Source organism: Arachis stenosperma, chromosome 2, assembly GCF_014773155.1.
Source record: "Arachis stenosperma cultivar V10309 chromosome 2, arast.V10309.gnm1.PFL2, whole genome shotgun sequence".
Classification (NCBI taxonomy): Eukaryota; Viridiplantae; Streptophyta; class Magnoliopsida; order Fabales; family Fabaceae; genus Arachis; species Arachis stenosperma.
This window is the reverse complement of record NC_080378.1, coordinates 116,205,707-116,266,654: the sequence shown is the minus strand read 5'-3', so window position 1 is coordinate 116,266,654 and position 60,948 is coordinate 116,205,707. Positions and strand designations below refer to the sequence as shown.

The 60,948-nt window shown below is 31.2% G+C and overlaps 6 protein-coding genes and 1 long non-coding RNA gene across 18 annotated transcripts; 5 read left to right on the top strand and 2 right to left on the bottom strand.

The window, feature by feature from the left end:
• The first annotated feature begins 11,495 nt into the window (after positions 1-11,495).
• Positions 11,496-19,260, top strand: LOC130961171 (uncharacterized). Of its 10 annotated transcripts, none has more exons than XR_009079387.1 (6): positions 11,496-11,763; positions 11,860-12,073; positions 12,844-12,958; positions 16,409-16,508; positions 17,231-17,370; positions 18,747-19,260. It is a non-coding gene; the product is annotated as an uncharacterized LOC130961171 (long non-coding RNA). The 10 variants fall into 10 exon arrangements; XR_009079388.1 differs by having other exon boundaries at positions 17,273-17,370; positions 18,747-19,258; XR_009079385.1 differs by having other exon boundaries at positions 17,246-17,370; positions 18,755-19,257.
• Positions 19,261-23,180: 3,920 nt separating this feature from the next.
• LOC130963539 (uncharacterized) lies at positions 23,181-24,107 on the top strand. The gene has a single exon (XM_057889640.1). It carries the CDS (start codon positions 23,181-23,183, stop codon positions 24,105-24,107), a length of 927 nt encoding a protein of 308 aa, XP_057745623.1.
• Positions 24,108-24,884: 777 nt separating this feature from the next.
• Positions 24,885-25,298, top strand: LOC130963538 (uncharacterized). Its single transcript, XM_057889639.1, has one exon. The coding sequence runs from the start codon at positions 24,885-24,887 to the stop codon at positions 25,296-25,298; it is 414 nt and encodes a 137-aa protein (XP_057745622.1).
• A 7,661-nt stretch (positions 25,299-32,959) lies between these two features.
• On the top strand, positions 32,960-37,135 carry LOC130961959 (uncharacterized). 2 transcript variants are annotated; one of them, XM_057888014.1, is made up of 4 exons: positions 32,960-33,067; positions 33,216-33,261; positions 34,537-35,151; positions 35,381-37,135. In XM_057888014.1, exons 3-4 carry the CDS (start codon positions 34,540-34,542, stop codon positions 36,989-36,991), a joined length of 2,223 nt encoding a protein of 740 aa, XP_057743997.1. In that variant the 5' UTR covers positions 32,960-33,067; positions 33,216-33,261; positions 34,537-34,539; the 3' UTR covers positions 36,992-37,135. The 2 variants fall into 2 exon arrangements, with proteins under 2 accessions (XP_057743997.1, XP_057743996.1); XM_057888013.1 differs by having other exon boundaries at positions 32,973-33,067; positions 34,540-35,151.
• A 7,552-nt stretch (positions 37,136-44,687) lies between these two features.
• On the top strand, positions 44,688-49,567 carry LOC130961745 (zinc finger protein GAI-ASSOCIATED FACTOR 1-like). Its single transcript, XM_057887742.1, has 3 exons — positions 44,688-45,069; positions 46,416-46,818; positions 48,496-49,567. Exons 1-3 carry the CDS (start codon positions 44,838-44,840, stop codon positions 49,565-49,567), a joined length of 1,707 nt encoding a protein of 568 aa, XP_057743725.1. The 5' UTR covers positions 44,688-44,837.
• A 167-nt stretch (positions 49,568-49,734) lies between these two features.
• On the bottom strand, positions 49,735-53,661 carry LOC130961746 (uncharacterized CRM domain-containing protein At3g25440, chloroplastic). 2 transcript variants are annotated; one of them, XM_057887743.1, is made up of 5 exons: positions 53,302-53,661; positions 52,128-52,493; positions 51,272-51,587; positions 50,594-51,001; positions 49,735-50,356 (listed from the first exon to the last, which is right to left on the bottom strand). In XM_057887743.1, exons 2-5 carry the CDS (start codon positions 52,256-52,258, stop codon positions 49,808-49,810), a joined length of 1,404 nt encoding a protein of 467 aa, XP_057743726.1. In that variant the 5' UTR covers positions 52,259-52,493; positions 53,302-53,661; the 3' UTR covers positions 49,735-49,807. The 2 variants fall into 2 exon arrangements, with proteins under 2 accessions (XP_057743726.1, XP_057743727.1); XM_057887744.1 differs by having other exon boundaries at positions 51,272-51,564; positions 53,302-53,660.
• An 861-nt stretch (positions 53,662-54,522) lies between these two features.
• On the bottom strand, positions 54,523-59,684 carry LOC130960588 (metal tolerance protein 2). The gene is made up of 13 exons (XM_057886017.1): positions 59,347-59,684; positions 58,883-59,011; positions 58,369-58,438; positions 57,926-58,023; positions 57,595-57,749; positions 57,245-57,360; positions 56,699-56,795; positions 56,450-56,534; positions 56,117-56,179; positions 55,899-56,004; positions 55,628-55,776; positions 55,465-55,553; positions 54,523-55,378 (listed from the first exon to the last, which is right to left on the bottom strand). Exons 1-13 carry the CDS (start codon positions 59,578-59,580, stop codon positions 55,258-55,260), a joined length of 1,512 nt encoding a protein of 503 aa, XP_057742000.1. The 5' UTR covers positions 59,581-59,684; the 3' UTR covers positions 54,523-55,257.
• Positions 59,685-60,948: the final 1,264 nt, after the last annotated feature.

The window sequence follows — 60,948 nt, the reverse complement described above, 5'->3', positions numbered from 1 at the left end:
CCTTGCACCAACTTTGGCGAGCCAATCAACAACGTTGTTAGCATCACACTTGATAAGATCAAACTAACATTCGAATATTGAATCAGTAGATCCTGAATTTTGTTTATAAGATCTATGTCACAAGTATTATGAGAATTCTAAATACTATCTAGAAGAAGGAAGACATCTAAACTATCTATTTGACATATAACTTGTTGGAAGCCACAGTCCCACGCGAGGACAGGGCCATGCCAGACCGCGAAGAGCTCACACCTCTTTATAGACAAGGCAGGAAGTGTCGCAGATCAACCTAGAATCCAAGCACCAGCATAATTCCTTAATAGACACCCAAAATATGCATACCCTTCATCGTAATATATATTAGCATCACAATTAATTTTTATACAATCTGTGGAAGAGGTCACGAAATCAAGCTTTGCTCTGAAGAGTTAATCGAGTAGAAGAAGAACCTTTGCCCTTGGATCTCATTCGTCATAGATCTTGCTAGGTTTGTCACCCTCCTATCAAACCACTCAGCAATTGCACCAAAAATATGTTGACATTTATGTTTCTAAATCCACCAAATTGTTGATGCAAAGAAAACTCTCTACCCTTTATATTATTCCTGAACCACTCATAAAAAATTTCCTCTCTCCAAAGAACCAAACACTTTAAATCAAATAGCTACTAAATTGCTTTGGCTACCTCACACTCCCTAAGGATACGAAGCACCGATTATTGAGTCATGTTACATCGAGGACAAACATCAGAATCAGCAAGACCTCTTCTAAAGTGAAAAACAACAGTTGGGAAGGGCCTCAGTAACTGCCAGCCAAATAAGCATTTTAAATTTCTCCGGATTCTTTAATTTTCACAATCAAGACCAATCAGTCCCATCATTCCACTGAAAATTTTCTTTGAGCAAACCAGAGGTATCCAATTTTGGTGCAATACTCCCTATGATTATTTGGATTCTAATATTAATTAGGAGCATCATTACAATATTTGGGTGGGAGTAAACTCAAGAACATATGTTTAACATCCTTTGGTATAGGTGATATCAAGTGATCTAGTTACCACGAATTACCATCACAAGCATCCACATTAGAAAAGAGCAACTCTGAAATGTAAATATAAGGAAGAGTGTACCTCCAATCTTGCCAATTGATCTCCGGTAGTCATGCCACAAAGATTGTTGAAGATCTTTCTAATACTACATAAATCCTTCCATAGTCTGAGAGTAAGCCTTCACAATACTATGCCACACATTAAAAACATTCTTATTGTTATAGTATGAATTTATGCTACATCATAGAAATTAGAAATTCAATCAGGAATGCAAATTAAAGTAAATAGATCAATGAAAATGTAAAATTGAATCAGTAGAGAGAGATAGAGAAAGTTTGAGTGGGTGAAGAACAACATAGCGTTGTTGGTGGTGTAAGATTCCTTATTTTTCATTTCCAAATTCAAAACCCTAGCTTTCACCATTATTGTTTAGTTTCTTACCCTATCGCACTACTTTGCTATTGCACTCAGATTCCCAAATTTTTCACTCTGCAACCACCAACTGAAAATTTCTGCAGAATTTTATTCTGATTCCAATAATGTCTTAGTCCTAAGCAACATCAACAAACACCATAGACATGGAAGGATTATTGCTAAACTGCTTCCCCTTAGGCACCGTCGAGGAGAATGACCAAGGCAACCCACATAGGCTACATAAAGGACGAATATATGCCTTAGTATTAGTTTCACCCATTTTCATTCTCTAAATTCAATTCGGTGAAGCTTGTTCAATCTCTTCTTGGACGGCCTGGATATGTCTTCGAACTCGGACTATAAAAGAGCCAGTCGTGGGTGTCACTAGAGGAGTTTCACGCAGCAGGGTGATCGGATTTCCGACAAAAAACGTTGGGAGATACAGCGCGAGGGAGACTAGAGGCGGCGGGTTAGCATCGTTATTTCTGGAACGTTCGTTGGAGGCACGGGAGGCATTGAGTGATGGTGGTAGTTGGGGTTTAGGGTGGTGGTGAGAAAGAGTTTGGGTAGTAGTAGGGTTTGGGATCGGAAAAGTAGCGGTGTGGAGTAAGAGGATAAGTTAGAGATGGATTATATTAGAGGGTAATTTGAAAATTTAAAATATTTTTTTTTGGATTTGGATAGTTAATTAACAAATAAAAGTTCATGTTTCATGGGTACAAATGATAATTTTCTTTTTATATAGGTAGATATGTCATCGTTTTCAACTTTCGTAAGTAAAAATAGTAGTTTACTCTGTATTAAAATTAAATTTTAGATCAAAATGTGATAATTTTCGGTTATTTTATGGTGTCATTCTTAATTATGCTAGAACTATGTCGTTTACTAATACATCATCAATTTTATGCTAAGTCTAAAACAAATATATACTACCTGTTACAAAATATTCATGACTTTGTACTTATATTCTGATTAGAAAAAGAAATTTAATAAGAATGGAATATATGCCATCCCTCGTTCCAATTCATATATTGTTAATTAGTCAATTGGCACAGCTAAGACTTCTTTGAGCCAAATTAAAGTAGAGAAAGATTCTCCATTAATTCTAATTAGTTCTAATTAAGTGTACCTCTCTTAGCGTGAAATCACCGTGTAGAGAACATGGTTTTGTGGTCCAGTTACTTAGCTTGTCCTTTATATATTATTTGAATTAAAAATGCAAAAGTTGCCCTTATTTGCAGGGATACGAAATTGAATAATATTGCTGAGGAAACAAACAACATTATTAAAATTTAGAAACATACTTATAGGCCTCACTTGTTATGTGGAGTATGACTATCGTCATAATATATATTTATTATTGATTTGTTATTATAGCTAATTAATTAATTAATTAAGAACTAGCTAGATTAATTTAATAGTTTCAATTTGTCAAGTAGTGAAGTCTTAAGACTGATCTACTTTTCTTTCACTAAGATCTTGACTTTTGTTCAAGAATAAAAACTTAGCATCGTATAGTGTTGAAGGCATTATTAGTTGCTTCTTCAACATGTGTACTTTTTTTTTTGGTGACTTTCTTCACCTTGTGTATGGTTTTTTTTTTTTTTCCTGTTGAAATGAATGATGATTAGTGACAAGAAAAAAATACAAAATATATCAAATTCTGGTCAACTAATTAATTAAAGAATACAAAATGCTCCTAATGTTTATCCAAAATTTCAGTTTTACATTTGAAGTTTAAAATATCCAGTTTTACTCCAAATATCTATAACTAATTTTAATTTTAATTTGTCAAAATTTTACCGAAAGATAAAATCTGTCGTTAATACCTGTTGATAAAATCTTTCAATAAATTAAAGGTTTTTTTTTACACTTAGCCATTTTGATTTTTTACTCGTTCTCAAAATTTAACTCTCTTCTTTCAATTTATGATCGACTCATCGTCTTAATTATTATCTTCTTTTTTGTTAGAAACAAGAGACTAAATTGGAGAAAAGATGGTATATTATTGAGTGTGTTCAAGTTGTCTACTCAAGTTGTCTAGAATGATACAATATGAAAGGATATTTATAGGTACTGAGAGAATCGTAATAATAAGGACGTAATCTCCTATAATAAATATTTAGATGTACTAAATAATACTAATTGATCCTAATTGATCCTAATAATATTCTAACAACTTGAGTTTGAAACTTATTTAAAACAACGAAATAAAGAGAAAAAAAACTGCATAAATTGATAAAATGGGTGCAGACGAAATTGCCGGAAGGAAACGCAGACGGAACTGCCGCTAGTTTGAAGGAAGCGCAGACGGAACTGCCGCTTGTCTGAAGGAAGCGCAGACGGAACTGCCAGAAAGAAACGCAGACGGAACTGCCACAAGAAAATACAGACGAAACTGCCACGAGAGAAGGCAGACGTAACTGTCACAAGAAAACGCTGACGGGACTGCCACGAGAGAATGCAGATGTAACTGCCACGAGAAAATGCAGACGGAACTGCCACAAGAGAAGACAGACGGAACTGCCACGAGAGAAGGCAGACGGAACTGCCACGAGAGAATGCAGACGGAATTGTCACGAGAGAAGGCATACGGAACTGTCGAAAAAGAGCGAAAACTATATGATTTTTTCATGAGAATAGGTAAGCAGCGGATGACAATTGTGTTTGATCATACGACTCGGAAAAAAACACAAGACAGAAAAAATAGGCTAGTCGGTAAGGTGAAAAAGTATCAAAGGAGTGATAAAAGGGAAAGAAGAATGGCATAGAAAAAAAATACAAAAGGTACGGTGATTTCACCGCAAGAGAAACAACCTATCCTCTTCAAAGAGGATACCATGGCTCTGATACCATGTTAGAAACAAGTGACTAAACTGGAGAAAGAATGGTATATTATTGAGTGTGTTCAAGTTGTCTATTCAAGTTGTCTATAATGATACAATATGAAAGGATATTTATAGGTACTGAGAGAATCGTAATAATAAGGACGTAATCTCCTATAATAAATATTTAGATATACTAAATAATACTAATTGATCCTAATAATATTCTAACATTTTCTATTCTCTTTCCACCGTTAAATTTTGAAGAATAAAACTAAAACTTTGGATAAACACTATTAATCTATTATATATTAGGAGTATTTAGTATATTTTGTCTTAATTAAATGCATGACAAACCTATAACGAGTGAATTAGAGTTTGAAGTGGTGAGAGATTCTTTGTCATAATATGAGGACAATAAACAAATATAAAACATGAAAGTGGGTGTAGTAGGCACATAACTTAGAAAAAGAGACTTTATTTCTGGGAAGACAACAAAGGGAGAAAAGGACTTTGACAAACCAAAAAGGGTATTAAAGCTCTTTATGATGACCCAAAAGAAAATCCATACATTCTAAATCTTTTCCTCTTTTTAAGCTCATCACCTTCCATCCACTTTGGTTAGGATTCTGTCACCCATTTCATTTCATGTTAAACTGTTTCTCACTCTTTTTATAGTGGGCATCTTTAATTTTGATAATATTTTCTCCTTCTAAATATACATATGTATGTTATTAATTAAATTCTTTATTGTTATTTATTAAGATGCATGATAACTATGCTAATTACGTATGTTTTGACTTAAAACCTTGTTTTGGAACTATTTTGTAGTCATATTTGCTTTTTTTTGGTTTACCATATTTTAACTCAACAAAACAAAGACTCATTTGTCATAGATCTGATCTCCATTTAAAAATTTATTACTTGTTAATAAATTATTGCATGTATAAGACGAGATTCAAATTTTTAACACTTACTTAAACAAACAAATAAATTGATCACTAAATCAACTCAAGTTATCTTTACTCTCTTTATCCGCTTATGATATATATTGTTCGTGAGTATATACCCATTTTGGTCCTAACAAAATTTTAGACTGAACACTTTAATCCTCAACTAAAATTAATTACTCAATTGGTCCCTAACAATTAATTCCGTCAGTCACTTAGGTTCTTTACAATGTTAACTCTAACGGAGAATAAAATAGTTTCTGACAACTCTAACAGGGGACAAAATGGTCCTTGATCTCCTCTGTTATAAAACGACACTGTTCTCTCCCAATTTTCATCATATCTCGTATAACACTAGTAGTCTAACACTGTAACTTCAAACTACATAATGCACACTCTATAAATTTAATGTTCACAAGAAAAAAAATCCTCAACTTGTTATCAACCAATTCATATTCAGGAAACTAAGGCCTATGTCTTTCAAATAGTTATCGTTTTCGATGGATCCCATAAATCTAGACAGCAAGTCTGATTTGTTAAGACCTGTCGTCGTCGTTACCATATCCCTCCTCCTCTGCCCTATCATCTCCATGACCACATTGTCCACCACTCCGATCGCTTCTTTCAACTTCTTCTCCTAACCAATGTTTAGTAATCACTTCAATTTTCATATGAGCAGTAATAGCGATATTACTCATTGTACTGATAGCTTGGATGCGAGGTCGAAGCTGTATGCCAATTTGGACTCTGAAAAAGAAGGAATGAAGCACTCGATGTCTATTTCAAATGAGAATTTACATCTGATGTCGAAGGAGAATCTTCTCATGATGACCTAATGTCCAACAATCTATATTGCTTGTCGGAGAGTGGAGAAAGGCGTGCCCTTGGAGTAGTTGTAGAACTTGGTCTTGAGGATGTCGTGGGCGTGTCGGGGTTAGAGGTGATGTTATCGAAACGTGGAAGTGGATGCTTTTGGTGGGTGAAGTGCAAAGGAGGTGGACGTACCAATCACAAAGATTTAGGAAGTGTGTGGTCTATGACATATTGAGATAGGTGTGACACGTGTGACATTTACATCATGGCTTAATCTTGGAGTTAAAAAGGAGGAAGAAAAAGATGGAAAAGAAAGCTGTGAAGGTGAAGGAGAGTATGAATGTTAGGGTTATGTGAGATATGATAAAAATTAGGGAAGAACAGTGTCGTTTTCGAATAAAGGGGTCAGGAATCATTTTATCCATTGTTAGAGTTGTTAGGGACCATTTTGTCCTCTGTTAGAGTTGTCATTGACTATTTTATGCTCCGTTAGAGTTAACGGTGTAAAGGACCTAAGTGACTGATAGAATTAATTGTAAAGAACTAATCGAATAATTAATTTTAGTTGAAGACTAAAGTGTCTAATCTAAAATTTTTTGAAGACGAAAATGAGTATATACTTTATTGTTAGTGCATGAGCCCAATAATTAAGAAATTCCAAATACATAAAATGTCTCAAAAAGACTCCAATATAAAACGGCTCAACAACAATCCAAGTTGGCCTGGTTCAAAGGGCGAAGCGGGTCGCCTACACACATTTGATCCATATTGAATCCTTTAAAGTCGATCTTCAACTCAAGACCAAAAAAAAAACAACTCGATCTTCAACTTGACTTGAAGAGCATGCCCAAAAACCGACATTCCGAATCTTGCGCATGCAGGAAAAGTTGGAAGAGTATTTGTATGGGTACTAGAAAAAATCACTTTTAATCAAGTTGAATTTGTCTAGTGATTAGATCATTAGTCCGTAGTGATTAGCTCATTAGTGACAATAAAATTAACTATTAATATATTTATTGACAATTAAATATTAACTCTTATATTTTATTGTTAAAAAGTTTTAATAAAAATTATACCATTATAAATAAAAACTTCTTTAATTATTATAAAAATATAAATTAAATAAAAAATATAATGATCATTATATTATTATCACAAAAAAATTATCACTAAAAATAATTTTGTTATAGTGTACGATGTTAAATCGCCCAGATAGTAAAAGAGAGTAACCGCTATACGACTTGCAGCAAAGCCCTCTACTATAAATATCATACTAACTCATGTAATTTGGATCCTTTTTGCTAAAATACATGTTGACTTTAACATTGGAGTCATTTATAAATATCTCTCAACCGCCATTTCAAGAGTTCAAGAAAAAGAACCTTTTAAAAATTTGAGCTCTGCAATAATAATAACTAGCTTTTAAAGTGAAGGTCTCCTAAGACCTTTTAGTTCATTACAAAAAGCAGATAGCCCCTCTCCATTTGCCTTACTGTTGGGAAAGGATATATAAATATTTTTTATTTTTTTGTATTAGAAGGTGCATAAAGCCCAGAAGAAATACAAAGATATCCTAACCAAACACATCCTTAGGGTATTTTCTTTTTATGATCAACCTAAGTGTAATTTTTTTTTTTGGTATTAGAGTGTAATTTATATTGGTATTTTGGGTCTAAGATGCCCATTAGTTTTTGGACATTAGTTTTTGGAACTTTCAAATGTGTATAGAAATGCCTACGGCTCAAAGTTGTGAGGCCCAATATTGTAACGCTATTTGGGTCCCTTTGAAAAAATGATAAGTGGATAAATAAGTTGGGCTTATTCTTTAATGAAGTTATCATTTCTAACCCACCACACCGAAAAAAAAAACCCACAACTCTCTATTATTTAGTTTATTTATTTTTATATAATTAAATATGGTGTGGAATCTTTTAGTATTTTTAATTGACTGTATATATGAGTTTGTTAAACTAATCATTATAATAGTATAATTGTTTTTCATCAAAACCTTATTAAATGTGCTAGATTGTTTTTATATTTATTTTTTAATAAAAAGTGGATATGAAAACAATTACTTAGGTTTTTTTTTTAATTTGTCAAATTCTTTTAAAGATTATAATTCCAATTTTTATATGAATAAAACTTAATTATATAATGAGAGTTTATGCTTAACATTTTTATATGATTAAAACTTAAGTTGGAAGGAAAATATAGACCTTAATAGCATTAGTAAGTTAATTGTTTGTCTTGGAGTCAACCTTTTACACAGGGGGATGGTCAACCTTTTTTGGGTTGTTAACAACTTATTAGTCAATCTTTAATATACCCATGATATTAAGTAACTATTTTTACTAGAAGGAATTAAAGAATGAAACTATGACTCTGTGAATTCAAATCTATTTTTTGTGGTGCAGCGGATTTTATTTTAATTTTTTCCTGTATCCTAGTTGGATGGACCAGATCATGAAAATTGACTTTTATTTGGTGGACGTCGTTGTGTGACTTCAAAGTATTTGAAGGAATTGTTTTTATTTTATTTTCTTTCGATCAATAGTTCGATACAACTTTAAACATTCTGAAATTAAATAACATTGCAGCAAAGCTTATACTTATTCTTGTTTATATACTATTAGATTAATAAGCACCAAATGATTATCAAAGAAAATATGTTCAATACACCAAAACTCAAGTCTTATATATTTGTATATTAAAAAATTATTTCATTAGCCAAAATCAGTTATATTAGTGGTAGAAGAACATCGTTACTTAAAAAAAATATTCTTTTAATTTTTTTTTAACACTACACAATATACATTCACTCACACACTATTATTACTACAGATTCTATTTTTCTCACGAAAAATTCGAATATATATGCAATTCCTAATGAGGATTTCAAGGTATCGATTGCTTATCTTAACATAAAAAACATAATAAAATAGATATTGAATCATTGTTTATCAATTTAATAAGTCGCTCCAATAAATATCTTATTTTATTATTTTTACCAAAAATAAGTAAAAATAATAAAATAAACTAAAATTATTTTTTTAAATATATTACATAAATAGATTTTATTTACATAATGAGAAAGTCAATTATAGTAACTAATTTGTCTATGTATGATTTTTTTTTTAGATAAATTCGACCCAAAATTAAGGAGAGATAATTCACATTTAACAATATTATCAAGAATAAACACAAATTAAATAAAATACATATTACATTAAAATTATTTAAAAAACAAACAACCAAAACATAAATAGATCTTCAAACAAACAAACGATAAATAAAATTACATGACAAAATACGAGTAAATCTCTTTAGCAATTTAAATATTGTGTTTATCTTATTTTAATTTTCTCTCAAATAATTTTTGAAAGAGCCTAGCAGCGGAAACAATACAAATATTTAACATAAGAATAATATAAAACACTCACAACACAATATGGCAACAACTATAACAAGTAAATATAGCAAGTAAAGAAATAACAAAAACACACCGAGATTTTAACGTGAAAAACCTCCTCAATGTGAGAGGTAAAAATCACGGGTCATCCAGACCAATGAAATAGCTCCACTGTAATCAAATGAGGTACAAGAGAGTTTCAAACAAAGTACAAAAACGTGCATATAACCAGCCAAAACATCAAAATACCAAATCTCACAAATAAGAAACAAGAAGATAAAATATACCCAAAAGATAGAGCTGCTGTCGAAGCCAATTTCTCTCTCTGCAGACCTCCAATTAAAATTTCCACCGTTCAAAATGAAGAACAAAATGTGAAAAATCTACAATCCAAATTTCACGTCAATCCAACAGTGAAATAATGAAAAATTGCCGTTCAAAAATTGCTGTTCTGTGTAAAAATGGAAAACCTAATTTCTCTCTTACGAAATCAATTTCTCTCACTGCAAATCTCCAATCAACATCTCCACCGATTAGAATGAAGAACAAGATGATAGGAATACACAGTTTAAATTTCAAACCGATTCAACGGTGAACAATTGAAAAACTACCATTTGAAATTTACTGTTTTGGGCAAAAACAAAAATTCTGTTTTCTCCTCTTCTCTCTCACTTGGTGGCTACTCTCTTTCTCTCAAAAAATCTCAAAAAACTGAATTATGGTTGTGACACTAGGATGCAAGAATACATCTCTAAAATATTGAGCTTGGATCTTATAAAAAAGAGAAAAAATCCAATAATTTTATCATGCTAACCACTTATATCATTCTAATTTCACATACTCACCTCATTCATCCCATCTTTATTATCATGCACTTATATCTATGTGATCTATTTTATTTAATAATTATTATTTGTTTATAACCACACTCTTCTATTTTTTTTTGTCTTAGAATTACTAATGTTCTTATACTTAGACGACCCTAATATTTTGCACCAAATATTTTATTTTATAAATTTTATTTCTTAAATTCTATTACGCTCAAGATGTATTTTTTTTTTGATTCAGCTACTTTACTAAATTAGACCACTTTTTTTTGTCATTTACAAAAAAATTATATTTATAAGTTCATTTTTATTATATTTTTAAATCATATTTAGTGATTGTTTTGTTAATAATATATTTCAATCTTTGGAGTATGGACACCAAACTAAATATATATGTGGCAATTAAGAGGACCAACTATGCTACATCTTTATCTAATCATTCTCTTCTTTCGATGTTAATTTGATCACGCAGTGGGCAATATAGTTTGATTAAACAAACACAACTTGGATTCCATCCTATACATGGCCCTCGAAAGAAACGAAATTTCTTACTTCTTGTTAATAAAAATTACAATGTTCTTTTTTTTGTCTGTAATTTTTTTCGTAAAAATTAAAGTATTAATTTTATACTTATAATAATAGTTTTACCATCAGCATTTTTAATAAAATTATTTTTTATAAAACACTTTATTATACTATGAAAACTTTTAAGGTAACCACAAATAATTTATAACTAAAAACATATATTTTACATATTCAGTAAAACACATCCTATTAACTTTCTTCATCCTTGTTAACCTGAATTTTATTGTATTTCTTCGTTTTTATTATACTCCATTAGTTTACAAATTTATTAACATACTGCTAATTATTATTAATATCAGGCACTCTATTTTAATTCTTTTATATTTTTATTATGCCAAATAATTCAAATAATAATAAAGAATAATCTATGCTATTTATTTTTATATAATCTCTTAATATTTTGTTACATCCAATTTTTAAACTGAATTTTAATATTATTACCACCTATCTATTGTATACCTCCTTCGTTTAAAGCCATCCACCATATTCAATGTTTTTTTTTTTTTATCAAAGGAAAGATTTTATTGATTTGTGAAAATAGACAGTCTAAAATAGGACAACACTAGAAGAAGATAGTTCCACCAATTACATTGATTAACATGAGATAAAGATAACTTTGAGAAAGAAATAAACAATTAGACAATGACAATAGGGAAGAGGGACTCAACAACGAAGGTTCCTGCTGGAGAAGAAATCCTCTATGAGCTTCCTCGCCCCTTTGACAACTTCAACACATGGGATCGTTCTCTGTTCGAAGACTTGCAAGTTACGCGCCAACCAGATCTTCCATAAGGTGATTGCAGCAAGGCTCCGTCTTTGTTTTCCTTGGGTTCCACCACCGCTTTGCATTACTATCTCCCTCCACCATTTCCATAACACTGTAGTATTTTCAGGTAAGCCAAAATTATCAGTTTTTCTCCATACTTGCTCAGCCTGAGGGCAATGAATTAAACAATGAATAATCGATTCTGGTTCATTTATGCATCTAGGACACTGGGGATTCACATTCGAAAACCTGGACTGCAGCTTGAGTTTAACTGGGAGTCCTCCATGAATAGCTTTCCACAGAAATACCTTCACCTTTGCTGGAGAATGTAAGGACCAGATCGATTGCCACACATCTTTTTGCTTGAAGACTTCCGGGAGGAACTCTATTGGCGAATGAAAAAATTGGAATGCAATTCGGTATCCTGAGTTCACTTTGTAAGTATCACTTCTGTTTTTTGTCCAAATCAGTTTATCTTGTTGCTCTGTTCTTTGGGTCTGGATTATCTGCTGAGCTATAGTGGGGGGAAAACTATCGTTGATGAGCTGTGTATTCCAATTTCCGTCTGAAAGCAGCAATTGGTTCACCCAGTGTAGGTTGTGGTTGGGATTAATTAATTGGGATCTCTGAATTTTTTCTTTGTTATCACCTCAAGGCTCTTCAAAGATAGGAATTATACTGCCACTCCCCACTTGCCATTTAACACCCTTTTCAATAACTTTCCTGCCTTCTAGCATACTTCTCCAGACCCAAGAAGGGTTGTTATCTGGTAGGGCTTTTAAGAAATTGGAGAAAGGAAAATATCTACTTTTAAATACCTTGTAAACTAGAGAGTTTGTCTTAGAGAGTAACCACCAGCTTTGTTTGCCTAGCATAGCTAGATTGAAAGCTTTGAGATCTTTGAATCCTAGTCCCCCATGACTTTTGTCTCGACATACAGTGTCCCAACTCAGCCATTGCATCTTTCTTTCATCACCTCTTTGGCCCTACCAAAACAGCATCATCTTTCTTTGAATATCCTCTAGGAGAGATTCTGGCATCTTAAAGCAGCTTAATGTGTAAATAGGAATTGTAGTCCCCACTGCCTTAATCAGCACTTCCCTCCCACTCACTGATAATAGCGATCTTTTCCACAAGCTCAGTTTCTTCACAGTCTTATCTTCTATGTATTTAAATGTTTCCCGTTTTGATCGTGACATAATTGCAGGTAGGCCCAGATATTTATCTTGGGCTCCAACGTGTGGAACCTGAAGGAGTTGTGCTAGCTCTGCCCGAATCTGCTGAGGAGTATTTTGACTGAAAAAGATTGATGATTTATTCAGGTTAACAATCTGGCCGCTAACTCTGGAGTAGTCTTGTAGTATTTGCATTAATCTTTGGCATGTTTGAACATTTGCTTTACTAAAGAGGATGGAGTCGTCTGCGAAAAAGAGATGACTGATTGTAGGGCACCTCCGGTTTAATTTAAGTCCAGAAAATTGCTGTCTCTGTTCTCCTATGTGGAGCAGATAAGATAAACCCTCTGCACAGACTAGGAATAGATATGGGGAAAGAGAATCTCCTTGTCGGAGTCCCCTTGTTGGCTTAAACAAGCCGTGAGAGTGTCCTTCCACAATAACAGAGTAAGAAACCGTCGTAACACATTCCTTCATCCAGTTTATCCATTTTTTGCAAAAACCAAGCCTCTTCATAACCTCCCACACAAAACTCCATTCAACCCGATTATAGGCTTTGCTCATGTCAAGTTTAAGAGCTAAGTCGTACTCGCCATACTTCTTATTCTTCAGGTAATGCATATATTCGTGGGCTATTAATATGTTATCACTAATTAACCGCCCTTTGATAAATGCACTTTGGTTCTCACTAATTACTTTATCCATCACTTCTTGCATCCTATGTACCAGAATTTTGACTATTATCTTGTAGAATACCGTGCTCAAACTGATTGGTCTGATCTGTCCCATAGTATCTGCTCCTGGAACCTTTGGAATCAAACATATTTGGGTGCGGTTGAGGGAACGCAGCATCTTTCCCCCCTGAGAAAAAACTTCTGACAACCATAGTTACATCTTCTTTAATAATACTCCAGTAAAATTGATAAAACTTTGCCGTGAATCCATCCTCTCCTGGTGCTGAGAATGGGTTAATAGAGAAGACTGCACTCTTGACTTCCTTATTACAGATCGGCCTTGTGAGAATTCTGTTCTCCCTTCTATCCACTTTAATCTCTATACCTTCCAGAGTCTCCTCCGGGTCAATTGGATTTGAAGTTGTGAATAAATTTTCAAAAAATTCTTGGGCTATTCTACCAATTTCTTCCGTCTCTGATTGGTACTGACCGCTTTCATCTTGGAGCTTTTCAATCTTGTTGTGTTTATTCCTTGAACAAAATTTAGAATAAAAAAATTTTGTGTTTTGATCTCCCCATTGTAACCAGTTGACTCTAGATTTCTCCTTTCAATACCTCTCTTCTTTCTCATAAGCATTTTCTAGAGTTGCCTCAAGGATGAGAATCTGCTGCTTGTTAGCTCCAGCCCCCTTCAGTTTCTCGATTTCTAACTTCTGCTTGGTCTCTTCTATTATCTTAGCCGAGTTGTCTGGCTTCAGTTTCAGTCACTCAACAATGTTATGCCGACATTGTTTGAGTTTATTGAATAGCCTAAACATAGGAGAACCTGAGTATTCTGTCTTCCATGCATCTGTTACCATAGTAGTCATCTCTTCTTCTCCACACCACCTTTCTTGAAAGCAGAAATGTCGTTTTGGCCTCCGATCCTGCAGTTCTGATTCCAAAAGAATAGGTCTATGATCTGACCCCTGATCCTCCAAATGCAAAATTTTTGCTGTTGGGTAATCCTACCGCCAATGGTTAGAAACCAGACAACGATCTAACATCTCTCTGATAAAAGAGTCTCCAAACTGTCTGTTGTTCCACGTGTATTTAATTCCTTCATACCCCAAGTCACTTAAATTGCCACCATCAAGAAAGTTCTGAAACTTTTCAACAGAACTAGTTGCTTTAGGCCTCCCTCCCTCCTTCTCATGATGAGCTAGGATAGCATTAAAGTCTCCCAGAACTAAGAATAATTCCTCTCTCGAGTTGAGAATTTGGAGTAACTTATCAAACTGCCCACTCCATTGATTTTCTTCACTATGCAGGTGCACTGCAATCACATTCCAAAATTTGTTTTTGCTAGTATCCAGAACTTTGAAATGGATAAAGATTGCTGATTCTATAACATTAATTTGCACTTCAGCCCATCATGCTAGCACCAAACCTCTAGCACCATATTCAATGTTAAAAATAAATAAATGTATAAAAAAATCTTAAAATTTATTTCTTATTAATTTACATAATTTTAATACTTTAAAGTTACCCAAAGTAAAGTTTAATATTTTAGTAGCTACTATTATATTAAAAGTAATAAAAAAAAGTATAAAATGAGAATATATTACTATATCGCTAATAAAAAAAAAAAAAACAAAACAAAAAAAAGAAAGAAAGAATTGTCGTCGCTGATAAAAATAACAATTACTAGCTAAAATAGGCTATCCTATTGGTAGAAGAACAACGTTAATAAGAAAAAGAGATAATTCTTTTAGTGTTGTAAAAGAGATATATATATAAATAAATAAATAACTTTAATATTAATATTTAATAATATTAATATCTCAATATAACTAAAATTATTTTTATATGTTTACAATATTATATAAGTGTTGTAGTTTTTTTTTTTACCAAAGATAGGAGACTCGAACTCGCAACCTCTTAATTGAGTATGGGAAGACTATGCCATTTGAGCTATTACTCATTAACATATAAGTGTTGTAGTTTGCATCAATATAAAAAGAAAAAAATATTTTATATTGATGTTATATGTATTGTCAAAGGTCTTATCTTCTATTGTAGTTTGCATCAAATTTACATTTTTACATTTCATTAATTTAATTCATCTGAAAACTTAAACATTTTTTTTTAAAATACAAAACCGTCCAAATTATTAATAGACATTCATCTTTATTATAATATTTAATTATTTTATTTTAACATTTTTAGACTTACACAACACTTATTTTGATGATAAATACTGTGGTAATTAAGATATAGTATTTAATTTACTAAAAAAAATAAAAAATAAATTTAATAAATTTTAAATATTTTATTTTTATTTTATATATTTTTTTATTTATAAAAATAAGTTAAACAATTTGGACAGTACAATTAAAAAACACTATAAAATCTATCTATTCTGATATTCACTCAAACGCTATTATTAGGACAGTTAAAATGGGCTAAATCTATCGAGCCAACTTATTTATTCATTTAAATGAATAGATTTTGTCTCTAAAATTAAGTCCGTTTAAATTTCGGATTAAATGGACTGAGTCCGATTAACCCAAAAAATTAACGGGTTAAACGGGTTAACTTACAGACTAAACGGGTGGTCTGTTTAATTTTTTTACATTTTAAAAAAAACAGTATTTTTAATCGATATTTTTTTTTATTTGACCTAAACATTCGATCCATCAACTATAAAATTATTATTTTTAAAAGTTTTTGACATAAAAGTGATATTTTTTATTAAAATATTTTTTAAAATATAAAATTAAATGTTAAATAAATTGGCTCGTTTAATCCATTCAACTAATCATAAATAATCTAAATTAAAAAATTCTGATTCACAAATAAAATAAATTTAAACAAATTAACCAATTTAATCTACAAACTTAATAGACTGAACCTAAATAAATCGAATTAACCCGTTTGACAGGGCAGCTACTATTTCACGGGTTCTATTTTTCTCTCAGAGGACTCGAATACGTGTGCACTGTGCAGCTCCAAATGAAGCATGTAATGCTACCTGTTCCAAGGTATCAATAAGATATTTTAAAAAAAAGTTTGATAAAATAAATATTCAATGATTGTTTATCAGTTTGACAAGTCAGTCATATAAATGTCTTATTTTGTTATGTCTATGTAAAATAATAAAATACACTAAAATTATTATTTTTTAATATATTATATTAAGTGAATAGATTTTAAGGTAAAATATATTTTTTATTTTTAAAATTTGGTAAAAATTTTAAAAATATCTCTAAATTTTATTTATTTTAATTTTATCTCAAAAATTTTTAATTTGCATCAAATATAACATCGACGATAAAATTTTCAAAAAATTTAAGACTAATCTAACAATAATACATAAAAATTATGTTTAATTTACTTGTGTTTAAAAATTATTCTTATGAAATTATTATTAAATTAGTCTTACATTTTTTAAAAAATTAACTATCAAAAATATATTTGATATAAATAAAAAAATTTTGAGACAAAATTAAAACAAAATAAAACTTAAAATTACTTTTTAAATTTTTATCAAATTTCAAAAATAAAAAATATACTTTATCCTAGATTTTATTTACATAATTTCTCGATGTATGGTTCAGTGTGATAAAAAATTAAGCCTTGAAGTTAAATCCTTACTAATTTACACAATTTTAATATTTTAAAGTCATTAAGATAAATTTTAATATTTTCTAACTGCTATTGTATTAAAAATTAATAAAAAAATAAGTATATATTATTGTACAAGATATCTCTGGTACAGATTGTGAGATGAATCAAGGGCTTGTAGGTCGAGGCAGTTGCCGGATCATTTGACTGGAACAATGGGAGGTGATACCTGCAAAGACACTCCGATATTCAAGTTAGAATGAATCTGAGAAGTATAAGGTGAGTGGAATGAGTGACTACCTAAGAGAGCTTGAGGCCCCTTTATATAGGTGGATGTAGTTTATCTTATCTTATTTTATTTAGTTAAAATAAGGGAGATATTTGAATTTGATTGTTAATTATGGGATTGAGAGGGCCGATTTTGAGCCTTCTAGAAAAAGAGGCTAGGCTCGACCCGTAGACCAGGTCAGGAGGCCATTCCGAATGGAGGATCCGGAAACCGAATTCGTAACAGTTATCTCCACAACAGAAAAGCGAGTGAAATCGGTCTCCATCGTTGAAAGTCTTTTTTACTTTCAATCTCACATTCACTCACACACTACTATTACTATAAATTCTATTTTTCTCACAAAAAACTGGAATATGTGTGCAACTCTTAGTGAGGTAGATAAAAAATAATAAAATACAAAATTATTTTTTTCTTTAAATATATTATATTAAGTGAATCGATTTATTTGCACGGTGAAAAAGTCAATCATAGTAATTAATTTTCTGATGTATGATTCAGTATTAAAAAAAAGGGTTATGTTACGTGTACATCAAAATCAGCCATTAAAATTAGTTATTAGTATAAAATACATATTAAAATACAAATACACATTAAAAATAAATTAAACCACACATGTATTTATACACAAATACATTGATGATTAATTTTAGTGGCTGATTTTGATGTACAAATAGTATTTTCCTAAAAAAATTAAACTTTGAAATTAAATCCTTATTAATTTGCACAATTTTAATATTTTAAAGTGACCAAAGTAAATTTTAACATCGTAGTTACTGCTATTACATTAAAAATAATTAAAAAATGACTATATATTTCTATTTGCGACAAAAGGAAAAACGAAGAAAGAAAAAAGAAGAATGGTTGTCGTTGATAAAAATAGTGATAAGAACTGTTTTATTAGCCAAAACAACTAACACCTTTAGTGGTAGAAGAGCAATGTTACTAGGTAGAAGTGACTCCATGCATCATATCTGCAGGTACCTAACCTAGCCATCTATTGCGGGTAGGTTTAATCATAATTTTATGTCGTCTTTTATTTTTTGATCATTTTTTTAAACGATGTCATTTTTTGTCTTTTTGCGCGCACCGCCGTCGTTGTTGTACTGTGATCTCGGTGTCCTCACAACTGCTGTCTCGTTACTTGTTTTTATCAACTAAGCCATATATTCATTTTACTATGTATGCGGAAGGTTTTTTTTTCATTTTAAATTGAATGTTTATTTGGGTATATCATTGGTATTTTACTTTATTTGCTTGATTATGCATGCACATGCTCCGTAGGATGTTCATTTTACTATATATGCATATGGTTTTTTTTACTAAGATGTGGATATTTATTTGGATCATACCATTTGAATGAATGAAGCAAAGCAGCATGCGATGGAAGTGGCGAAGATACGACGCAACGACATGGAAGCAAGGGTTGAGGTGCAGTGTTGGAACAGTGGCGGAACAAGGCCTTTAGCTCGATGACGGTGCGGCATCACAGAGGGGGGAAGAAGGCGTGATCGCATGGAGAAAAGGGTGGCACGATGCATGGGAGAAGAAGGTGGGGCATCAGTTGCAGGGAGCACTGGGAGACATGACGTATGGGAGAAGAAGATGCAGCGGTAACGGTGCAAAAGAAAAAAGGGGAGTGAAGCGGCTGTGATAAAAGGAGAGAAAGGTGGACGGTGAGAGGCTAGAGTTGTGGTAGAATATTTTTTTTATTTTAGTAGGCCTGGAGTGCAGCCCATTGTTCATGTTGTTATGTTATATAAATATGTTATAGGTGGATGTTGAACGAAGGACTTCTCACTTAATACAAAAAGCCTTTAGACAAGTAAACACATTTTTTATATAAAAAGTTAAAAACTAATTCTATTTTAGTGATATATTAATACAATATTAAATCACAACATTTTATTTGTGGTTATGTTATTAAGTTAAGCAAAACTTTTTATATAGAATTGAACATTTGATGGTTATATTGTTTATGAGACGATTGTGTTGTTTGTGGGATGATTGTGTTATTTATATTGAATTTTTAATTTGCATGCTCATTAGGTTATTATATAATAATCGACAATGCTACTTATATACTAAAATTAAATTACCCACCAGTATAAAATACATGTTGGAATACAAATATATATTGAAAATAAATTAAACCACGCATATATTTATCAAGTTTCTGAAAACCAAACCGGTCATAGAATTGCTCTAACTACTGATTTATTGGTTCAATCGGTTCAACCGTAATTCTACCAAAAAAATAATTTTATAACAAAATAATAAATAAAATATAAATAAACACACTAAAACATAATTATAGTCTAATATAAACTTTAAAATATCATCCAAATTAAAAATACTACATAAATCACAATGTTATGATTTCATTAGAATGAATAGGATTTGAAGCCAGATTATTCTCTGCATTATTATCCCTAGGTATGTCTTGGTTGATACTCTCATCCATACCTAAAAATTACCAGCAATTCAATAACAATAAATCCAATTATAATATCACAAGTTCACAGCAACCACTCCAACCCAATAATCTCAACAGTCAAAATTATTCAATAATTATTCAACCCAGTAACAAAAGCAAGATTCATAGATTAACTAACAACAATTATTCAAAATTATTCAACCTAGTAACAACAGCAAGGTTCATAGATTAACTAATGACAAATATTCAAAATTATCCACAATCTTAAAATACAGTAATGAAAAATCACAGTTCGCGGATTAACTAACAACAAAAAAAATTAATAGTTCACAGTAATGAAAAATTATTCAATTATAGTTATAAAAAGATAAATTAATACCAGGAGCGCAAAACAGAGCAGAGTTGGCGTAAGAGAGGACAAGGAGCACGATCGAAGGCTGACACGGCTGAAGGGACAGGAGCGCGGTAGAACAGAGCTGGCGCCGGTAGGATAGTGGCTATGCGATGGAGGCTTCGACGTTTGAACGGTGGCTGGACAGAAGAGAGTGTGGGAGGAGCAGGAGCTCGATGAGAGGAGCTCGGATAGTGGCTAAGTATGAGAGAGCACGTTTTGGTTAGGGCTGGTTAGGGTTCCTCTAATGCTCAACCACACGGCGTCGTGTTAGCAAAATTAAAAAAACTGGTCGGGTCACAGTTTGGTTCGATCGATCGGCTCTCGGCCAGTTCAACAATTCAACGGCGATTTTAAATTCCTCAAATTTGGCATCTGACCAATTCATTTTTCCCGTCGATTCATGATTCGACCGGTTCGATCGATTTTCAGAACCTTGGTATTTATACATAAATACATTGGTGGATAATTTTTGTGGTTGATTTTAGTGTACAGATAGTATTTTTGTATAATCATATTGTATATTTGTGAAAACCTACGGGTAGGGTTACTGTTGGGTTGTTCTTAACCCGTGAGTAAGATAGAATTGAATTTTAATAACAAATTCAACCCGCAAATAGGGTTAAGATTGGGTTCAAACCTTATCCTATCCTAAAAAAAGAGATAATTCTTTTTTTTTTCACTTACACAACACACATCCACTCACACACTATTATTACTGTAGATTTTATTTTTCTCACTAAGAACTCAAATACGTGTGCAGCTCTTAGTGAGACATGTAATACTGTCGTGTTGCAAGATATCAATAACTTATCTTTAACTTTATAAAAAATATTGATAAAATGGATGTTCAATCAAACTCAGTTCAATAAATGTTTTATTTTGTCATTTCTACTAAAAATAGTAAAATATATTAAAATTATTTTTTTTCCTTTTTAATATATTATATTAAGTGAATAGATTTTATTTACATCATGAAAAAGTCAATCATGGTAACCAATTTATGGATGCATGATTCAATGTTAAAAAATTAAAACTTTATTAATTTACACAATTTAATATTTTAAAGTCATCAAAATAAGTTTTAATATTTTGGTAACTGGTATTATATTGAGAAATAATTAAAAAATGACTATATATACCATAGCCAATAAAAGAAAAACTAAAAAAGGAAAAAGAAGAGTTGTTGTCGCCAATAAAAATGACGATAAAAACTACTTTATTAACCAAAATCAACTACCCTTGTGGTAGAAGAACATCGTTATTAAAAAAAAGAGATAATTGTTTTATGAGTGAACTACGAACCTAATTCCTGACCATTTTGTACAATGACAAAAACAATCCCTGACGAATATTGTAATCCACTTCGGTCCCTGTCCCATACCTCCGTCACACAAGCCGGTCCTTGAGGGTGAATCTCTAGCAAGAATGAACGAAAAATGCTGAGCTGTCACGGTGAGTGTGTGTGAGTTGGCTGACGTGGACGATTGCTGCAAATGTGGACAACTGAAATGGTTAGGGGGTTAATTGTCCGCATCCACATCAACATAAAACATGGTCGTTTTATTTCACAGTGTGCCATTCCATAAAAACCCTTCATTTACCTTTCAAAATTATCAGAAAACCCTAGGAGAGAATGTTTTTCACCTTCGTAACCATTGTTTACCTTGGGGAGTTAGAGAGTCGTGTTGACGTTGTTACCAGGGTGGGCATTGACGAAGCTGACGTCATTGTCGTTGACGGAGCTCTGACGACTCTTGGAGGAGTTGACTGACGGTGCTTGTGACGGTCTAGGTAAGTCCCTTTCTCCATCGACCTCTTTGTGTCTTGTGCTTTATGTGGTCCTATTAACTCACTCTGACACACCACCATTGAGCTTTACAACTCACTTGTAGTCTGAATAAACAAAACATGAAACCTGATTAAGAAATGTCCAATGTGATTAATCAGAATTGATTATGTATTATTTTAAGCACACGTTAGAGAAAGTTAGAAACAGATTCCACTAATTTTGACTGTGGTGAATTTAGGAAAAATTGATTCTGAGATTGTAATGCATGTTTATTTTTCTCAGATGTCTGAATATTTAATTATTCCGGTGTTTCATCATGAGGGGAGATTTCAAAATGATTCTGAGGGAGGCCTGTGCTACATGCATGGAAAAGTGAAGAGGTTTTCCCCACTAGACTTGGATTATGTGAACTTTTTTGACCTGGTGATATTGTTTAAGGAGTTGGGTTACACAGGGTATAAGGAGATATTTTGTCTAGATATGAGAGCACCCAACATGGAGGCTAGTCTTCATGCCATGAAAGGGGATATGGAGATTAACCAAATGAGGAAAAATAAGCTTATGAACAGGGACACTGATGAATTCTATATTTATTTTGAACACGAAGTGTGGCTGAAGTAATGGAGGATGGTGTGGCCCCTGGGACTGTTATGGTGAGTTCATCATCATCGTCTTCCGATGATGGATATGAGACAACAGAGGATGAGCCTTACAAGCCTCCTCCTCCTGGGTATGAGACAGATGACAACAGCAGTGATGAAGGGAAAAGAGCAAAAAAAAAAAAAAAAGAGGGTGCCAAAAAAATCATTGTCAGGTAAGAGAAAAGTGGATGAAGAGGCTGGTGGTTATGAACACATGACAAGGGTAGTGATGATGAACTTAGGACTAGAGATGGTGAAGGGAAAAAAGGAGGCTCAGCTAAGAAGAAGATTAGGGGTAATAAGGCTTCTTCATCTGCTAAGAAGAAGACATCTAAAAAATATTTAGGTGTGAGAATAAGACATATACTTAGGGATGGACTGCAGGATGGATCAATGGAAGACTATAATTCTGGGCCTGGGCCGAATGTTGGGGCCCAAGAAGAGGGCAGAAACCAAGTCCTGTAGGTGGGACAGAGAGTGTTGACAAAAATAATGTGGGTGAAGGGCTTCATCAGTCTGGCTCGGTTCCTACTAATGTAGAGATGGATAGTGACTATGAAAAGCCATATGAGTATGAGAGTGAGGCCTTCAACAGTCCAATCTCTTCAGAGGACGAGGGTAAGATAGCATATGATCCATTTGATGAAGATACTGAATATGGTGAGGTTGAGTTCAAGGTTAGACAGTTGTTTCCAACAATTGAGATTTTCAAAAAGGCATTAAAAGACTACTTCGTACATGAAGGAAAGGACATGTTATACATTAAGAATGAGAAGCATAGACTGAGGGCAACATGTGCAGCTAATAAATGTCCTTGGTTGATATATATTTCTTGGAATTCTGCCAGTAGATGCTTCCAGGTGAAGACCTTAATTGATGAGCATTCTTGTGCTTGGGACTATGGTAGTAACATGGCTGACCGTCAATGGCTAGCTTCTAAGCTAATTAAAAAACTTCTCATTCAACCCGACATGAAGCTAAGATATGTAATGGAGCATATGATAGAAGAATACAACATCCAGCTGAACCCAAGAATGATTGCAAAGACCCTGAAAGTTGCTAGGGAAGTTGTCATTGGTAATGCAAGGGACCAATATGAAAAAGTGCGTGATTATCTGAATGAACTACATAGGAGTAATCCGGGCACAATAGCATTAGTGAAGACAATTCCCCAGCTAGTTTCTTTTCCACTGTTTGATAGATTGTATATATGTCTGGACACGTCTAAGAAGGGGTTTAAAGAGGGTTGCAGACCTCTTATCGGCCTAGACGGATGCTTTCTGAAAGGGTACTATGGTGGTCAGCTCTTAAGTGCGGTTGGACAAGATGCCAATAACCACTTCTTTATCATTGCCTTTGCAGTTGTTCTTAACGAATGCAAAGACACATGGAAGTGGTTTTTGACACTCTTACAAGAGGACTTGGGAGAAGTGACACAGTTTGGCTTGAATTTCATTTCGGACCAGTAGAAGGTAACATGTCTAACTTCACTATGTTAATTTCATTGTTGAACTATGTTCGTGGTTGGTACTTATTTGTTTACTAATTTGTATGTATGATGTCTGAAGGGTTTGGAGCTAGCCATAAAAGAAGTTATGCCTAATACATACCACAAGAACTGTGTGCTTCATAACTGAAAGAATTTTATAAAGCATTTCAAGGATTAGCAAACGAAACAATTGGTATGGGAATGTGCACGATGCACCACATTGCAAGGGTTCAACACTGCTATGGAGAAAATGAAGAAAGTCAATACTGGAGCTTGGGAGTATCTTCAACGGTTTGAGCCTGCAGTATAGACTAAGGCTTAATTCAGTCATGGTCCCAAAGTTGACAACATCACGAACAACATGTGCGAGGTATGGAACGCAAAGATTGTCAAATACCGTGGAAAACCAATTCTGACGATGTGTGAGGACTTACGGTGCTACCTGATGAGAAAAATAGTCACACATAAGAAAAAATTGGAGGCTTGTTCTGGTCTATTGGCCCCTGTACAACAGAAAAGATTAGACGAATTCATTAAACCTAGTGCCAATAAGTGAAAAGCAATTTGGGCCGGAGATAGCGATAGAGTTCTATTTGAGGAGCATAGGAAAAACTACAAGTTGGTGGTAAATATGCATCAAAGGACATGTACCTGCAACGTATGACAACTCACTGGTAATTTTATGTCCTAACTCATTACCTGTATGTATTGTACACCTGATTATTACTATAGTAAAATACTGTACTTTGCTTCAGGAATGCCTTGCAGGCATGCCGTTGCAGCCATGTACAAGATTGGGTTGAAGCTAGAGGAGTTTATGCATAAGTGGCTGACAATGGAATCCATTAGGGCCACTTACAAACATTGCATCAAACCTGTGAACAGTGAAGAGTACTGGATTCCATCAACTGCAGTACCATGTAATCTTCCACCAATAAAGAGATATGCACACCGCCCAAAAATGAAGAGGAAGGTGGATCCAATTGAGAAAGAAATGCATTCGAACAAGGCAAATAAGACTTTTGAAGTCACATGCAGTAAGTGTGGCCAAACTAGGTATTATTGCAAGACCTGCAAAAATGAAGCTAAGGACCCAAACTGGACACCCATAACCAAGAAAGAGAGAAGGGCTGCTAAGTTGCAGATTGTAGTCACCAATGTCCCTAGCTAGAACACACCACAGGTATCTTAGGGTTCGATTTTCCATATTATAGACATGGTCAGGGTCTTAAGTGTCTGGTATTTTAATGGTCAAGATTCGATTTGTCTTACTTAACTATTGGTTATCCATTTCATTAGGAAAGCTATAACAGGGCACTAGTGCAGCTGCACCTCAAAGTGATCCTTTGGTAAATATTCTTTTCACCTACAGTCCTATTGATAATTTTTGTTATCTGACTGCAAAGTTCTTAGTCTAGGCAAAAGCAAAGAAAAATAAGAAAAAGCAACCTAAAGCGATTGAAAGATATAATCTTTCACTTACTCAAGATCATGTGGATGAGATAACCCTCTTACAAACTGCACCACAGGCAAAAGAGGTATTGTTGTGTGAATATATAACTTGTCTTTATTCAATATTTTCTCAATACGTAACTATCTTCTTTTATTGTTTCAGCCTGCATCAGATACAATTAACTTGAATCACAAGCCACCACAACAGCCCATCTTTACTAAACAGGTGAACCAATTGCAAAGAAGGAAGCACCCTATTGTAAGGCCCCAATGCCTCCCACATCTGCTCCACCAATAACCAATATGCTCAACCAGCAATGGAGGTCAGGCCTTCTGCTCCACCAATGGTTAACCAATTTATTCAACCAACAATGGGTATCAGGCTTCTTTTCCACCAACACAAAATAGCATATCCACGGAGACAATGCACACAGCAAGTTCTGGGACTGTTTCAAGGCTTTTCAAGTTTATTCCAACTCCTGGGTTCATCCCACCAAGAAAGAAATAATCTATATAGGGATATGACAAACTCATTTCATATATTCTGTGTCTTACTTTGGTATATTCTGCCAATGTTAATTTGGCTTTGTTTTGGAAAGTTTAGGCCCCAAGTAGAAAACTGATAAATTATGTGTTATCTCACTTTTGTAAAGGGTTATATGCTGCCCCTAAATATGTGTTGTTACATTTTCAGAACTTTTTTTTGTGTTGCTTCTTCAGTGCATGAACCTAATATAATATATGAATTGTGTTTGCTTTTCGTAAGCCTATTCTCAGCTTCATATGTCCACAATAACAATAATAATATTAAACAACATATGTGTTTGATTATCTCCAAACAAAATATCATAAAAAGATAACAATCTTAACATCAATTCACATAGTCATCCTCTAACTTAATGTTCTAACGAAGTTTGCAACTATAATTCCACAGAAAAATACAACAACTGTTGCAACACTAAAACACCTATGGTCATTCTGCACATGTTTGCATCTCTTAACTTGCAGTTCTAAAGCATGTACTGTATGCTCTAGCTCCCTCACTTTTTCACCCAGCATCTCAGCTGTAGCCACGTGCTGATCTTCGGGTTGCTTTCCACTATCAAAACCAAATGATTTCGAGCCTTCAAAATCGAACAACGCCACAAAATCATCAAGCCATGCAAAGTATTTGCAATGTGACCTGAACTCTGTAATATTTACAAATAATGGTAAGAACATGTTACCAGGGGGTCACATCAAATGAACTTAATTAAAAATTCAAATCACCTTAATGTTGGGACATCCATAAAACAACCTATTAGGGTTAAGCTCCGTCGAAGATAGGAACAGAATTGCATGAGTTCCACAATAGCACCGTGGAGCATTGAACCTCTTCTTCTTCCTCGTCTTCCGCGGTCCAACACTTCCAGCAGAGCCGATGGTTGCACTCCTGCTTTCGTTGTTGACTACGTCTCTTCTAATTTCGTGAAGGGATGCTGAAGTGAGCTCCCTCATGCTGCTCACGGCGACTTAGGGCTTCACAAATTAGTCAGAAGGAGGGGGACGAATACCCACAACGAATAAGAAGTCACCTCCCCTCAAACGACCACGTTTTATGTTGACGTGGATGCGAACAATTAACCCCCTGTCCATTTCAGTTGTCCACGTCTCTAGCAATCGTTCACGTCATCCAGCTCACACACGCTTACCGTGACAACTTAGCGTTTTCTGTTCATTCTTGCCGGAGATTCACCCTCAAGTACCGGCTTGTGTGACGAAGGTATGGGACAGGGACCGAAGTGGATTACAATATTCGTCAGAAGTTGCTTTGTCATTGTGCGAAATGGTCAGGGACCGGGTTGGTGTAGTTCACTCTTGTTTTATCTTTACTTTTTTTTATTTACACAATACATTCTGCTCACACACTACTATTAGTACGGGTTTTATTTTTTTGAAAAAATTTTAAGTGTATCGGGAACATCGGTATTCCAGTTATTTTAACCGTTGATATTAATTAATATATATTATATATTTTTTTTATAATTCAGATTAACGATTAAAACAACTGAAATATCGGTGTTTTCGATACACTTAAAATTCTTCTTATTTTTTTTATCAGTGAACTTGAATACGTGTGCAGCTCTTAATAATAAAATAATTATTCAATAATTATTTATCAGTTTGACAAGTCGACCTAATAAATGTCTTATTTTATTATTTTTACTAAAAAACAGTTAAATACGTTAGATTTTTTTCCTTTAAATATATTGAATTAAATGAATAGATTTTATTTACATATTAAGAAAGCCAATTATGGTAACGAATTTGCCGATGTATAATTACTAAAAAATAAACCTTAAAATTAGATTCTTATTAATTTACACAATTTTAATATTTTAAAGTCACTAAAGTAAATTTTTAATATTTTGGTAACTGCTATTATATCAAAATATAATAAAAAAAAAAGTATATATTTCTATCGCCAATAAAAGAAAAACTAAAAAGAGAAGGAAATTTGTCGCCCATAAAAATGACAACAAAAGTTGTTTTACTATCCAAAATCGGTTATCCTAGTAGTAAAACTAAAAAAGAGAAAGAAAGAGTTGTTGTCGCCAATAAAAATTACGACATAAAAGGCTCTACTAGCCAAAATTGGGTACGCTAATGGTAGAAGAACAATATTACTAGAAAAAAGAGATAATTCTTTTAACTTTTTTATTTTAATTTTTTTGACGTACACAATACAGTGATACACATTTACGACACACTATTATTACTACAAGTTTTATTTTTCTCACAAAGAACTCGAATACATCTGTAGCTCCTAACGAGACAGGTAATGTTACCGTATTTTAAGATATCAGTTGCTTATCTTAACTTAAAAAAAAATATATATATATATAATAAAATAAAATAAATAGAGTAAAATAAAAATTAGATTTTTAAAAATATTAATTTTGGACTAATTTATTCTTAAAAAAAAATATTTATCAGATTTTCTAAGATAATAAACGGTGGATATGTATATTTTTCTGTTAATAAATATGCAAAATAAAACTGAATTGTCTATATATTTTATTATTTATATTAGTATATGTCTCGTTATTATCACATGAGTAGAAAAATTTTGTAGTTTTGGACTTATCTTTTGAGTTTTCATATATCATTTATCAACTGTTTTTTATTTATCATAAATTCTATTAAAATAAGTGAAGTTTCATTCCAAAAGTTATTATCTATATGAGTATATAACTATTTTTTATAGATAGATATATCAGACCAATTAACAGTACATATAAGTATCATCATTAGATTTTAGTTAATAAATTCATAGAAGGACATGTGTTTATGGTTTACTTTTTTAAAAGACTAAATTAATACTTTTTTTTAAAAAACTAATTTATTTGAAGTCAAAATCTTCAAGAATCTAATTATTACTTTACTCAAATAAATATTTAATTATTATTTATTAGTTTGACTAATAGACTTAGTAAATCTCTTATTTTGTCATTTCTACTAAAAATAGTAAAATACACTAAAGTTTATATTTTAAAATATATTATATTAAATAAATATATTTTATTACATAGTAAGAAAGTCAATCATAATAGCCAATTTGCCTATGTGTGATTCAATGTTATGAAAAAATTAAACCTTAAAATTAAATTCTTATTAATTTATGCAATTTTAATATTTTAAAGTCAACAAAGTAAATCTTAATATTTTAGTAACGGTTTTGTTAGTTAAACAACAAAAAATTTAAATAACGTAAATAACAGAATAAAAATTTGGTATAATAAAATAAAAAAAAACATACTTCACCTAAATTAGCTAACCAAAACAGTAATTCAAAAATTTAATCATTCGTATAGCTAGTAAATTGAACATCTAACATATTTTAATTGTATCTAACTAAATCCATTCCGATTAAATAACTATCCTCATAAGAATTTAAATAACTATCCGCATATCTAATAAAATGGCCATCCGACTAAGAATTAAAATAATCACCCGCATACCTACTACATTAACCCAAAGAGACAGTGTACCAGATAATAAACGACGAACTCATGTTGGACGAAAATCCCAGGCTGAATCTAGCATCGTTCGTGACGACGTGGATGGAGTTCGAGTACCACAAGCTTATAATAGCCGCCATTAATAAGAACCACGTTGACATGGATAAAGGGGTGAGGGGTGCAAAAACGGCGCCACAACAGAGTTGGAAGAGAACTTGGTGCGACGGTAAATGAGGCGACGGCGTCAAAAACTTTGTGGAGACGACAACGACCGTTGCGGAAGATATCAACGTTGATGAGAGGTGCAAAATGGTGTCACTAACAAGATTAGAGGAGAACCTGGTGTGACGGTGAGGGAGGCGACAGTGTCAAAAGCTTTACAGCGATGTCAATAACAGTTGCGAGAGAGATCGACGCACGATGCTGTTGAGAGGGTGGTAGGATGCAAAACGTATAATATGGGAATGTATAACCGTACGTAATGGTTTAGATGTTAATCCTAATTTTTTTTCAAATTTTAAAATTTAATAATAATTATTTAATTAATTAAGAATCTTAATTTCAATTTTAAATTTACTTTCCCTTTTTAAAATTGTTGTTTAAATTGTTCACTATATACATTATTTTTCTATATATTTTTATAGTAATTGCTGTTATCTTAAAAAATAATTAAAAAATGAATATATATTACTATCGACGATAAAAGAAAAACTAAAAAAAGAGAAAAGAAGAGTTGTTGTCGCCAATAAAAAAATAGGTAAAAATTCAAGTGAAGTTGACTTCATGTGAAGTTGATATTTGAGAGCCGTTAGATAAAAAATTAGTCAAATCAGTCAAATCATCTAAGTGTTCTCAAATATTAATTTCACGTAAAGTCAACTACACCCGAATTTTTACCTAAAAAATAACGACATAAATATTTTATTAGCCAAAATCGACTACTCTAGTTGCAGAAGAACAAGAAAAAAAAAGATAATTCTTTTTTTTTATTTTAAATTTTCTTTGGACTTACACAACAACATGCATCAAGTCACACATTATTATAGTATGGTGAATTATATGGTAAAAATGTAAATTTATGAATTTTTTTATGGATTAAAAGAGAGATTGAAAAAAGTAGGACTCACACTTTAAATAACAATAAAATAATAAAAAATAATTATAAAAAAATTATTTTCTCTCTCTATACTACTTTAATTTATACAGTAAATGTCCCTTATAGTATTATTACTATGGATTCTATTTTTTTTTTCACCGAAAATTCGAATACGTGTGCCCAAGTGAGACAGGTAATATTGCCCGGTTCCAAGACTTCGTTTGCTTATCTTAACTTTAAGAAAAGTTTAATAATATAAATATTCAATTATTGTTTATCAGTTTGACCAGTCAATTTAATAAATATTTTATTTTGTTATTTCTATTAAAAATAGTAAAATACACTAATTTTTTTAAATATAGTATATTAAATAAACTGATTTTATTTATAGAGTAAAAAAGTCAATCATAATAACCAATTTATTTGCTTATATATGATTAAGTGTTAAAAAAATTAAATCTTAAAAATAAATTCTTATTAATTTACAAAATTTTAATATTTTAAAGTCACCAAACTGACCAAAGTAAATTTTAATATTTTGGTAACTGTTATTATATAAAATATAATTAAAAAAATGAGTATATGTTACCATTTTCGATAAAAGAAAAACTAAGAAAGAAAAATGAAGAGTTGTTGTTACTGATAAAAATGACGACATAAACCGTTTTATTAGCCAAAATTAACTATTCTAGTAGTAGACAATGTTATTATGAAAAAGAGATAATTCTATTTTATTTTTTTATTTTAATGTTTTTGGACTTACACAATACATATTTATTTATAGAATTGTTAAAATGGGCTAATTTTATCGGTCCGTATATATACGGACGGATTTTCTTTCTAAAATTAAGTCTGTTTAAATTTTAGATTAAATAGATTGGGCCCGATTAATCTATAAAAATGACGAATTACACAAACGGTCTATTTATTTTTTCTTTACAAATTTTTTTTAAGAGTAGCACTTTTTTAGAAAGATATATATTTTTTTGACTCAATCCGAAAATCTGATTCATCTACTTAAAAAATTGATTGTTTAAGATTTTTAACTTAAAAATAATATTTTTTGCAAAATATTTTTCAAAAAATAAAAATAAAAGGATAAGCAGACAAGCCCACCATTTAACTCTCGTACTGACCATAAATGATCTCGACTAAAAATTTATGGCCTATAAATAAAGTGGATACAAACTTAAATGGATCCAACCTAAATAAACCAGACTAGCTCGTTTGACGGCCCTATCCACTCTCACACTACTATTACTATGGGTTCTATTTTTCTCAACGAGAACTTAAATACATGTACAGTTCCTAGTGTGGCAGGTATACTTGTAAAAAGATGTTAAACGGACTAACTTATCCCGTTCCGTCCCATCCCACCAAAACTCGTCATTTGGCAGGTTGACATGCCCCGCCCTGCCTAGTGAAACAATCCTAAATTTTTCTATCCACCTATCGGCAGGTTGGCAGGCTTCTCGTTTTTTTTAATTAATTTTTTATTAATAAACCGTTAAGTATTAAACAATATATATAATTTCATAATTATTTTAATTAATTTATAATTTTTAAAAATATAATAAAAAATTATAATTTTTAAATTCATAAATATTAAAATTTTTATAATTCTAAATATGTAATAAACATAATCATCAATTAAGTTTGTTAAAATAAAATAATAAAATTAATATTATAATAAATAAAATAAACATTATCTAAAATATAATTAAATATTTTAAAATTTTTAATCAATCAAATATAAAACATAATTTAAATTATAAATTAAAATATTTTTAATTATCATATTTATTTCCAAACCGCACGTAATGCTGTGCTGCCTTGTTCCAAGGCCTCATTGGTTATCTTAATTAAAAAATTGATAAAATAAATATTTAATTATTATTTATCAGTTTGACAAATCGGCCCAATAAATGTTTTATTTTGTTATTTCAAGTTTTCAACTAAAATTATTAAAATACACTAAAATTTTTTATTTTTTTTAAATATATTATATTAAGTGAATATATTTTATTTACATAGTAAGAAAGTAAATCATAATAACCAATTTGTCGATATATAATTTAATGTCAAAAAAATTAAATCTTGAAATTAAATTTTTATTGTAATTTTAATATTTTAAAGTCACCAAAGTAAATTTTAATATTTTAGTAGCTGCTATTATATTAAAAAATAATAAAAAATGAGTATATATTATCGTAATTTCAGTATAGATTTAGAACTAACATCGTGATATTTTTTCTCCCTCATGAAGAGAACTTTCGTTTTATAATTCACTTGGATACTCTCTCTCATTTTCTCTCCGCTCTAGTTACACAGAATGCAACTATGAGAATTTGGTTTGGTTCTGAAACTTGACATCTCTTGTTTCAATACGAGGTAATTACTTAACAAATTAAACTCTTTTCTTTTATATACATTTAATTTGTGTATATAAACTTGTTCCTTCTTTTATTATTATTTTTATTATTATTATTCTCTAGTTAATTCATTCTTTGATGCCTATTATGTTTATCAATGGTTTCAGTTTCAGTTTTTCATTCACAGCACCACCACCACCAACAACAATAGAGGTAAGAGGAGAAAAGAAGTTGACAATAAATTTTGTTTTTTTCTAAGACCCTTTTGCCCACTTTGATCGATTTCTAGTTTCTACACTGTACCCTTTTAAGGCTTACATATACAATCCTTTTTTTTCTTAAATATTTATTCCTTGCATGTTATTGCATTTCTTTTTCTGCAATCTGGAATGTTTGTAACTATTGTGTATTCTCTTGTTTTGTTTCAGAATTATATGTAGTTGTGTTAAAATTTAGAATGTTGAAGTTGATTTTGATGCCCATACCCGCTAATTCAATCTTTTCTTTACTTGGCTGCTAATTGTTTGATTCATACTTTTTGTGAAGAGAGTGTTACCTTGGATATCAAGATGATAATGGTGGTGATGATGATTTTTGCTATTTATTGTTGTTGTTAATGTTCTTCGTGTTTTGTGTAAAATCTTATTAATCAACGTTTATGAGGTGTTGATCTGGGTTTAAAACTGGATTTGGGTATATTGTGGCTTTTTGTGTGTGATTGGATTTTTCAGAATGTGGTTGCTTGATTGGTTTTTTCTGCAGAAATGTTCACGTCATTTGTTATTTTTTCCCCCTTTTTAACAGAGCAATGCAAGATTCAATTTTGATAGAAAATAAGATGGTATTGTATTTTCTACTTTTCTGTAGGGTTCTGCATATATTCGAAGTTTTACTGATTTAAAAATTATTGCTTCTCTTGTTTTTCTTCTCTAGGGATTTACTAATTCATGTTTAGATGTATGAATGAGGGTTTGACTTATACTATGGTACTGGCTCAGTTTATTTATCATCAATTATTAATTGTTCATACATTTTTTTATGAGATGAGAGATGCTGATCTAGGTTTGAAACTCGATTTGGGTATGTTGCGGCTGTTGGGTGTGATTAGGTTTTTCAGGTTGTGGTTACTTAATTGGTTTTCTTTACAGAATTGTTCACATCAATTTTTATCTTTTTCAATGGTATGCAAGAGTCAAATTTGAACAAAAGTAAGATCGCATTGCATTTTTTGTGATTATACATGGTTATGGATACCCTAAACCTTAAATTTTCAGAATCACTAAATTTATGTTTAAAGGTAAATATGAGGGTTTTACTTATACTATGGTATTGTCTTAATTTTGTTTATGCAAATCATTGGTTACGAAATCAATTAATTAGATGGATAAATGATTGATTATTGATTAAAATTCTGCATAATGTTTTACAAATTCTCTGTTTCTCCAAGCCAATTTTTTTTTAAAAAAAATATTAACTGTCCAATATTAGCAGATGAAGACTCTTTGCTTTGAGGATGACAACAAAGAAGGCACTGAAACGAAATCTTATTTGGATAACAAACGTAGAGACAGAAAAGAAGCTCCTCGACTCGGAGATCAGTACCAGGCTGAGATTCCATCATTAGTAACAGAGCCTCGTATTTGTCAGCCAGTGAAGATTTCAAGAGATTCGGATAAGACAGAAGCTGTTTCATTGAAGCTAAGAATTCCTCTTACAAGGCCACATTGTAAACTTAAAAGCAGTTTTGAGATTTTAAAATCTGTCACTACTCCAAGGGGCTCAAGTCTTCTACCCGGCTTGCTGAGTGCTCCATCTTGGACAGACGTTGAACGCAACAGTTTTCTCCTAGGCCTTTATGCCTTTGGGAAGAATCTTAATACTGTGAAGAGATTTGTTGGGAGCAAAAGTATGGGGGAAATACTCTCTTTCTATTATGGAAAGTTTCATAGGTCCGAAGGATATTGCCGATGGTCGAAGTGCCGGAAGTGGAGATCTAACCGGCGTATATATGGCCAGAAAATATTCATAGGATGGAGGCAACAAGAGCTGGTATCGCGATTATCTTCCCAGGTGTCAAAGGAATGTCAGATCACTGTGGTTGAGGTATTTTTCTGTCATATATTTTATTGAATGTAAATATGTGATGATTAATTTTTGGCTTTGAACAAAACATACATGTGAATTTAACATTTTACTAATACTTACTTTGAGTGTCTCTGTTATTAGTATAACTAGTTTTAGTTATGGTTGTATACTATAGTATAAACCATTTAGTAGCCGAGAAGATAGCGGTGGAATCCGAATTTACGTAAATGTTTATTTATTATTGCAGCTTACAGGGAAATTTGCTGAGGGTAAGATGCGATTTCAAGACTATCTTTTTGCTTTGAAGGATGCCGTTGGAATTGACCAGCTTGTAGCGGCCGTAGGTGTTGGCAAAGGAAAAAAAGATCTCACCATTTCCAAGAAAACACAAATCAAGCACAACAATTCTGTTAAACAGAAAATACAGAAGGTGAAAAACTGTATTTCATCCACAGACATAGTTAAACTTCTCAAAGGAGGAGATCTAAAACTTAACAAAGCTCGATCCAACGATCTCTTTTGGGAAGATGTTTGGCCTCGTCTTGTAGCAAAAGGATGGCACTCTGAACAATACAAGGATGGTACTGTTTCTGGTTCGAAGCAATCTTTGGTTTTTCTTACTCCTGGTATCAAGAAATTTTCAAGGGCAAAACTTCAAAAAGATAACCACTACTTTGATTCCATAAGTGATGTGTTGAAGAAAGTAGCGTCTGATCCAAGGCTTCTTGAGATGGAAGCTCAAGCAAACGAGAAGAGTGTAGCTAAGAAAAAATTAAAACAGGAAAAGCAAGTCTTAGATGGGAACTCAAAGAAGCATCAAATTTCACATCCTCGAATTCATAGCTCAAAGCGTCAAGATCCAATGAAATTCACAATTGTAGACACCACCATAGTTTCTGATTCGGATAAGCATAAGGGGAGAAAACCAAGAATCTCAACTTTTCGAACCTTGACTATGTCTACCATCTCTAGCCACTCCAGTGGATCCGAACAAGGTGCATCTCATTCTCAAGAGATTGAAGATCAAGCCGAACAAACTAGCTCTTCAAACCTAGTCAAAGAATCCTCTGATAAAAGGGTGAAAATAGAGTCACCTGATTATACAGTCAACAACTACGAAGAACAAGAGCCTTCAAAGGAGATCAACAAGTACAGATTTGTCCAAAATGTGATATCAGATTGCTCAAAATATTCGCGTCCTATAGTGAAAAAGCCAAAGTTAGCAATGGCTAACCATGGAGAGTATAGCGATTGTACCGTAAGTACTTCTGTAGATAAGAAGTTAGATTCTAACGAGTCCTCGTCACAATCGTATGGAGAATCGGAGAGCATTCCAGACATGATCAACGAAGGCAGTGATATTGAAAACCAGAGAGTTAGAGAAGTTCCTGGAGAAGAAACCAAAATCAAAACCAAGATGCTACTTGACTTGAATCTTCCTCTCATTGAACCTGATTTAGAAGTTGAAATTGAAGTTCCATCATCTATGATCATACAACAAAACAATGATAACCAATGTGAAAATGTACCTTGCTTTCCATCTGAGGTAACTCAAATCAATGAGATAGAAGAGTTTTCTGAGGGCCACGAAGAGCAGAAACCAATCATTGTCAACAGGCGCCAGAGTACAAGGAATCGACCGTTGACTAGAAAAGCATTGGAAGCTCTGGAGTCCCGGTTTATCAACTCTAAGAGGAAGAGAAAAAACTTGGAATCTTCACAGAATAACTCAAAGTCTCAAGGTGGTGATGATAGCATTGACAATCCTATGCCTTACATAGGAGTAGAGAAGGAAAATGTGATCAAGGAATATAGCAGTAGCATCAATTTGGGTAAGGAGGATATTTATGATATGTGAAAACTGAAAAATTTGGGATAGATTCATCTTTTGAAGATACATGTTTAAAAATGTTTTTTTTATGTGAATTATATAGATGATTGATTTTATTGTTTCAAATGGATAAGGGTATACAAGATCATCAAAGTCATAGGTCATAATAAAATTGTAGCATACTTAGTTATTTAGATTTAATCATTTTGAGATTGACCCTCGTTTCTACATGTTAGTGTCTACATGTTAGTGTGTTTTCATGTTACATATAGTTTTGATATTGATAGAAAATTTTTTTTTTCAAAATAAACAAGCTATTCATAAATAAATAAAGAAACTCTCATATTCAATATTGCATCTAAATTTAAATTAAATTTACATGACATTTTGTAACTCATTTTACCTATTTTTCACTCTATTAAACAAAGTAAAATCAAACATATACTTAGAATATCATTTGGAGAGAGATCAAAATTATTTCTTACCAAATTCAAAATTTATTATTCTTTTAAATCTTATATGTTTGCACTTAAAGTTTAAATAAGTATAATAATAATAATATTGATAAATTTGTGAGGTTAATTTTTCTCTTTTTTTTGGTCGAAGATTAATTCTTCTTATTTAATGAATGCATTCAAACTAATTTTTCATTTATTGATGGGCCTTTAAACTAATTTTTAAAATTTTGGAACTCCAGAAAAAAATAATTATTTTTTCTATTATTGAAATATATATTCTTTTTCATTTTTTAATGCTCCTAAATTTAGGGGTATAAATGATAGTATGTTACTACCCTCTTAGAGATTGGTTAGCAATATTTAAAGAGCAATGCTAGGGAGCCAGCAATTTTTGTGATTGTTAGCCATCAACTAGTCATCAATGATGATTTGATGGTGTGAGATTGGTGTGAGATTTCATCCAATGGCTCACCTTCTTCTGCTGGTTACATGCTGGCCAAAATTCAACAAAACTACTGGTCCCCTAGACTTTTCCATATTTAAATTCACAAAATACTTTAAGGACATTTGACATATTTATAGTTATAAACTTCATGTAAAAATTGTGCGTGCTATCACCAACTACGAAATGCTATTTCGGTATATTAAGTATGAGCTCTAATATTAAGAAAATAAAATGATAAATATATAAGTTGTTTTTCAAAAGTATTTTTAAATATTCAATCAAATTTTTCATAACAGAATATATAGTCAATTTTTTCATAAACATTAATGATCAAGCATTGTTGCTTGTATATAGGATATAAACAAAATAAAATGATATGCAGTTAATAAATACTATAAAATATTTTATATTGATAGTATATTAAAATTGATTGAGAACACTTTTTATTTAGAATTTAAAAGTATTATCTATTAAAAATATATATTTTTTTTAAAAAAATATTATGTGCATATTAAAATCAGATATCATGTATTTATATATAAATATATATACTATTTTATTTATTTTAATATATATTTTATATTTTAATATATATTTTATACAAGTGGGTGAATTGATAGCAAATTTTTATATATAGTAGCATAGTTGAATGTTTTAAAAAAATACTAGATAAATAAATTATTTTTATAATTAACTCTAACCATTTCTTTTTTTTATTTTCTTCTTTTTTATGTATCTCCTTTTTCTTAAACTAAAATTTTTGGTTAATAATTCTTAAGTTATTGAACCAATTTGATTGAAGTTGATTATCAAAATAGCTTAGTCATGTAGCATTATTGAATATTTAATAGGGATAAAATATTTGAATTGAATTTTAAATTATTGTTTAATAAAGCTAATTAAGTTCATTTAACTTTTTACATATATACTTATTAGAGTTTGATTTTTTTTTTTTATTCTCCCTGAAATATTGAGCTGAAATAAAATGTTATGATTAGCATTTTGCTTGCATACTACACAGACACAACACAAACCTTAAAAGTGAAATTCAATTCTTTTGCTAGTAAGATTTTCTTCTTTCCCTCGAGTCAAATTTAATTAATTCAAATTTTAAGTCCCTAATCCAGAGTAACAAATGTGAGGAGAATTATTAAATAAGATTACCTCTTAATAGAAAGATACACGTATTTGATTCTACTGAAAAAAATGACTGTGGTTGAGTAAATAAACCATTAATTAAATAATAAAAATCAATTAATATATCAACATACTGATTTTTGTTAAACACATAAAATTCAGGAAGAGAAATAGATATTCCACTCTATATAATCAACTTGGTAAATATCTTGAAGAACCGTAACATTGCGCTAATTATTTTATTTTATTTATTTTTTGACTGTTCACAGTATTTTTTAATCTGACAAGTCAAAAATTAATCTGTCATAAATTATGAATTTGAGTTTTATTTAAAAGTCTGTTATTGACCAATAAATTATTATATGTACAAAATAAAATTCTTTAACCACTCGATCAAACCATCTTAATTACGCTAATTATTTAAGTAAATGCTCCTAGATTGAAACATATGCTATATGTTTGTAGAAGAGATAATAAGTCAATTCTTGTGGGCTAACATAATATTTTAGTTGTAATAAATGGAGTAATTGTCAACAATATTCCAACTTTTACAATTATGTTCAGGCTTAATGAGGGACCAAATTCTTTAAAACTATTTCTATTGAACATTATTTACTATGTAGTCTAATTAAGCACATCTATGTGTTATTTAGGGTTGGCAAAAGTGATAAGAATTCAGGATATATATTATATAACATTCAACATACAGTTACGAGTAAAAAAAAATCAATTACCAAATCAATTATTTATATAAATATATATTTAAAATATAAAATATATGTTAAAAATAAATTAACTAACACATATATTTATACACATAATAATTGATTTTTAGTATTAATATATAGTATTTTTGTATAAGATCATGGGATTTAATTATGCTTTTTCTATTATTATAAATACAAATATTTATATATAATTTATAAATTGAGTTTAGAAATATATTCTATTTTTAGTGGACTAACCAATGTTGAACAGACAATAACAGAAGTTATTTAGAAAAATTAATGTGTATCCTTGGACAACTCCATAAACAATTTATGAAAAATTCACAAGAAATGCCCATGGGAAAGAATAATCCATGGTTGTCACCTGTGTTGGTTTTATCTATAAAGCTCGTTTGTCTATGTCAATTAGCAACCTTAACAAATAAAAAAATACAAAAATTAGAAAACCTAATTAAAAATTCTGTGTGCATGTGTAGGTGGGTTTTGCAACAAGGGTTAAACAATAATTTAATAAAAGATAAACCACTAAAAATGTATCAAAATTATTTTATTGTTGATAAAAATACTTTCAATTTTTATTATTGATAAAAATACTTTTAAATTATTTAAAATTTTGAAAAATTGTACACTTGTGAACTAATTAAAACGTTTTACGTTAATAAAAAATAGTGATATGACAAACAGAATTTTTTATGTAATAAATAAGATTCTGACATTAAAAAGTGAATAATGTTGTATTTTTACGTTAATAAAATTAGTCTTTAATTACGGTTGGATATTTTTGACATATTTTTAAATTATTTAAAAAATATTTTTGTTGATAATAAAAATATTTATTTTTATCAGCATCAAAATATTTCGAGTTAGCTTTGGTGAGTTACCCTATAATAAATAAGTTGATATAGATTAATTAGAGTTAGATATAACTGATAAAATGTTAGCTACTAGCTTCTGGCCGTTTATGGATGTAATTATATATGTGCATGGGGCATGCATGCATCATCAAATGTATCGACCAAATGTATGTATCGATAATTTCTAGTAGGTCCTTCTAATCAATTTTATTAATTATTACTATTTTTAGATGGAGAAATTAAAGGGTACTTAGCATTGGAAAGGTCTTCACAATCTCGTGACTTAAAAATGTTGTGAACCTTAGCTCATCATGTTTGATATTCTAGGCTTTGTCTCTTTGGTTTCTTGTTGTTTCACATGATAAATTAAGTGTACGTGAGATCTCATAATTTTTCCATGGGATTATGACTTCTTCAAGCAATTATCCAAAACTATATATAATAAACAGTATCAAAATTAAAGAATTTGTCATCTTAACTAATCTCATATTAGTTATTATTTTTATATTTTAACAAACATAAATACAAAAGAAATTATAAATTATTCGTTAGTATTTATTACTCTATTAGAATTATTGGTGGATGGTGGTGAAAATTTAGCGACGATTTTTAGAACTGCCGCTAAATAGAAAGATTGTGACAATTATATTAAAATTTAATTATTCTATTAATTTTTATATTTTTATTATATTTTTAGTTAGGTTTTTATATTTTTTGATTGGGTCTTTATATTATTTTTAATTTTATAATTAGGTCATTTTTATGTCAAAAATATTAAAATTAACATAATATTTTTCTTAAAATATATGCAGTCAAAAATCTAATTAGGTTTTTTATTATGAATGAATACTTTCAATTTGTGAAGAAATATTCCATTAACTCTAATATTTTTTACATTAAGAATGACCTAATTATAAAAAAAATTAGGGTAAAGTACTATGTTGGTTCTCAATATTTAGGCAAAATCCTAATTTGGTCCTTAACGTTTCAAATGTCCTATTTTTGTCCCAAAAAGTTTTAAGCATGTTCAATGTTGTTCTATTAATAAATTTGACACTGATAATTAACGGAATGAGTGATGTAAATGTTAATAACGTTTCTAGTTAAGTCATATCTTCTTCCATATGTTAGAAAAATATAACCAAAACCTTTTTTTAACAGTTCTCATTTTTTTTTTACAAAATTTTGAATCCTAACAATCAATCATCAATACTTCAAAATTAAAAGAAAAAATTTTATATTAATGATCGTTGGTGGATTAATTTTACTTACATAACGAAATCGAATGCTATTGACTCTTTAATATGCGAATTGTTTGTGTCAAATTTAATGGTAGGACATCATTAAAACCGCTTAATTTTTTTTTTTTGTATTGAATAGGACATTTGACAGTTTTTGAGACTGAAATAAGACGTTTGAAATGTTAATGACTAAATTAAGATTCGACTCAAATGTTGAAGACCAAAATAATACTTTATCCATAAAATTAAAAGTAGTACAAGGACCTAATTAAAAAATATAAAAATTCAATTATAAATTTAATAAAATTATAACAAAATAGTTAAACCTTATATTAAAAGGAATTAATTATATATATGCACTAATGCTTATAATTTTATTATATTATAAAATTATTTATTTTAAAACTTAAATTATTATTTAAAATTACATTAATAATGATATCAATAACATATAAATTATACAAGCGTCAGATTTTATATATACCAACTTGCTCATCTAGAACATATATATTATTATGATATTTAAACTATGGAATATTAAGAGGGACATAGGATGCCCTTAGTTAATGTCGTTGTGCCCTTAAAAGTGAACTTCATGGCATCTATATAGGTTCACTCGGAAGCAAACCCTCTTTTTTGTCATTACCAACTACGTTATCCTTCTTTTGTTTGAAGATATTTATTTGGCTTCTTTCCTTCTGTCGTTTAATTCGGATAAAATGGGACATATACATATATAGATAGGAATTCGGCTATTTAAATCGGATAAATATGGGTAACAAAAAAGTAAAGAAAATTTAATAAGCAGTAAATATTGACTTTAGGTGTATAATTTATGAATTTTATATACATAACATTTTATATTTTTGAAATGTAAATATACATTTTAATTGATTTTTCTCGTCTTTCTAACAAAACTATTGATAAATATAGATGAAATTTTTTTAAAGTGGATAAATTGATAAGGTTTTAAAGTAACTAATCATCCCCGGAATAAAATAATAAACTCACATATAATAAAAGTTATAAATTTAATAACAACTAAATTATTTTTTTATTTTATCAATTTTCTCAAATTAGATTATTTTTTTCTTATGACCATAGTTTATCACTTTTATTTCTTAGTGTAGTGGGAAGTTCAATTCTTGTTTCTTTCGTATTATATTATTCAAATTAAATTTCTTAAGGTTAGTCTAATATATATCACTTTTAATAATGGGTTACTGTTCTACGAAGTAGCTATCTGAAAAAAGAAAAGAAAAATAAAAACAAAAAAATAACATATTTGAGTATTGACAAATATTTCACAAAACTACCATTATATTTATTTCCTTTAATATAGAGGGAAAAGGAGTATTTAAACATACTATTTTGGAAAATGCAGGAAATTAATATCTATCTGGCCCTATACTTGTTAAATTCCACTGAAAGGAATCTTCCTTTTAGTACATACATTTCAATTGAAATTGTTAGAGAATCACTGAATGGAAAATTGGTTAATAATAATATGGGACAAGTCTTATATTTATTTACCTGCTTACATATATACATTTATTATTTATATTTTATGTTCAGAAATTAATTTTCTAAAATCAATTATTATGTCACGAACAAGAACCTTCTTACATTTTCCCTTTGAAGTAACCAAGTACAATATGTTTGAATTTCTTTGGCAAGTGTGATTTATAGTGTACCGAAAAAGAGTGTATTATGTTTAACTAAGTATCGAGAATTAAATTTTCAGTTTAAATATTAAAAAAAATGTAAAACTATATATGAATCAGTTTTATTTCATCAATCAAAGTGGACATTTACAAACTAATAATATGTTAATCGTATCGTGCCTTCTCAATGATGGACATCTCATCCGTCGTTGAAAAAATGGAAAAAAAAAAAAAGAATGAGTTGTTTTTAGTTAAGATATTTCATGAGTATTTTTTATGTTTAATTTTGTGTTTCATTCAAAAGGATTTATTGAGGTGTCCTTTAGTCATTGGTTGTAATTTACTCCTTAACAACAAGACACATCTAAATAAGTACATTACATTGAGACACAAAAGTTTATGTAAAAATAATGTTATATTATTTGATGTCATCATACTGCAATTAATCATAAAGGTTAGAACATTTTGATGTTATATTATATATTTTTTTATATACTTTTTGGACTTTATTAGGTAAATAATAGTTTTTATAAACAATGTGAATAATAAATTTTAAAATTGGTTCAATAAAATAAAAATACATCATACCTCCAAATTATCTACCTAAATCTTAATATTAGATAATCATCTGCATACCTAATAAATTGAATAATCCAATATATCCGTTGTTCACATTATTTAACATTTTCATTGTCTACATGTAGTTTTTCATTTTTTTTTGTGCAAGAACATTTTCTTCTAGACTTGATACATGGAGATAATCAAACCCACTTACACCTTAGCTTATGCTAAAGTCAAATTTTTATTTAGAAGAATGAAAGAACAATAATTAATTTTAATTATTTATTTTGCTCATAAAGATTTTGATATATAATGTTTATATAATGTTATGAATCATTTAACAAATTAAAATAAGAGTTATTTCAAAAATAATGTATCTATATTTATTATTATAGAAGACTTTATTAATATTTTTTTCTTCAAAAAAAAAAATGATTGAAGTGTAAATCTTCAGAAATTTCTTTTTCTTTTATACTTTATTAATTTTTGGAATATTACCATGATGCCAAGAAGCTGGGGGTATTTTACCTAGTAGTTGTCTTCATATGGACAATATTATATAATTATATAAAGCCAAACAAGACCAGCTTCCAAAGTTGGTATCATGGCAGCACCAATTGCTATAGCTTCCTAATTCCTCAAATAACTCCTTTCCTTTCCTTACTTTTCAGTTTCACCCAAAAACCAACCTCTGGAATTTAGTGAACAACACATACACACAGAATCTTCATTTCTATTCACTTTTTATCTTTTTCTTTCTTTTTTCTTTGTTTCTTTTAAATTAAATGTCAAACATTTCAGGTGAAGATGCTAATAATAATAATGGTAGTTTCTCCTCAGAAGAACAACTACAGGAGAATGAAGAACAGCAACAGTTGCAATTACAAAATCACCCTCATCATCATCATCATGGGTCAAGTTCTTCTAGTGCTTGCAAAAACAACAACAACTCCACAAGTCAAGAACAAAAGCAACAAGTTGGAATCAAGAAGAAAAGAAACCAACCTGGAAATCCAGGCAAGTATATATACTCAACTATATACCCTGAAATTCATTCAGTTTTTGAAATTATATTCCACATAAAATAATTTTTACTATATATCCCAAAAAAATATTTTATTAATTGTTTTTGGCACCTGTGAAATTTTATTATTTAAAAAAATATTTTTTTTTTAACTGTATAAAAAATTTTGATTGTATTTATTACAGGCGTCATGTGTCCAGATGTATGTTAAACACAAAACTGTATATAGCCACCACTTGTAATGATGATGGTGCAGTTTATTTTCTTAAAATTATATTCAATTTTAAGGATGATATTATCCAAATAAATCCAACACATAAAAGTGTAAGTAGTTTAGACAAGATAAAATTTTACCTTGAAATAATTATATATATGTGTGTGGTTTGTGCATCTTAATTACTAACTCTTCTGGTCAAATTCTACTATTCTAGGATTTCTAGCTTGATTTTAAAGGCTTAAATAGTGTTTTAGAAAAGCTTAATTAGTTGTTGCGTTAATTATTTTATTATAAAATTGTAAAGAATTATTATTATTATTATTATTATTATTATTATTATTATTATTATTATTATTATGGGAACGTAAGTGTTGCTTTTTTATACTTTCTTTCTATTACCACCTTTTTTTTTTCTAATTAAGTAACATGAAATAACATAGAGTGAATTTTCCTTATTCAAATCATATGCCTCCTCTTACTCTTCAATGATTGTTCTTGATCCTATATATAGTACATTTCTGCCAATCAATAAATGCTGAATTGATAAAAATTAGTATATTTAAAAACTAATATACCTATATACAAATTATATTTAGATATTATAATGTTTCTGAAACAAAATTAATTAACAGACAAAAAATTACTTTAAAATTAAAAATAGATTGGAGATAAAATTCAAACGCGAGAGAGAAAGTAGCTAATTATTTAGCATATTATTACTATTAATTCTTTTATGAGTACACTCTTTATTAAAAAAAAAATCCATTTTGATATAGATATTTTTTCAACAACTAATATTTATTTTTTATTTTATTAATTAAAAATAATCTAAATATATAATTAAATAGGTGAAAACTCAGGTGCATTCGTGAAATTGATAGTCAAGAGTCGTTAGATGAAAATTTAGTCAAATCAGTTAAATTATATAACGTCTCTCACTTATCAACTTCACGTTAAGTCGACTACACCTGAGTTTCTACCAATTAAATAATAACAATCATATTTTTATAATAATATCAAAAAAAAATTTATTAAAAATGAAAAGACTCGAACAACCACCTCTTAATTTTTTTTGCAAAGTGTGATGAAAATATCAAATTGATACGATTGAATAAATTACAGATCCAAATGCAGAAGTGATTGCATTATCACCAACCACATTAATGGCAACAAATAGATTCATATGTGAGATATGCAACAAAGGGTTTCAGAGGGACCAAAACCTTCAGTTACATAGGAGAGGTCACAATCTACCATGGAAGCTAAGGCAAAGAGCAACAACAGAAGAGGCGATGAAGAAGAGGGTGTACGTGTGCCCCGAAAAATCGTGTGTGCACCATAACCCTGCCCGAGCACTGGGGGACCTCACTGGTATAAAGAAACATTACAGCAGGAAACATGGTGAGAAGAAGTGGAAATGTGACAAATGTTCAAAGAAATATGCTGTTCAATCTGATTGGAAGGCTCATCAAAAAACATGTGGCACTAGGGAATATAAATGTGATTGTGGAACTATATTCTCCAGGTAAACATTTCAAATTTTGATCCTCTTATTTTTATTTTTTTTAGTTGATCATGTAATGTGTGATATCATATTTTTTTCATGGTTCTATTTGAGTAGGTTATAATATGTGATCACACTTTTCAAGTTCAATTGAGAAAAAATATTGAAAGAATTTATTTGCATAAACATTTTCTGTTTCTTTTTTGCACCTATGTTTGGATTATATGGATAGATGTATAATTATTTATGTGTTTTTATCTAATTTTTCATATTTTTGGAAATAATAATTTTATAATATAATATAAGAGTTTTTATACATGACCAAAGGTTTAAAATTTTATTCTTATTATTCTAAAAGAAATTTAGTATAAGGAAAAGAAAATTTATAATGAAATTTAAGACTAAAAAATAAAAATCAAATAAAATCTTAAATCACTAAATTAGTAAAATTTTAATATTTTTAGCTGTTTATATCTTAAAATAATCTTTCATAAACAGCCTTTTAGAGAATATATATAATGTTTCTTTAATAATAATAATAATAATAATAATAATAATAATAATAAATTGTTTCTTATTCATTATTAATTAAGCCTCATAATATAGTGTATCTTTTGTGAAGTGAAGGCAATATTTGAATCCACCTTCAATGCATTTATTTGGGGAGGACTATACATCATAACTCATAAGTTGATTCAACGAAAATAATTTCTCTCTTAGTCTTTTTTCTTTGTCTTCTCTCTTCTACAACTATTATATGTAAGAGTAAAACTTTTAAACTTTAAAGTACAAATAAGTGAATAACACAAATCTTTATAGAGATTAAGCACATTATTCAGTATATTTTTCACTTGAGCTTCATTGTAGTTTGTGCTCGTAATAAAAAGATGTGAATGTGACAGATAACATTTATTTTCCATTATTTTGCATGTGGTGTGGTCTATTCTTCCTTAGATATGTCACTTCAATATATCTTAATATAGTTAAAATTTTCGGTAATTAATACTATTATCATCACAACTGTGACAGTATCAATTCTGCCAAACACGTATAGCACCATTGAGTTGTGATATTTGGCATTGACTCCCCCACTTTCTCGCATTAAATGTAGACAAATATGTATGAGAAAATTTTAAACACATGTAAAATTTATTATTTTTTATCAATATTTTTAATCATCAATCTAATTTGTTAATCTAATAATTCAATAATATATTTTTAATCAATATTTTTAATTATTATTAAATAATTATTGGTCAAAAATAATAAATTTTACTAATCTTATAGTATTTTTCAATCTGTAATTATGGCTACCCGAGGTTGTTGAATTTTAAAAAATATTCCATATATTCATTTTATAAAATGGATTTTACAATTCCAATTGTAAAAATGTAGCTGAATTTAATATACGAAATAAAATGAATACAAATAATATATTTCTTATATTATAATTAAATATTGTTTTGAAATACTTTCTATCTTAGGACATGTTTTTTGGTATTTCCACCCACCTAAAACGAGGTAAATAACAAAAATAAAATATTTTCTTTGTCTCTATTACTATCTCTAATATTTTTGTATTTTACATTCTGAAACAATTTTCAAGTGGGCCTTAAAATTTAAGCCATAAAATTCAGTACTTATTGACCATTAGAGTGGTCCTAAATATTGTCAACTCATTTCTCTGAAACCATGCAGAAGGGACAGCTTCATAACACACAGGGCCTTTTGTGATGCATTAACTGAGGAAAACAACAGAATAAATCAACAAGGATTAACAAATGGGGTGCCACAAAACTTGCAAAATGAACAAGTCTCTGATCTTATAGCCACAATGCCCCTAAGCAACAGTAATGCATCAGAACTCAACAGCAATAACCATAACAATCCACTGAGAACACTCTCACAAGAGATTGTACCTGTGCCATTCAAGTCCATGAGCATTGGTGGGGGCATTTTCTCCCCAACAAGTTCATCATCAGGTACACTATTTGGTGGTCCAAAGAGCATGCACCCTCTTCCTACCTCTTCTTCAAGCCTTCAACTCAGTTCCAACAACTCCACTGGTTTCAATTATTTCCAAGATAGCAGCAAGAACTTGGGTCTTGTTTCCAGCTCAGCTCACATGTCTGCAACTGCATTATTGCAGAAAGCAGCACAAATGGGTGCTGCTGCAAGCAGCAACAGCATTAACTCCCCCATGATGCAAAAACCCTTTGTTACTACCATGGCCGGTCCTGACCAAGTTTCTGGTGCTGCTACGGCTATGCAGCACCATAACCGTAATAACCCTCCTTCCTATGATCATCATTTCAATCAACAGGCTGATCAATTTTTTCATAAAAGGCAGCAAGAAATGCCACTGATATTTGAAGCTAATAACAATAGTAATGATGGGTCAACAACAAATAATGATATAGGAATGCTTAGCACAATGTTCATGGGAAGTGATCACAATACACAAGAGGTTGGTGCTACCAGTTTGGTCCATGAAAGAGACCTTGCAGAAGGAAATAACCAAATGGGGGCACCAAGGTTTGGTGTCAGTAATGACATGAAAACAGTTCATGATTTCTTGGGAGTTGGAGGGTCAACTTCAAGAGCTACAGGGAATTTGCATGAACCTCAGAGACATCATCATCATCAACAAGAACAACAGAGATTGGAATTAGAAGCATTAAGCCAACAGAGGTTACCACTTATTAATCACTTTCAGCATCACATTCCACATGGAGATTCAACTATGGAGAAATCTGTTTGGGACATATGATATAAACCATATCCAGCTGTTTTTTTAATGGGTTCAAAGAACATTAGAAGATATCTTGTCTATCAATTTGTTCGGAATTTAAAAAAAAAAAAAAAAAACAAAGAAAAAGAATTTCTGCCCAATGAATGATTATTATCTAACTCTTGCTCGTATCATATCAATGATAACACCCTTTCCCTCCACCTGGAAGAAATAAGAACACTAAAACATTACATAATTATACTTCCTTCGTAAAATATTTCATTTTCGTCTTTTCTTTAAAAACGATGCAGCCTGCAGAAAGATCTTGTCAACTTCATCAAACTTGGGTGAGTCAACATCCTTGTCTGTACTTTTTGAATCCAAGGATATCTGTCTAAGATGGTCCTCAAAGACATCTGTTTCTCCATCACTTTGATCTGTTAAATTATCAAACTCATCCAAATAGAGAGGCTTTTCATCCTTCACTAGATTATCTGTATCTGAATCTGTCTCAAAGATATCCGATAAATTTTCAAGATCTGAATCCAAATCCGAGTCAGCACCAGTCTCATCCTCATCTGGGAACTCAATCTTATCATTTATCATTTGATCAAGTTTATCTGAGTTCTCTTGCTGGAAAAATTTAGAAACAGTTCTATCAGACTCAATCCTCTCCTTGTCACCTTTATGGAGTTCCTCAATGGCATCTATGTTACTTTCAGTTGTGCTGCTTAGTTGTGCTCGAAGAATTTCAAGTTCTTGCTCAAGTCGAGGAATATATCTCCGCACAGCTCTAAGGCCATCTCTATATTTGGATTTATCCAGTGCCTACATAAGATGAGATTACGAACAAGACAGAGTAAGAAGAAGCACCAATCTACTATGTACTTGAGTGGCATAATAAAGTAAAAGTAAGAGTTATAATATAAAATTAGGAAATGTCAACAATGAAAACGAACTAGAAGTTTAGGAGTAGATGTTTAAACACACACCATAGTGTAGCCTGACGAAACACTAAATTTATTCTTATTCAGAATTGACTACACTGAACGTTAGGCACATTACCTTCTTCCTTGAAAGAGTGATACGTGGAGACATAATCTCTGTTGGTGGCTGAGCATAATTTTTCCCTCTATACATTATTATTGTGTTATCTTCATGAATGTCAAGTACTATCCCTCCAGTCAGTCTTGCCAGCTCTTTTGCAATCTCCTTGACCTCCTCTGGCGAAAATGTCTTCACCACCACCTTCAAAGTCTGATGCTTTTTCCAATGCAGATGCATGTTCAAAATCACACCTTGGTAAATTCCTCGTCTTCCAACAGGCACATAATTTTTGCATTTGAGACCCATCTTTAAGAAGAAGAAATGCTCTTCTGGCGTCAATATCTCAGGATCATGGGTCGCTTCTGATGATTCTGCAGGCTCAATCTTCTTCAAGGCTTCTAAGAGTCTCTCTTCCTTTTTCCGAGCCTAGAACAGTGAATAAAGCATCATACACTAATTACTTGACATTATACACATAAAAGACATCGCAATAAACTAAAATTATAGGTGTTAAATGTAAAAGCTATCTCACTCTTGAGAAAAGTAAACATGGAAAAGAAAGAATCTGTTTCATTCCATGTCTTTGTATAGTATATCAATTCAATCTGGCGCACATAAAGAAGCAAAAAATAATATTGATCGTGGAAAACAATGAAAGCAGTTGACTCATTTACGTTAGAAAAAAAAGGAATTTACCTTTAACAATTTATATAACAGTTTTTCCTCTGTTGTCATCCTCTCATACTCCTTCTTCTTCTTATATCTAAAGAACTTTAGCCATCTTACAACTGCTCTTTTCCCCTTCAGTTTTTTTCTCTTTACTTGGGCATTACCAGAACCATCAACATTTGAGGATTTTTCAGAATCCTGGTGTGGTTCTATGGCCTTATCATTATTCTTGAGATGTGGACCTGAATGAAAGCTTGTGACTCCCAAGAAAGGATGTGCTTTTACATCATAGTGGCCAAAAGTCGGTTGCTGGCCACAAACTGTATATATAACATAGTTCAAGCTATTGCAGTGTTAGGCAATGTACAAACAAATAATGTATCTAAAGTTTTGGCTTCGCATGTGAGATTACAGCTAACTGAAGTTGAAAATAGAGAGGGGAAAAAATTATGAGTATACATTGAAATATTTGATCACGTAAGATCATTGCCAAACTAAAATAAAAAAGGGTGAAACTATAACACTACTCTAAAAAAGCTTAGCTAGATATAATATTCTGTCATCTAATACATTATAACCCATTTTCACCTTAAGTGATAAAAATGAAAGGCCAACCATGTTGGAACTCATAACTTATAAATAGGGCATAGCTGATGGCTATTTGCATTCTAACTAAAAAGCATCCTATGTGTTGTTTCAGAATATTTCAAAGAAAAAACATATGATCCAAGTGTCAACAACACAATCAAAATACTTACTATGCTTTTAATCATTATGTCAAGTAGAAAATGTACACAAATCATAGAAAATGGCAAAAATATTCAGAGATAACTATTCATTTCACATCTTTTTGCATAACAATAAAATTTTCCATGAGAGGTACCTTGTTTTGCGAAGTAAGGAACTACTGGAGAGGAGAGGTCTGAGAGTGAGAAGCAAAGACTTAGAGTAGAGATTCTTGCGCAATTGAACTTTAGCTAGAGCTAGTGATGATGCTAAAACCTTCCCCAGCATTTTTACTTATCTGAATTTTGCAGTGTGTATTGAGCTACTGATCAATTTTCAGGGCATTTGCGTAGGCAAAAACCATTTTAAAAAATAAAAAGGAACCAATTTGCAATCCTGAGGGCAGTTAAATTCATGGTTATCAAAATTGAACTAGTAATTGACCCGGTCATACGACCAGGTCACTAGGTCATACGACTAGGTCACTGGTTCAACTGGTAAGTCACTGATTCACCCTGTTGACCTGGTCATAATTAAAAAAAATGTAAAATTATAAAAATAAAATTAAAATCAAAAGTTAAAACTTAAAATGCATGACTTCATAAACATATTAATAACAATCAAGTATCAATTCTTAGACATATGATGCAAAAAGAGATAATAAACTAGTCAATGGTACAAAATATTTTCTCAATTTAAATGAACAAGAGAGAGCAAAAGATAACACAATCAGTAAATCAAATCCAAGGGGTTATCTCAAAGTCAGCATCTATATCTTCATTGGACAAATTTGAAACATCTATATCTACATTTGTGTCTTTTTCAGAAATCAATAAATAATTCATAACAGCAACTGAGTTGTGATGAAGACATTTTTAAAATTCTAGCCAAAAAAAAAAAAACAGAGAGCGTGGGAACAACAATTTAACTGAAGAATTTTATTATGAGTTGCATAGAGCATGAACCTCATTTTCAACATTCAACTATAATAATTTTCAGCAACAAAAGATTTAGCTCAAAATATGATTTACAGATTCACCGCCAGACAAAATTTAGCTAAGTGATTATTTCAGCAAGACAACAATAGATTGATGATAATCAGTAAGAAATTCAACTCTGTGATGATTTTCAGCAACAAAATCAAGGTGCAGTAATGAATTACAACAAGAAAAAAATTAGCTAATGATTTTTTCAACATGACAGCAACAAATTCAAGGTTCAGTGATGATAATCAGTAAAAAATTCAACTTTCAGCAACAAAATCAAGGTGAAGAGATGAATTACAGCAACAAAATTGAGCAAAAAGAGCAGGGAAATTTGTTGAAACTCACCAAATCGGGGACCAGCTGCTGCCGGCGAGGAGGAAGCTGATGGCGAGGCTCGAAGCAAGAAGACGACAACGACGACCAACTCCGGGACGTGCTGCTTCTGCCGCCTCCCGCGACGAGCGCATGGAAGGCGCCCGACTGAGTGCGAGACGGTGACGAGACAAAGAGCGATGACGACAACCAGCCCCGGAACCTTCTGCTTCTGCCGCCGCCGATGACGAGCGCAGGGAAGGCGCGCGCTTACTGTGAGACGGTGACGAGACAGAAAGCGACGACGAGCTTGAGTGCGAGACCGGAGGCAGTGAGAGAGACCGTAGACGAGAGATGAGAGAGGTGAGCTTGGCTTTCCTCTACTTGAAAACGATGTCGTTTACAATTTAAAAAAAATTAACCATGACCTGGTCCCACTTATGAAAACCAGCCGGTTCACCGATTTTGCTTAAATCCGAACGGACCAAATCGATTTTTTGCGTGTCTGATGTAAATGTAATGATGTTTAAGCAGTTTGAAGGGTAGCTCAGTCCGGTTAGACCACCAGGTTTCTGGTCAAATTGGATTTTATAACTATGGTTAAATTCGTTTATAGAGTAAATACTAAATAGCTATTTTGGCATCCAAAAGATTTAGTTTTTGACAAAACGGATCTCAACATTTGTTTTTGATAAAAATGACTCTGAGAAAAATATCTTCCATCAAAGTGATCCAAATATTTAATCAATAATTTATTCATCCAGTCAATAGTTAAATTTCAATGAAATTACTTAGGTAGTGTTTGGTAGAGAGACACATACGGAAAGACTAAGATCGAGAGATAAAAACTAAGAGACAGAAAGATAGAAATAAATCTCAATATTCTATTTGGTACAAAATGAGAGACAAAAATTAAAATAAGAATGAAACTCTAATTTAATTTGTACAAAAAATAAAATTAAAATTAATTAATTGAAATAAGAGTATTTTAAGTATAAAATGTTATTAAAATTTCAGGCTCTGTCTCTAAAAATCTCAGTTCTCCGTGTTCTCACTTTTTGCAAATACTGAAATATTAAAATTTTAGGGAGAGTCTTAATCTCTCAATCTCTGTCTCAGTACCTCAAAACAAACGCTACCTTACAGTATAGTTAACACTCGTGTGACAGAGTATAACGGACAAGTGAACCGAATTTAGAAAAATTAAGAATAGTACTAAATCAATTACCTTGAAAAAAAAAATTAGAACTCATTTGATAATTAAATTTTGTTAGAAATGATAATGTTGGACTAAAATGGTAAAAAATTTGCTTTTTTTTTTCCTAAACAGTCCCTAATTCAAGTCATTAAGAAGCAAAATGAGGGCAATCTTGTTAAGCGAGTTCTACTCTTACATTTTCATGAAAGTAAAACTAGATTGGCATAAACTTTCAAAGTGTCTTGATACATCTTCTAACACTGATAAAATGACCAATGTCAAATTTATCGAAATTTATTTATTTATGAAAAAAGATAGGGCCAGCTATTTGTTTGGTGGTTAGTACTCAGTATCAGGAGTGTCACAGTGTCACAGTCACTCAAATTTTTGTAATTAAGAAATAAATTTTCTTAGAAGGTGAAAAGTGTTGTCTTAATTTCTAAGATTTAGTAATAATCAGAAGTAGTAATAAACACGATTGAACTAACTCACAGTCAACCAAAGCTACAAGGTTCTCAAAGAGAGATCTGTAATTGTTTAACTACATTCATTCAGTAGTGTTACATGGCTTCAAGGAAACTCTGCAGTGTGTTCTGTTGTTGTCATGGTAACATAACTTCTCATCATAAATAAATTATTGAATTTTCCGCAACTATTGAACCCGCTTCCGAAATATTGGCTATAGAATAATACTTTAAAAAAAAAAACAATTTTTTAATGTTAACAGCTTAAACTTATGCATACCAAATGCAAGAATTTTTCTCTCCAATTTTCTTGAATGTGTCTAACTTCTAACCATGGCTAATATGTGAAAATGGTTGCCCCAAACGTAGCTGAATGCCAACATGAATAACACTCGAGACAGCTTTCAAAACATCTCTTTCTGCTTGTTTTGCTATTTCCATTGCATCTCTGAGAGTAAGTCAACATAGGTTACTACAAGACACTCGTTCAAATTACATGTCAAACTCATCGAAGTTAGGAAATTAAAATTTTACCGAATTTGGATTTCAGGGGGCATGGAAACCTCGATTTGAAGGACGATCTTGCCTTGAAACATGTGCCGTGTTACACGCTCAACTGACATCTGAAAATACAAGTGATTCTAACTTCAAAACTCAACTCAAATTCCACAAACAATGGAATAGATTAAAATGTTACCTGTGGGAAATTCGATGAGATTATATCAGAAACAATTCCTTCAATGTTATTATCCTCAGCAGAAGCAATACTACCATGTTCCTTGTCTTCACTCCAAGAATCTTCTTGTTGATCTGTTGTGCTGGGAGAAAGACATGACATTGCAGGATCTACAAGAGAAATTTGATAATCATATCAGCTAAGAAATTGATATTAAAATAAATAAATCAATAAGATTCTTCCTTGGGCAAAGTAAGAAATTTATGAAACTATGAAAATTGAATATTAAGACCTATGTGTATGAAGATTTCAGCCACAGTTGGATGGGACTTGTGAATTCGTTTTCGGACATTTTCACCAATGTTATGTGCAGCACTAACACTAGAAAAAGGATCAACCTACAACCGGAAGCTAGCAAGTCAGTCCCGGAGATAGGATCATAATGCAATCGAATCAGGAATCTCCAATGCATAATGCATGTGACATAACATACGATTCGGGAGAACAAACCTCAATATGTACATCAAGATATAGATATGAGCCAGCTCTCCTTCCTCTTAAGCGATGACACCCCTGCATACAAATTATTGAAAAAGTTTTGAAACAATAACCAGAAATGAATACAACCTTAGTCCATAAAATATGCAAAACAGAACTAGAAAGAAAGTTTTGAAACAATAACCAGAAATGAATACAACCTTAGTCCATAAAATATGCAAAACAGAACTAGAAAGCACGGTGCATACAAAAAAAAGGAAACAAGAATTTCATGTATTTATTCAAGTAAAAAGGATGACATTATTTGAGATATCACATGCAAAGTCAAAAGAGGAGAAGAAAAACCTTGACGCCATCAACTTGCAATATCGTTTGTTTAATAGGATCCAAATGCTGTGCTGGGATTGCAGCATCCACCAATTCCAAGATACTGATAATCAATCATAAGGAACATGTTGATTAGATTAGAAGTTTGGACATAACTAAAATTGCATATAGATACTTCTGGAGGAGGACAATCTTTTACCAACTCCCTTCACAGGCACATAGCAAGCAATGATAAACTGAGGTGGAACAGATAATTATGAACCTTACCTTTGGTAACCAGTTTCAGCCCCAGCTTTTAAAATCATGCCTGACACGAGCAGTCCTGCAAGGGGATCTAGAAACTTCACTCCAAGAATAGACCCTCCTAAAATGGAGATGGAAGTCCAGGGTCAGTGGCTGTAAGCAATAAAAAAGACATAAATCAAGTTTAGAGAAACAAATCCTGTGCAAAGAGGATATGTATACAGAGGCATGACATCTTACGGCCTTTCAGAAATTAGATCGAAATGTAATTTTAGTCCCTCAAAAGACAAATATATGCATACTTGTATAGTTGCTAAGATTTAACTTTATCAACTTGATCCCTCAAACTACAAATTCCAACTGATTTAGTCCCTTTACCTTATAATGATGTCATGATTATACTAATAGCATCAACCCGTCATAACCGATCACTATTTTTAACCCAACAAGGCAACAACACACCTCTTAGTGCCTCGTAATCCGTGACATGTACTTAGCCAGTATCATAACAGAATATACCAAAGAACTAAAATGAATAACCTTTCAGAAACAAAGTTCCTTAGTCCTTACCAACTCCAATGAGAGCAACTACTGATGAAATAGCATCTGCTCGATGATGCCATGCATTTGCTTTCATCAGTCCACTACCCTGCTTCTCACCAGCTCGTTTTGTTATCCAGTAAAGCCTAACAATTCACAAGCACCTATAAATACTGAGGTCTTGGAGAAGGAACAATATGTTACATCCCCAACATTTAAAATAAAATACAGAATCTAATAGTGGACATAATCAAATCATACTTAAAATAGTTAGCACACTGCAAAGTTAACATACTTAGAATAGGTGACTAGAATAGGAATCAGGAAAATAGGGCCTCTTCCCAACACATGTGCATGTTAAAATTAAATAATATCATTACCCTTCTTTAACACATATTGACAGAATAGTCATATTCAAAGCAAGGATAGGATGTTCCATGTCGATGCCATGGTGATGTCCACCATGTCCGTGACTATGCACATGTTCATGTGCCACTGCATGGCTAACCATTTCAGGGCCAGATGAGAACACTCCCTGCAGATTGATAAGAATGCAGTAATAAAAAGATGTCTTGCAATCTATTTCCAAAAGGGGGGGGGGGGGGGGGGGGGGGAAGCTTACTCAGCATTTATTTGAATGATTTTGGTCATACGAATAAGTGAAGCAACAAAGACAATGAAGTAAAAAATTATTCAACTATTGAAGTGTACCATCAAAATATCAACCGCATGCCATGCAATGCCACCTGCTGTTCCCAAAAGCATACAAGAGATTCCCAGAGCTCCCAAAGTCTCGAACTTTCCATGTCCTGAGATACAATGATAGAGAAATGTAATCTTAAAAGACATAAAAAAAACCACATGAAAGAATCAAGTCTTGTGAATTTTTACTAAATAAATAAATATCAACAGCAACCATGCACTACTCAGTAATCTAATCACAACAAAATATCAGGAAAAGAATTGCATTATGTGATACTCCTCTGTTCTTATAACCACGATCTTACATGTAACATACAATCGTATTCAAATGACCCCTACATTTAGTGATGAACAAAATGCCAACATTTAATGTCCATGCATATGGATAAGAAACAGTAACTTGAAGCATATAAGAGATAAATGGAGTAGCATGGAGATACAAATCAAGTGACCATATGGATGTTCTTTATCTCTAGGCGCCTTGGCAAGTCTAAAAGATAACAAAGCTATGCCACTCAGAACCTGCAGTGGAAAAATGACACAAGCTTTCAGGCGACCACAAAAGAATAACCACTGCACTCAAAAGAACAAGAGGTTCCACACTAAGCCCTCTTTGCTATGTTGTAAGGGCTATTTTTTCCTCAGCCTACATGAAACCTCCAAAAATTACAAGAGCATCACATTTTATTGTTTCCGACAAGTTTCACTTATCTAAGTAAAATTCAATAACTATTAACCACTTTATCAAACCATATATAGGCCAAACCGGACTTTGAACAGTTCATTTAATACAGAACAAGAAGTAGAAGAGACTAATCTCACTAACTAGAGAGTGATGTCAGAAATAACTCAACTTGAATTTCCAAATATCATGACTAGAGGGTTTATTCATGTACCATGTACAATAATTTATTATTATTATTATTATTACTATAAATAATCATAATACATCACACAATACATTACCACATCAGAAATGGAATGAGCTGCATCCGCGATGATTGCAGTGCTCCCGGAGACATAGCCAGTGAAGGCTTTTCCAGTGGCTAACCCAATGTCGGCAGCGAGACCCAACCGGAAAATATTCTCCCCCTCCTATCAATCTCAGAATTAATTGAACAAAAAAGATGAGAATCTCAATTATCCATAATTCATACACTCGAGTCCTAGTACACACAAATCCTGCATAGCTATCCATAACAGCAGAGAAGCTAACTGAATAACTGACACCTAACTACAAGTAATTTACTATAACTGCAGAAACTAACTTTAACAGAATAACCAACACATAACATAAATGCATACCATAACAGAAGAAACTGATATTAACAGAATATAACTAATATCTAATTACTCAAAACTAACATAACATGAGAAACCAATTAACGAACTAACTAACTTACTAATTACATCACGAGCGATGAAATTACCTCCTTAAGATCCTGAGATAAGTGGTGGTGGTGGTGATCGTGGTCGTGATGAGAATGACCAAAATGCTCTCTTCTGGGGATTCTGAACGCGGGATTCTCCGAGAAAATAAAAATACTCTCTTTTGGATAGAGATTCAGAGATTTCTTTGCCGTTGTCCGATTTTGCGAAGATGATGAGAGTCTGGCAATGCAGGCTCTGTAAATGGGATTCAGATTGCGGAATCTAAGTCCCATGTTTGTGTGTTTCTTTCTTCCTTTATCGAATTTTTAGGGTTTCAAAATTCAATTGCAATTTCTAGTGCGTTTGATTATAGAAGCTTAGCAGAAGAAAAACTTAACGGGTTGTATGATGTATCATAAGAAGAAAAGCTCTCTTTTTTCCCATGATGTGGATCTAACGCAATTGTGGCAAATACGACACGTGGCAATACGAGGTAATTGCCATTACCATAGCCACGTGCTGCGAATCTTATTCCCACAAGTTCGCTAATTTTTTTATTATTTTATTTATTTAATTTTTTTTATGTATGCCTACGAAGAAAAGAAGAAATGATTTATCATTTATTTGATCAGCCTAAAATTCTTCTTGATTATAAAATAAAGAAAGGGTATGTACTTTTTTTTTTAATTCTAAGACATTAAAATTATCTAAGATTTAAATTGTATAGTAGTATAATATTTAACAAAATTGCTAAAATGATTTACATTTATCATTGTTTATAAAGTATTGGGATTAAAAAAATTATCCTTTTAATAATATTTTTAATTCATCAAAATATTCTTAGTATAACAATTTTATGTCAACAATTATAAATAACAACTACTATTAACAATTATTTAAAAAATAAAATTACACCTCAATCATTACATCATTTTTTAATTTTAATATTAGAGAGATAGTTGTTTTTTTTTTTTTTTGGTGACAGATAGTTGTGTTTTGTGTGTTAACAAAATTTGGTGTGTTTTATTCAGCTATAGAAATTACATTAAAAAAATAGAAAATCATACCTACAAATTTCTTAATTTCAAATTTAATTTTTTTATTTATAAATCTAACCTACCGATTTGTCTTATAAAATTAATATTTTAGAAGAAGATTAAATATTTCATAAAAGACCTACCTTCCAAGGTCAAGGTGAACCCTGAACAGGCTAGTTGACCCATTACTATAATAACTTATAACTATATATGCAGAAACTATTCTCATAAGTAACAATTCAATTGGCAGAACAATCTTAGGTATCATGTTTAAACATTTATTTTGATATTTTCGTTTTTTAAATTTTGAATGTCAATGCAAACTTTAAATATTTATAGTGGTGATTGTTATTGTGTATATATATATATATATATATATAATGACACCGTAAAACTAATGACTATTGATATAACAATACTAATTCACCTTAGGACATTACTTGATGAGTATCACTATTCATACTTCCAATGCAAAGGACATTGAATTATAGCATGGCTCATTCTTGGATTCAAAGTGCACCCGAGGATAGGTCATCAATGGTTTAGTTGTGGATATGATCAACTATACTAAGTCACATTAGTTTTATATATTGATTGAATAAATGATTAAAAGTATAGATAAAT

Bases quoted from the DNA above. Each gene is read 5' to 3' on its own strand.
- LOC130963539 (XM_057889640.1), top strand. From the start codon at position 23,181: ATGGATAGTGACTATGAAAAGCCATATGAGTATGAGAGTGAGGCCTTC.
- LOC130963538 (XM_057889639.1), top strand. From the start codon at position 24,885: ATGCCTTGCAGGCATGCCGTTGCAGCCATGTACAAGATTGGGTTGAAG.
- LOC130961959 (XM_057888014.1), top strand. From the start codon at position 34,540: ATGAAGACTCTTTGCTTTGAGGATGACAACAAAGAAGGCACTGAAACG. The intron at 35,152-35,380 runs GTATTTTTCTGT...TTATTATTGCAG, and splicing joins GTCAGATCACTGTGGTTGAG to CTTACAGGGAAATTTGCTGA.
- LOC130961745 (XM_057887742.1), top strand. From the start codon at position 44,838: ATGTCAAACATTTCAGGTGAAGATGCTAATAATAATAATGGTAGTTTC. The intron at 45,070-46,415 runs GCAAGTATATAT...AATAAATTACAG, and splicing joins AAACCAACCTGGAAATCCAG to ATCCAAATGCAGAAGTGATT. The intron at 46,819-48,495 runs GTAAACATTTCA...GAAACCATGCAG, and splicing joins TGTGGAACTATATTCTCCAG to AAGGGACAGCTTCATAACAC.
- LOC130961746 (XM_057887743.1), bottom strand. From the start codon at position 52,258: ATGCTGGGGAAGGTTTTAGCATCATCACTAGCTCTAGCTAAAGTTCAA. The intron at 51,588-52,127 runs GTACCTCTCATG...ACACTGCAATAG, and splicing joins TCCTTACTTCGCAAAACAAG to CTTGAACTATGTTATATATA. The intron at 50,357-50,593 runs GTAATGTGCCTA...CATCTTATGTAG, and splicing joins TCACTCTTTCAAGGAAGAAG to GCACTGGATAAATCCAAATA.
- LOC130960588 (XM_057886017.1), bottom strand. From the start codon at position 59,580: ATGGGACTTAGATTCCGCAATCTGAATCCCATTTACAGAGCCTGCATT. The intron at 57,361-57,594 runs GTAATGATATTA...GTGAATTGTTAG, and splicing joins TCAATATGTGTTAAAGAAGG to GCTTTACTGGATAACAAAAC. The intron at 56,180-56,449 runs GTTTTTCTTCTC...ATTTGTATGCAG, and splicing joins TGCAAGTTGATGGCGTCAAG to GGGTGTCATCGCTTAAGAGG.